The 69,983-nt window shown below is 41.6% G+C and overlaps 1 protein-coding gene and 1 long non-coding RNA gene across 5 annotated transcripts; both read left to right on the forward strand.

The window, feature by feature from the left end:
• The first annotated feature begins 5,149 nt into the window (after positions 1-5,149).
• On the forward strand, positions 5,150-29,061 carry LOC137636463 (WD repeat-containing protein 55 homolog). 3 transcript variants are annotated; one of them, XM_068368891.1, is made up of 5 exons: positions 5,150-5,208; positions 9,140-9,361; positions 22,568-22,760; positions 24,464-24,636; positions 28,679-29,061. In XM_068368891.1, the coding sequence occupies exons 3-5, from the start codon at positions 22,748-22,750 to the stop codon at positions 28,820-28,822; spliced, it is 330 nt and encodes a 109-aa protein (XP_068224992.1). In that variant the 5' UTR covers positions 5,150-5,208; positions 9,140-9,361; positions 22,568-22,747; the 3' UTR covers positions 28,823-29,061. The 3 variants fall into 3 exon arrangements, with proteins under 3 accessions (XP_068224992.1, XP_068224994.1, XP_068224993.1); XM_068368893.1 differs by having other exon boundaries at positions 22,572-22,760; XM_068368892.1 differs by lacking the exon at positions 5,150-5,208 and adding an exon at positions 7,697-8,180.
• A 16,428-nt stretch (positions 29,062-45,489) lies between these two features.
• LOC137636462 (uncharacterized) lies at positions 45,490-69,757 on the forward strand. 2 transcript variants are annotated; one of them, XR_011043107.1, is made up of 4 exons: positions 45,490-45,533; positions 53,470-54,033; positions 58,452-58,644; positions 68,035-69,757. It is a non-coding gene; the product is annotated as an uncharacterized lncRNA (long non-coding RNA). The 2 variants fall into 2 exon arrangements; XR_011043106.1 differs by lacking the exon at positions 58,452-58,644.
• The last annotated feature ends 226 nt before the right edge of the window (positions 69,758-69,983 follow it).

The following is a 69,983-nucleotide window of genomic DNA, read 5'->3' on the forward strand; positions in this document are numbered from 1 at the left end:
ATTAACAATAGAAAAAAAGTTGGAGGGACCAGTCTAGGAAATTGGCGGGAAGTGTCATGGCCTTGTGTGTGTGTGTGTGTGTGATGGCGTTTCAATTTCAGCGGTCAATCTGTACTTATTTGTTGAATGTGTAAATGCCCTGTTTTTTATTGAGAGAGAGAGAGAGAGAGAGAGAGAGAGAGGAGAGAGAGAGAGAGAGAGAGAGAGAGAGAGAGTTATTATTGTTACTTAAAAAAACACTCGGACTGGAAACCCTCTCTGTTCTTCCTCTGAATTGAGCGATATTCTCATATTATTTCGTCCGGTCGAGTGACTAATTCTCTTCTGAATTGAGCGATGGTTTCATATTACTTCGTCCTTTGGAATGAGTTAGAGGTTTTAGGAAAGATTTTGGCTCCAAGTTGCATATGGCAATTGGATGTTAGTGATTTATATATATATATATATATATATATATATATATATATATATATATATATATATATATATATATATATATATATATATATAATTTCAGTACATTATATTTTAAGATTTTATGTGGTGAAGTCAAAAGAACATCATCTTGGGAGTTTTGTGATCAAACGATTCGAATATAGAACGAAACATTCTGGGAAACAGTGGATTCAAATATAGCATTTCGTTGTGATTCGATTTTTTCTTTTCATTTCGTTTTTAAAAAAACTATTTTGAAAACAATTTTCCATCGTTGTTTTAAAGGTTTAAAAGTCACTCATGAATGGCAGAGGCAAGGGACAGTGACAATGCCCTATCGAGCAGCACAATGCCCTAGAGACTGACCTTATATAACATAAAATCAGCAGCCAAGAACCCTCTCCACCCAAGCTAGGACCAAGGAGGGCCAGGCCGTGGCTGCTGATGACTCAACAGATAGACCTATTGGCTCCCCCAAAACCCCATCCTTAGCTCACAAGGATGGTGAGGTTGCGGAGACTACAAGAAACTATATATATATATAGTATTATATATATATATATATATATATATATATATATATATATATATATATATATATATCTCTTTCTGAGTGGTGATACCTTGAAGTAGTGAAAGGCTTTGCCTATCAATATGATCAGCAAAGCTGTAAGACTACTATTTTAGGGCCACCCATACTAGGTTGGTTTGCTGTGAGCGATCAGACCAAAGTCTCCTACCATCACCAATTTGCAGTGGCCAGCATGGTGGTAAAAAGGACATGTCTGAGGCCGTTGTCCTGCTCTGGACTAGAAACGGCTGCATTTGTTGTTGTTTAATTAAATTCATAAATCCCAGTTCGATTTGCTTGTTCTTATTTTGTAATTGGAGAGAGAGAGAGAGAGAGAGAGAGAGAGAGAGAGAGAGAGAGAGAGAGAGAGAGGAGAGAGAGGAGAGAGAGAGAGAGAGAGAGCCTCTCTTATGTTTATCATCTGAGTTGAGCGATATTTTCATATTATTTCGCCCAAAAGATCGATCAATTTACTTCGGAATTGAGCGATAGTTTCATATAGCTTCGCCCTTTGGTATGTTCGAAGAATGTTGAGTGCTTAGCCGAGTTCTACGACTGAACATTTATGGTTTTGAGCGAAACATTATGAGAATTAACGTACTATTTAGTAACTATTTCCCACTGAGATAAGACTTTTTCATTTATTTTCGTCTCCTTCAGAGATTTATTCCCTATATTCCCTATAACGCTAAAGCGTAGTTTCTCGTTAGTCTCACTTGTTGCCAAATGTCAATGGAACGTCTACTGCAGTATTAGGGGGAATAAAGGTGTCAGGTGGAAATTTGGCAACGCTGGAATCATTCGTTTTGTTTAAAATACATATTTCTATATTGTTCATAATGTGTTATTTATTGTTATTTTTTATTATATCATATATATAATGTTCATCTTTATTATAACATGCAATTTTTCAAATATATTTAAAATTATAGACCTATATATAGAAAACAATGACGTAGGCCTAGTTTTACGTATCAAATCCATTCACGTGTTTGGTCTTCGAATGTCTTCAATTCTAACTTCGACTCTGCATAAGTAGTTATTATATTAAAAGATAAGAGGTTTCAAGAATAGAATAGCCATATTAGAATCAAATAACTAAAAAATATATTAAAATAAAGTACAGGTTACTAAAATAAAGTTTTGATTTATAGATTTAAATCTAAACTTTAAAAACGAAGCCAAAGTCAAATTAAATCGAACGATTGGACTCGGAGACAAGAACTTCTTTTGACTTTTTCGCTGTGTTTGTGTTAAATCTCTCTCTCTCTCTCTCTCTCTCTCTCTCTCTCTCTCTCTCTCTCTCTCTCTCTCTCTCTCTCTCTCTCTCTCAAATTTGCTGTTAATCGACGACTGTTTCTCTCGTTAGAACTCGGGACGTAGTGGTAAGCGCTCTCAACTCGTCAACTGAGTGACCCAAGGTTTAAAGGTTCCTCATAAATCTAGGACCAGGGAGGGCCAGGCAATGGCTGTTGATGACCCCTCAGCGGGTAAACCTATAGGCTCCCTTAAACCCCCGATCCTTAGCTCATAATGATGGTGAGGTTGCAGACACTACAAGAAACTATTGAGTTTGAGTGGATCTCGAATCCCCGTCCATGGTACAGAGGCTATGGCACTACCCAAGACTAGAGAACAATGGTTTGATTTTGGAGTGTCCTTCTCCTAGAAGAGCTGCTTACCATAGCTAAAGAGTCTCTTCTACCCTTAACAAGAGGAAAGTGGCCACTGAACAATTACAGTGCAATAGTTAACCCCTTGGGTGAAGAAGAATTGTTTGGTAATCTCAGTGTTGTCAAGTGTATGAGGATAGAGGAGAATATGTAAAGAATAGCCCAGACTATTCGGTGTCTGCGTAGGCAAAGGGAAAATGAACCGTAACCAGAGAGAAAGATCCAGTGTAGTACTGTCTGGCCAGTCAAAGACCCCATATATCACTAGAAGAGTTGCACGACCCAGGCCTACATGGCTGAGGACTATGAAGAGACGACTGATGAAATCTAACTGAGGCCCCTTTGCGTCAATATCAATACTTCTCCATTCATCATCTACTTCGCTCTTCATAGTCCTCAGTCATGTAGACCTGGGTCTTCCATCTCTTCTTGTGCCTTGTGGAGCCCAGTTGAACGTTTGGTGAACTAATCTCTCTTGGGGAGTGCGAAGAGCATGCCCAAACCATCTCCATCTACCCCTCGTCATGATCTTATCCACATATGGCACTCGGGTTGTAAGCTAACCAGAGAGGCACTCAGTAGAGCGCAGACCTCCACCGCGGCAGCTTATTTCTCAACCTTTTGCTCAACTTTGACCTTGACCAGTAATTGTAATAGTAGGTTGTAGATTAACCAGGGCACCAGCCACCCGTTGAGATACTACTGCTAGAGAGTTATTGGATGCTTTGACTGGTCAGACAGTACTACATTGGATCCCTCTCTCTGGTTACAAATCATTTTCCCTTTGCCTACACATACACCTAATATTCTGACCTATTCTTTACATATTCCCCTCTGTCCTCTTACACCTGACAACACTGATATTACCTAATAATTCTTCTTCTCCCAAGGGGTTAACTACTGCAATCAATTGTTCAGTGGCCGCTTTCCTCTTGGTAAGGGTAGAGGAAACTCTTTAGTTATGGTAAGCATCTTTTCTAGGAGATGGACACACCAAAATCAAACCACTGTTCTCTAGTCTTGGGTAGTGCCATGGCCTCTGTGATGCACTTTGGTCTTCCATTGCCTTGGATTAGAGTTCTCTTGCTTGAGGGTGCACTAATCTATCTCATTTCTCTTCCTCTTTTTTAAAGTTTTTATAGTTTATATGTGAATGATCTAATTTAATGCTGTTAATGTTCTTAGGCTATTTTATTTTGATTGTTCATAACTTCTCTTGTAGTTCATTCATTTCCTTGTTTTCTTTCCTCTCTGGGCTATTTTTCCTTGTTTGAGCCCTTTGCCTTTTTATCAACCTGCTTTTATAACTAAGGCTGTCCTTGTTTTCTTTCCTCTCTGGGCTATTTTTCCTTGTTTGAGCCCCTGGGCTTAAACCAACCTGGTTTTCTAAGATTGTTGCCTAGCTTGGAATAATAATAATAATAATAATAATAATAATAATAATAATAATAATAATAATAATAATAATAATAATAATAATAATAATAAGAAGGAACCAGGAACCAGGAACATGGAACCAGCTTGCACAGAATCACCAGCTATATGTATTATGTATACATTCTCAATTCAATTCCTAAATAAAGAGTTTTACAGGCTATAATTATATAAATTCCTAAATAAAGAGTTTTACAGGCTATAATTATATAAATTCCTAAATAAAGAGTTTTAAAGGCTATAATTATACAAATTCCTAAATAAAGAGTTTTACAGGCTATAATTATATACATTCCTAAATAAAGAGTTTTACAGGCTATAATTATATAAATTCCTAAATAAAGAGTTTTACAGGCTATAATTATATAAATTCCCAAATAAAGAGTTTTACAGGCTATAATCATATAAATTCCTAAATAAAGAGTTTTACAGGCTATAATTATATAAATTCCTAAATAAAGAGTTTTACAGGCTATAATTATATAAATTCCTAAATAAAGAGTTTTATAGACTATAATTATATTATAGAATATAAATTAGAAATTATGAAAGTATTTTAAAGGGTTATGAAAGTAGTTTTAAAGAGCAAAGCTATATGTAGTATCTATAAATTCTTAATTAAATTCCTAAATAAAGAGTTTTATAGACTATAATTATATTATAGAATATAAATTAGAAATTATAAAAGTATTTTAAAGCCCAGACCAAGATGGCAACCAGCTACTATGAAGTAGGTCTGCCATCTTTTAACTATATATCTATGATCTTCCACATGTCAACATACGATAATCATTATACATGTACGATTACTTTAGGTCCAGTACGATGTACGATAAATACCTTGGTTATATACATATTATACATATATGTGTATGTGTGTGTTTAATTAAACAATTATACTAAAATATATTGAAATGGGACAATTATGTGACTCCTTGATAAATATATTGAAACTCTGTACGATAATTTTGGTTGAAAAACGATAATTTTAAGGCTTATGTACGATAATCCAGTCCGCCCAACAACAACAAGAACAAGAAAAACAACAAGTTGTTTTGTTTACGTTTGAATTTCGACATCAAATCAACTCATATTGTAAGTATTTTGCTTTAATACACTTATTTCTGATTATAAATACGTGTTTTTAGGTTATATATATCCTTATTATTAAGTTAAACGTGTTTTTACGTTATATATAACCTTATTATTAAGTTAAATACGTAAATTAAGTATTTATAATGGTATTAAGCTAACTTACCGGGAGCAGTTAGCCAGGCTGACCTACTCGTATATTTAAAACAAAATTTCCGAATAAATTAATAATAATTTTTTAAAATATCTATCTCAAAATGGTTTTTTTAATAGTAGAAATTATCTCAATTAGGCCTAATTAAAAATATATTCTGATTTATGGTTATATTGTCTATGCCAACTCTTGCCATTTTTCAGTTTGTGTTTTATCTTATTTTTTGTCTAGAAATCGATTTTTAATAACAATTTGCTAATTATTTTAATAATAAAACATTAATTGCTTATTTATTATATCGTTTTGTGAATTTAAATCAAAATAAAAAGCAGATCAGAGTTATATAGGGTGGTATTGTAGAAAAGAAAGAGCCTTTGTATAATAGCGGCCAGTTCCTCCCGCTTGCATTAAAAAATGGACACCAACTAACCTAAACTTCCCCCTAACCTAACCTACGAGCCGTGTCCTTACCTACTTACCTAACGGAGGTGCTAATGCCCCCTTGCGACCCCCCTCTATACTGCCGTATTCTTAGTCGGCTGTCACCATGTATGCAGGTGGCCGTTATCATACATAAACCCTGAAAATGATACTGGTTTGTTTAATATTTTGTGGAGTTTTAAAGGTTTCTGATATTGATTCCTGGCAAAAATCTATATTTTTTTATTTACGGTGGCTCGACTACCATAACTGAAAAGCTATGGCTTTGCTCCAGGTATTGTCGTCAATTACGGTCGAAACATGGAGTCTTTTTTTTCAACAGCAGCCAGTTCCTCTAGCCTGTATAAAAAATGGACGCCATCTTACCTAAACTTTCCCCCCTAACCTACGAGCCATGTCCTTAGCTAATTGTGTTGATATTTATCTTGAAATTATTAAACTTTTTTATTTCCTTCTGTCTTTGTCGTGAAAGAAGTCATCATAAAACTGTAAAAGAAATAGTTACCGCAATCAAAACCCAGTATGGGTAATAAAAATTGTCAAAACTCTGGAGCTTTTGTTTGCCAGTACTTTTGGATGCATAGAAAATGAGGTTTTTCCAACCCATTTTCTATGGATTCCTTCAGAGCAGTGTTCATTGTACTACAAATACTTCTTTACTTAATTGAGTTTATGATTTATCAGTTTTTGTTCTGCTGTATGCTCGCTTCGCTCGCAATTAAACATTATCTCACCACTCCAATGTTCTGGCAAGCGGGACATGTTTTGCTATGCGCTTTAGCCCCGTGGGGTAGTATTATGGTGTTGATTATCAATTATACATAGTTAGAGGGGTGAAAAATAGATACACTCTTAACCCTTTTACCCCCAAAGGACGTACTGGTACGTTTCACAAAACTCATCCCTTTACCCCCAAGGACGTACCGGTACATTCTTGCAAAAAACTGCTATTTAAATTTCTTTTGGCATATTTTTGATATTTTTTTTAGAAACTTCAGGCATTTTCCAAGAGAATGAGACCAACCTGACCTCTCTATGACAAAAATTAAGGCTGTTAGAGCAATTTAAAAAATATATACTGCAAAATGTGCTTGAAAAAAATTAACCCCTGTGGGTTAAGGGTTGGAAATTTCCAAATAGCCTGGGGGTAAAAGGGTTGAGTTGTAGCTTTGCGCTCCAGCCTCTGTTCGAACGTGGAGGGGGCTTCCGTTTCCAATGATCATACTACATATATCAGATACGTTTCTATCCTAACAATTTAATATTACGATCAATAAAATAAGAGCTATGATTTTATTGCATATTCCAACATTGAAAATAAATAAACAAGAGGTTTAGATTATAAAACGCAGGTCCCTTTATTCTGTTCGACCAAGTCACTTACGACAGAAGCACCACCTATCAGTGTTTTCCTGAACTATCGGATAGAAGGAGGCTCCTGGGGTATTTGTGAAGATGACAAAAAGAGCAAAAGGGATATTTTCCGTTAAAATCTGTAACTGCGGTAATAGAGGTTTCCGCCAGTAGTATGTGGGATTCTAGATAGTGTATTTGCAATGATCTATTCACTTATGCAAGTTCCAATGTCCTAGCTAACATCGCAATGTTCTATAATTGAACATCTGTTCCAGCTATAGGGTTAGGTATACCTATTCCAGCTATAGGGTAGTCTTGTGAAATACATTATACTTTAATATCAATATTTACCTCCTTGGCTTTTTTCAGTCCCTTCTTTACTTCTGCTAACAAAGTTGGAAGGAAGTTATGTATTTGCCCCTTTTTGTGTGTGTGTGTTTGTTTGTTTGTGAACAGCTCCCTGGCCACAATTTTAATCGTAGAGTAATGAAACTTGCAGGGATTAACTGTTATGTTAAAACCTATTACTGGTCCCTTCCTTCTCTCATATTGCGTAGCTTTGAGATCCTCTGTCTGCTTCCTTGTTCCCAGAATACCTAACCTAACCTAACCTCTGCCCAGAAGCTTATTTCTTAACCTTTTGCTCAACATTTGACCTTAACATGTATTAATTGGCATTGATTTTCACACACTCAAATATATACCATGTTTGAAGTCTCTATGACAACGATGTCCAAACTTATGGCTGATTACGTGAATGGGACATTTTCCTTGACCTTTGACTTTGCTTTTATTTATCATTATCTTAAAGATTTCAGACACGGGTCTCTAGACACCTTTTCTATGGGCCCTATTGTGGCTGCTCAGCAAATAATCTAACTACAGTATAAGCTCTTATGGGACATGTAACTTTTATCTCAGGCATCTTTTATTCTCTTTGTTATAAGGGTATGTAATGAGTACTTAGGCAGATGGTGATCTAGTCTGGACTTGAAGCCTTCACTTGGAATCCATTCTAAACCAAGTAAGAATGCCTAGAAGTTAAGGACTTGTCAATATATTTGATAATGTATTGAAGTGTTCATACTATATAACACTTGATGTTCATGTCACTTCACCCCTGGAAAAGTATTTATAGAATTGAACGTAAAGCCTTGCCTCTTTACGAGCCGGCTGAACTGTTCACAAATAATTAACTTTGATCTCTTGCTTTCACTTACAGTAATTGTATTGAGAGAGAGGAAGGGCAGACCTCTTAACTTCACAGAGACTTCCTCCCATCTAAGGAACACTCTCATATAAATGACTCCGAAGTTTGTATTTACGTTGGAATAAACTACAAATTTGATACCATTTGTCTTTTTCTTGTTTGAGGGTAAACTCGGGCACGCTGTTCTGTCTTGTTTCTCTTCCTCATGTTTTGTTAAAGTTTTTTATAAATTATATAGATGTTTATTTTAATGTTACTCTTAAAAATTTCATTTTTCCTTGTTTCCTTTCCTCACAGGGCTATTTTCCCTGTTGGAGCCCCTGGTCTTATAGCATCCTGCTTTTCCAGCTATGGTTGTAGCTTTGCAAGTAATATTGTTAATAATAATAATTGTCTCATCCTAGAAAAGGTCTCAGGTTTGTTTACTTAGGAAAAATACAAATTGTTATTTTGTAGTGTTTTGATTAAGGTCTGTCTCGGAGAATCTCTACGTAGCTTCCCAGGACGTTTTGCTTGCTAAGTGTAACATATCCTATTATCTTAAAGCTTGTTATCTTTCATCATAAACATCATATCTATATGAAAGTTTAGTGTTGTTTCAGAAATGTAAAATACTTCAGTGAAATTATGCAAAGTCTTAATCACTTGTGGTGTATGTTTATTTATTTTTCATCTTATTTTCTTCATTATTTTACAGTATTTATTTCAAGTTCATAATAGCAGCCATAAGTCTTTGCTCGATGTAATAAATTCACTGCATAATTCAATTTTAGGTAGATGTTGAAACCTTCACCTCAGCTGTGATTTGCAGGCCACGTGTCTCTCGCTTGATGTACGATGGACGGCGTAATGTGCAGGGGAAAATGGCAGAGCAAGGAGTCCATATATAGGCTATGGCCTGTCTTGTAATTGCGTCAGAGTCTCGGAAGGAGCTCTCGTGGATTGGCCGTTGAATGGCCACACGTGGCCCGCTCTTCTGGCCGCTCGGTTTCGAGGTATGATTTAATTTTCTTTGATTTGCTTTAGTTTTCTTTACTCCTTCACTGTTTGTTCCGGCGTAGATACAAACCCTCCGATATTTATGGGGGTATACCCCTATTAAAAGCTCCATGTTTGTATACTAGGAAAAATACAAATTGCTTACAAATTGGTTATTTTTCTTCTCTGTTACCACCCACCTAACTGGCAGTGCTTTCTGAATTATACCCTAAAACTCTTCTAACTTTACAGTTCTTTGTGTTTTGCTTTTTCAAGTTCATGACCCCTCAGAAAAATATTGGGTGTTGAATGGCAGGACAGGATTAGAAATAAAACTGTAAGAGATTACTCGAGTGCCACACGGGGATGAGATCATGGTGAGTGGTAGATGGAAATGATTTGGGCATGCTCTTCACACTCCCCAAGAAAGATTAGTTAACATACACTCTCTTTGTACATGCAGGAAACAGGTGGTATTGTGATCCACATATAAATCATTTTCTTACATTGCCAAATCTATCAACATAGATTCTCTGTCAATTTTCCTCACTATTTGCCACATTTCATTTTCCTTTGCCTCCTCTGAATCCTCTACAATCTTTTGACTGCGTAGCAACATTTACCCCCTCTGTGCTAAACACTGGTTCAGACTACACTACTACAGCAGGAGTCACACTGGCATTATTTCCCGACGCTCCTCCCAAAGACGACACTTCCTGACTCCCAAAAACATTCTTGTTGCATCGGGTCAAACATCTTATCCGGCTCACTGAAAGACACTGCTGTCAACACTATCTGTCTCTGTCTTTCCCCTTTAGCCCAGCATTGTCCATTAACTTGAGGGCCAAAATGCACTTTGGTATTTTAAATATAAAACTTACCCGCTGGTTATATAAGAATGGCTAGCGTCCCTGACGCCCCGGTAGGAAATTCAAAACTCCCGCGTGGCTATCGCAGATATGCCAGGTGTACACTAGTGCCCTCCTGGTACAACAGGTAGAACTATACCCACTTCTTCAGATTTTCCCTGCCGGCTTGGCCGTCGGTTCTATTGGAAATTCGCTCTTGCATTTTACTCTGTTTGGACGTTATTTGGTGATGTATTAACGTTTTTTGAGTTTAGGCTTTCGCCTTTTTCTTTTATTTGAACTGTGTTCACGTATTTATAACTTAAAAGGTAAGATTAAAAGATTTATCGACCTTTTTTAAACCTCACTAAAGCATAGGACGAAAGGTAAACATTTCGTCCATTGATGACGTCACAGCCTTATGTCGTAGGCTATAAATCGACTTGCTTTTTCAAATAATTATAAGTGAGTGCTTTCTTTTGAAATATTAAGTTATACTGTAATTTTCAATATTAAACTTACCCGATAATCATGTAGCTGTCAACTCCGTTGCCCGACAGAATTCTAAGGAGGGATACGCCAGCTATCACAATACTAGAAGGGGGTGTACTTACCAGCGCCACCTGTGGCCAGGTACTCAAGTACTTCTTGTTGACACCTCCTCAATTATTCCTCTGTCGTGCCTCCGGCTAGACGTTCTGGGATACGCTTATGGTCTTCGAGTTTATTCACGGATATTTGGTGAAGTATTCTCTCAGATTAACGGCTGTCGCATTACTGGAAACCTTCTGATATTAGCTAGATAGCTTTTATTTAGTTCAAATTAACGGTTAACGAATTTTTGCTTGTTTTTTGGATCCCCCTTTGACTAACTCTTGAATACAAAATGTCTGACATTTCGCAAGCCCCCTCCCATAGACGATGTAGGTCTTGCAATAGGCGTATTCCGAAGGCCTCGGTAGATCCTCACACCGCTTGTTCTGACTGTAGGGACAGACCCTGTCAGTTAGAAAATCGATGTGAGGAATGCGCCGGACTTTCGGAATTGGATTTTGTCCGTCTTTTAAAGTATTCTACTAAGTTAGAGAGAGGTAGAGTTAGGAGGAGTTCTTCTCACTCTTCTTTATTTTCCTCACCTCATGATCCCCTTCCTGTTCCTACCCCTGTAGTGGCTACCCCCGAACCTACTGTGTGCCCTCCGCCTGATATGTCAGTGGTTTTACGTGCTATTCAGGCTTTAGGCGATAAGGTAGAGTCAGTGGTAAGTGACCATAAGTCTCTGATGGCCGAAGTTAAAGAACTGAAGGTCAAGAGTGCAGTGGGTGGAGTTAGTGCCAGTGCTGTGACGAGTGCTAGTGTCGGTGCAGTGCCTTGTGCTAGTGTTAGTGCCAGTGTGGTGCGTGAGGATTTTTCTGTGCGAGCCAGTCGTCCTCCCAGTCCGGGACCTCTTGCAAGCTCCCAAGCCCAGGGGAGAAGCAATGTCGAAGGGCATAAGGGTTCGGCAGGCCTTGTTAGGCGCACAGAATTATCCTCAGTGGTTGCGGGCGTGTCTTCCAAAGACCGTCACTCCCACTTGCAGACGATTGAGCCCGTCTTCCGCTCGTCCGCTGATCAACTTTCTGGGAAGAAACGTTGGTCTCAGGTCTCGAGACCGCTTAAACGCAGAGTCCAGTCCGCGAGTGCTCAGCCAGGTTGCAGTCATTGGCTCAGCTCCGACTCGCCTCAGTCATCTGTCGACTGTACTCCGCCCAAGAGGAGTAAGGTTCTGCCACAACAGAGCGCGACTGTTAAGGCTTTACCTCAGTCTGCTGCCGTCTCTGCTGATCCCAAGTGGACTTTGCTTCAGTCCATGCAAGCTCAGCTTTCGGACCTGATGCGTGAGTGTCGGGCTGAGAGTGTTGCGCCTCCGCCTCCGCCTGCACTCCTTCCGCCTGCTCCCGCTCAGCCTGTGCTCGCCCCGCCTGCGCTCGCTCCACCTAGTCGCAGCACCATCTGCCAGGCGTACGATGTTGAGCCACATTCTGAGTTCGCGGTTCCCAGTGTTGTTCAGCCTCAGCCTTCTTTAAGGCAACCTTCTGTTTGGGATCAGGAGGATTACTCCACTCTTCCTCCGCCTCCCCTGGCTGCTCCACCAGTGGTGCAACTCTCGGTTGAGGTACAACAACCTCTTCCGCCCATGAGTCAGTCTCCTCAGCTGCTGCAGCGAGCTCAACCCTTGCACCCTGATCTTGCGCCTCAGAAACCTCTGCTTGCGAGAACTTTACCTTGTTCTGCGCAGCCTCGGCCTCATCATGCTCCGCTCATTCCACAGGAACAGGAACTTACTGCTCCGCCTCCGTCCTCCGCTCAGCAAGCGCATTCCTTGGGTTCAACATCTCTTGCTAGGAGTCAACCTCCTCCACCCATGCGCCTTACTTCTGCTTCGTCTGTTGTTCAGCCCTTGCAGTCTGAGCCTCAGTTACTTGATGAGGAAACCACGGTTATTGTTCCTGCTCGTTCTGACTCTGCGGTTCAGCATTCTTATCCGATCTCTTCGCCTCATTCTGGGGATGAGGTTTCGGATGATGAGGAGGCACACCTTGATCCCTCATCAGACGTGGACGAATCCAAGCTTTCTCCACAGTCTCTTGATTTTCGCAAGGTCTTGGCTCTCCTCAGGGAGGTTTACCCAGACCATTTTGTCTCTGCTATTCCCCGCTCTCCACCATCTGAGTTTTCGCTGGGCGTACAACAAGCTAAGTCTTCCTATACCAAGCTTGTCCTAGCTAGATCCTCCAAGAGGGCTTTTAGGATCTTAGGGGAGTGGCTGCAGTCTAAACAACATCTTGGCAAGACTTCCTTCATGTTCCCTCCAACGAAGCTCACTTCGAAAGCGAGCGTTTGGTATGCCACAGGGGAAGCACCAGGCTTGGGAGTACCTGCCTCTGCCCAGGCTGACTTCTCAAGTCTGGTAGACTCGCCTCGAAGGACTGCTATGAGGCGCTCGAAGGTGTGTTGGACCTTCTCAGACCTGGATCACTTGCTGAAAGGGATGTTTAGAGCGTTTGAAATGTTCAATTTTCTCGACTGGTGCCTGGGGGCCCTCAGCAAGAAAACCTCTCCTGCGGACAAAGATTCTGCCATGCTGTTAATGTCCTGCATGGATAAGGCCATCAGAGATGGATCGGGTGAGCTAGCGTCCTTGTTTGTATCAGGGGTGTTGAAGAAAAGGGAACAACTGTGTTCCTTCCTTTCCGCCAGCATTACACCTTGCCAACGGTCACAACTTCTTTTTGCTCCGCTCTCGAAGTTTCTTTTTCCCGAAGAGCTCATTAAGGACTTGTCTGCTGCCCTGATACAAAAGGATACGCACGATCTTGTAGCTTCATCGGCTCGTAAGTCTAAGGTTGCCACCTCAGTCCCTAAGACTTACCGCTCCCCAGTGGCTGATACCCCTGCTACTAGGTTCATACCGCCCTTTCGTGGTAGAGCCCCCAGCCGAGGAAGCTCCCGTCCAGACTCTTACAGGGGCAAGTCCAGGAAAGGATCCAGGTCATCCAAAGGAAAGAACTGACTCTCCGCTTCTCCAGACAACAGTAGGAGCCAGACTCAAGACCTTCTGGCAAGCTTGGGAGAAGAGAGGTGCAGACGCACAGTCTGTCAGTTGGCTGAGGTTCGGTTACAGGATTCCATTCTGCCTTCAACCACCTCTGACCACATCGCCCATCAACCTCTCTCCCAACTACAAAGAGGAGGACAAGAGGCTAGCATTGCACCAGGAGGTGTCGCTTCTTGTGCAGAAGAAGGCAGTGGTTATAGTCCGGGACCATCAATCCCCGGGCTTCTACAACCGTCTCTTTCTTGTGGCCAAGAAGACAGGAGGTTGGAGACCGGTGCTGGACGTCAGCGCTCTCAACGAGTATGTCACCAAGCTGACGTTCACGATGGAGACGACCAAGTCGGTCTTAGCAGCGGTCAGACAGGAGGACTTGATGGTCTCTTTGGACTTGAAAGACGCATACTTTCACGTTCCGATTCATCCAGACTCCCAACCTTTCCTAAGATTCGTTTTCGGAAAGGTCGTCTATCAATTCCAAGCCCTGTGTTTTGGCCTAAGCACAGCTCCTATGGTCTTTACCCTTCTGATGAGGAATGTAGCCAAATTCCTTCACTTGTCAAACATCAGAGCCTCCCTCTACCTAGACGACTGGCTGTTGAGAGCCTCCTCGAGTCGTCGTTGTCTGGAGAATCTTCATTGGACTTTAGACTTAATCAGAGACCTAGGTCTATTAGTCAATTTGGAAAAATCTCAACTCATTCCCTCACAATCCATCGTGTATCTGGGAATGGAGATTCAGAGTCAGAGTTTTCGGGCTTTTCCATCGGCCCCCAGGATAAGCCAAGCCCTAGAGTGCATCATGAGCATGCTGAAGAGGAGCAGTTGCTCAGTGAGACAGTGGATGAGTCTCTCAGGGACTCTCTCGTCACTGGCCCTGTTTGTCGAGCTAGGGAGACTCCACCTCCGCCCTCTTCAATTCCACCTGGCAGCTCATTGGGACAAGAGTTCGACTCTAGAAGCAGTCTCTATCCCTATCAACCAAGAGATGAAGACCACTCTCCTGTGGTGGAAGCACAACCTCCTTCTCAAAGAGGGTCTTTCCTTGGCCATTCAGACCCCCAATCTTCATCTCTTCTCAGATGCATCGGACTCGGGCTGGGGTGCAACCTTGGACGGACGGGAATGCTCGGGAATGTGGAACGAGGAACAACGATCTCTCCACATCAACTGCAAGGAGCTGCTGGCAGTTCATCTAGCCCTGTTGAACTTCAAGTCCCTCCTGCTAGGCAAAGTGGTGGAGGTGAACTCGGACAACACCACAGCCTTGGCTTACATCTCCAAGCAAGGAGGGACCCATTCGAGGAGCCTTTACGAGATCGCAAGGGACCTCCTCATTTGGTCAAGAAGTCTAAACCTCACTCTAGTCACGAGGTTCATCCAGGGCGATATGAACGTGTCAGCAGATCGCCTAAGCAGAAGGAATCAGGTCATTCCCACGGAATGGACCCTCCACAAGAGTGTGTGCAACAGACTTTGGACCTTGTGGGGTCAACCTACCATAGATCTGTTTGCCACCTCCATAACCAAGAGACTTCCTCTGTATTGTTCTCCTGTTCCAGACCCTGCAGCAGTTCATGTGGATGCCTTTCTACTGAACTGGTCCCATCTCGACCTGTACGCATTCCCTCCGTTCAAGATAATAAACAAGGTTCTGCAGAAATTCGTCTCGCACGAAGGGACACGGCTGACGCTGGTTGCTCCCCTTTGGCCTGCAAGAGAATGGTTCACAGAGGTACTACAATGGCTAGTAGACTTCCCCAGGACTCTACCTCTAAGAGTGGACCTTCTACGTCAACCTCACGTAGACAGGTTGCACCCAAACCTCCACGCTCTTCGGCTGACTGCCTTCAGACTGTCGAAAGATTCGCTAGAGCTCGAGGCTTTTCGAAGGAGGCAGCCAGTGCGATTGCCAGAGCAAGGAGGGTTTCCACTCGTAGAGTCTACCAGTCTAAGTGGGAGGTCTTCCGAAGCTGGTGTAGAGCCAATTCGATTTCCTCTACCAATACCTCTGTGATCCAAATAGCTGACTTCCTTCTTCATCTTAGGAATGAGAGATCCCTTTCAGCTCCTACGATTAAAGGATATAGGAGTATGTTGGCCTCAGTTCTCCGCCACAGAGGTTTGGACCTGTCTTCCAACAAGGACCTTCAAGACATTCTTAAGTCTTTTGAGACGTCTAAAGATCGTCGTCTTTCCACTCCAGGCTGGAATCTAGACGTAGTCTTAAGGTTCCTTATGACATCTAGGTTCGAACCTCTCCAGTCAGCTTCATTCAAGGACCTTACCCTCAAGACTCTTTTTCTCGTTTGCCTTGCAACAGCTAAGAGAGTCAGTGAGGTTCATGCCTTCAGCAAGAACATTGGTTTCACAACCGAATCTGCAACATGTTCTTTTCAGCTTGGATTCCTAGCAAAGAACGAGCTTCCTTCACGTCCTTGGCCTAAATCGTTCGAGATACCTAGCCTCTCCAACATGGTAGGTAACGAACTAGAGAGAGTTCTTTGCCCTGTCAGAGCTCTCAAATATTATCTCAAGAGGTCTAAACCTCTCCGAGGACAGTCAGAAGCCTTATGGTGTGCTATCAAGAAACCCTCGAGACCCATGTCCAAGAATGGGCTTTCGTATTATATAAGGCTTCTGATCAGAGAAGCACATTCTCACTTAAAGGAGGAAGACCTTGCATTGCTGAAGGTAAGGACCCACGAAGTAAGAGCCGTAGCTACTTCGATGGCCTTTAATAAAAACCGTTCTCTGCAGAGCATAATGGATGCAACCTATTGGAGGAGCAAGTCAGTGTTTGCATCATTTTATCTGAAAGATGTCCAGTCTCTTTACGAGAACTGCTACACCCTGGGACCATTCGTAGCAGCGAGTGCAGTAGTAGGTGAGGGCTCAGCCACTACATTCCCTTAATCCCATAACCTTTTTTTAACCTTTCTCTTGAATGCTTTTATTGTTGTTTTTATGGTTGTTACGGTAGGCTAAGAAGCCTTCCGCATCCTTTTGATTTGGCGGGTGGTCAATTCATTCTTGAGAAGCGCCTGGGTTAGAGGTTGTGTAGAGGTCCTTTAGTAGGGGTTGCAACCCTATATACTTTAGCACCTTTGGGTTGATTCAGCCTCCAAGAGGAACGCTGCGCTCAGTAAGGAAGACGAACTTAAAAAAGAGGCAGAGTAACGGTTCAATTCGACTTCCTTACCAGGTACTTATTATTTCATTGTTATTTGAGATAACTGTTATATGAAATTTGGGATACTTAGCTATCCTTTAATCTTGTACACTGGTTTTCACCCACCCCCCTGGGTGTGAATCAGCTACATGATTATCGGGTAAGTTTAATATTGAAAAATGTTATTTTCATTAGTAAAATAAATTTTTGAATATACTTACCCGATAATCATGATTTAATTAACCCTCCCTTCCTCCCCATAGAGAACCAGTGGGACCGAGGAATAATTGAGGAGGTGTCAACAAGAAGTACTTGAGTACTTGGCCACAGGTGGCGCTGGTAAGTACACCCCCTTCTAGTATTGTGATAGCTGGCGTATCCCTCCTTAGAATTCTGTCGGGCAACGGAGTTGACAGCTACATGATTATCGGGTAAGTATATTCAAAAATTTATTTTACTAATGAAAATAACATATTTAAATAAAGGATTATTAACCCTTTTACCCCTAAAGGACGTACTGGTACGTTTCACAAAACCCATCCCTTTACCCCCATGGACGTACCGGTACGTCCTCGCAAAAAAATGCCATAAAAATTTTTTTTTCATATTTTTTATATTTTTTTTGAAAAAAATCAGGCATTTTCCAAGAGAATGAGACCAACCTGACCTCTCTATGACAAAAATTAAGGCTGATAGAGCAATTTAAAAAAATATACTGCAAAATGTGCTGGGAAAAAAATAACCCATTGGGGGTTAAGGGTTGGAAATTTCCAAAGAGCCTAGGGGTAAAAGGGTTAATCTAAGATAATTTTATCCTTTTACTAGTTTTTCTTGAGGTAATCTTCAATCTGTTTGCAAAGATTAACTAGCGCTCAGTTGTTACGCAGTTATCAGTATTGTTACAATACTACAATATTTCGTCGATATTTTTATGAATAGTACATTCTTCCTACTTCTCAAGTTTTTTAGTTGTACTATATAAGAGGAACATTTTATTTAGAAAGTAATTGATCCTGTCAGTACTTTTCCTTAGTCAGAAATTAAAGGAAGTTAAATGAATGGCGAGCGATTGTGACGCAGTTCCAGTAGGCCCTGCTGCTTCCTCCGGTGCCTTAGATGACCGCGGAGGTAGCAGCAGTAGGGGATTCAGCATTATGAAGCTTCATCTGTGGTGGATAATGTGGGAAGGTGGGCTGTGGCACCCTAGCAGTACCAGCTGAACTCGGTTGAGTCCCTGGTTAGGCTGAAGGAACGTAGAGAGTAGAGGTCCCCTTTTTGTTTTGTTTCATTGTTGGTGTTGGCTACCCCCCAAAATTGGGGGAAGTGCCTTGGTATATGGATGGATGGAAATTTCACTTAATGTTTATACGAATCGATGAACACGATTCTATGTATCGTTGTTTCCTTAGTGGAATACTAAAATTATTTTTATATTAAGTGTAAATGTTCCAATAAATACGAGTGATGATTCATCTCTTATTGGAATTCCTTAATTTAAGGGTTTATTTCATGTTATAAATATACCTATTAAGGTAATATTTATTACTTATTTAATTTTTCGCTGCATTTATATTGGATTCAGTATTTTTCATTCCCATTTGAACGATTGAGAGAATGGTAAGTCTCTCTTTAATTGAGTTCATTTCTTTAGAGAGAACGTAGACTATGATTTTAAATTGATTGTGAAGCTTTCTTTTTAACCCTTTTACCCCCTAAGGACGTACTGGTACGTTTCACAAGCGCCATCCCTTTACCCCCATGGACGTACCCGTATGTCCTTGCAAAAAAATGCTATAATTTTTTTTTTTTTTTTTCATATTTTTGATAATTTTTTGAGAAAATTCAGGCATTTCCCAAGAGAATGAGACCAACCTGACCTCTCTATGACAAAAATTAAGGCTGTTAGATTAATTTAAAAAAAATATACTGCAAAGTATGCTGGGAAATAAATAACCCCCTGTGGGTTAAGGGTTGGAAATTTCCAAATAGGCTGGGGTAAAAGGGTTAATAAAGAATGGAATGAAAATTTTTGGTGTTAAATTACACAGTGAATTTTATTCAGTGGAGAGTGCTTCGGTTCGGATCTGTCGTTATCCTAGTCTTAGACCTCTTTCAAGCTCCCGGGAGGGGAGAAGTTAAGTCGAACGACGAGAGGAATCGAAAGAGTAGCCAGGGGCTACAGTCTTTTTAGACCCGAACAGAAGTACTCTTGAGCGCAGAGCGCTCACCCTTGTTAGATATAAAGCGAGGTATTAGCTGTCAAATATTATAGACGCTTTTCAGGCGCTGAGCTGAAAACAATATTAGATTCCTTCTGTGTATTTACGTTTCAAACAACAGCTCTCGTTGATGATGAAGTCTTATCGTCCAGCTGTTGACGGTGATCCCGGGCGTTAGCCTTCAGTGATAGACCCGTTGTCGCACAGGCGGCCTGCTATCTCTGGGACCGACGTGATATCGCACAGGCAGTCTCCCAGTTTCACTGTTCAGCGGCAGGTCAATGTAGATTTGTCTCGGCACAGCTCTGTTTCACAACAACTATTAAAATAAGCAGACAGCCGAGGCGCAAGCGGAGCCTGAGCGGAAGCGAGACGAGGCTCAGAAGTTAACTAATGAAGGAGCTGAGTGTAGCGCCAGCGCCAGACAAGCGCCAAGCCCCAGCGTGACGATCCACGCCAGTCGAGTCATGAGTGGGCAGAGCGCCAGCGCGACCAGCAGCGGTAGCGCTAATATCACGTGTGCGCGGCGCACCAGGACGAGGCGAAGCGCCAGCGCCAGCCGGATTTATTCTGTTATAAATCAGTCGTGACAGCTAACCAAGGCAAGTGGCTGTCAATTGGATGTGGATATGGAACAGCGCAAGTGCGTCCATGTTACCACTGATGCGCCTACTTAGCTCCAATCTCTGATTTGTTAGAGGTAGACCCGGATGAGGTTCTCTCTCACAAGGATCAATTGGAGGATATCTCAGAGAGAATAGAAGAGAAACCACCTCAACATTCGGTGGACTTATATAAAACTTGTCTTCTCAGAATTTTTTCCAGACTGTTTTACACCAGTTACTCCGGGATCTTCCCCTTATGAGTTTACCTAAAGTAAGGCAGTGGAGACTTCCTTCTATACATTAAAGGTGATTTCCTGCTCTAAGAGAGTATTGAAGTTAATAAGAGCATGGATGGATTTAAGGAAAGCTCTGGGCAGGACATGCTTCGCTTTCCCACCAGACTAGTTAAATTCTAAGTCGAACGTTTGGTATGAGACGCGGGAGGTCTTGGGTTTGGGAGTGCCGGCGCCTGCGCAGGGAGACTTCTCAAACCTAGTAGATTCTTTCCTTCTCCTGGCCATGAGAAGGAAAAGACTGTAGTGGTCAATGTCGAAGTTTGACCAGCTTGAAAGGATAGTTCAGAGAGTGGGACTATTTAATTTACTTGAGTGGTCACTGGGAGTCTTAAGCAGAAGAGTAACTGAGATAAAGGACACAGACACAAGTAGTCTTATCCAACTTATGTTTTGTATGAAGAGGGCAGTCAGGGATGGTTCTAAAGAGCTGGCTGCTTTACTTACTGCAGGAGTTATAAAGAAAAGAGCTACTTTGTGTTTCTTCTTTTCTGAGGGTATCACTCCATGTTAGAGATCGGAGTTGCTTTTGCGCCCATATCTTCGGCTCCTTTTCCGCAGAATTTTGTTAAGGGAGTGCCTGCAAATTGGGCTCAGAAGGCTACTCAGGATTTGGTTACTAAAACAGCCAGTAAGGTTTTGCTTATGTTCTTTTCTTCTTGTAGAACTAAGGAAGGGGCGTCATATTCTCATTCTGCTCAGCCCTTTTGGGGTAAACCTACAGGGAGAAGTACTTTCAAGCCAGAGGCAAGAAAGCAAGGAAAAGAGGAGCCAAGCCCAGCCGGGGCAGGGTCTGACTGCTCTCCCCTTCAAGCAGTGGGAGCCAGGCTGAACAACTTCTGGCAGGCCTGGGAGAAGAAGGGAGCGAATACTTGGTCGGTACGTCTTCTAAAGGAAGGATACAAAATTCCGTTTGTATTAAAGCCTCCTTTAGTCGTAGATCCGGTGGATCTTTCGCCCAAGTACAAGAGAGGACCGAAGAGGCAAACCATGCACTTGTAAGTGTCGCTTCTACTCAAAAAGAGAGTTATAGAAAGGGTGCAGGATTTGGAGTCTCCAGGGTTTTACAACCGCTTGTTCCTAGTTCCCAAGAGTTCAGGGGAATGGAGACCGGTTCTGGATGTGAGCGCCCTCAACCGCTACGTCCAGAACTCGAAATTCACTATGGAGACTCAGAGGACTGTGCTGGCAGCAGTGAGGAAAGGCGACTGGATGGTATCATTGGACCTCCAGGACGCTCATTTTCATGGTCCGATACATCCAAGTTGCAGACGTTATCTGAGGTTCGTATACAGAGGAAACGTCTTCTAGTTTCAAGCTTTATGGCCTCGGCCAAGCGTGTCAGCGAACTTCATGGTCTCTCGTACGACGTCGCCCATTCAAGAGGATAGGTGGAGGTAACGTTCAGGTTTGTCCCTGAGTTGGTTACTACTGTAGACTCAAAATCTTGGAGTCCTGGACCTTCGGTTCGACTCCTTCAGGATTTCGAGTCCCAGTTCTGTAACTGATAACCCAGACCTTCTCCTACTATGGCCAGTAAGGAGTTGGATGGGTTATCTTAAAGGACAGCTGCAGTTCGTCCTCACTTGCAAGCCCTGTTTGGGAGAGAAGGGAGGACGGAGAGGAGGGTCATCAAGAATGCCTTTTCAGCCTGGATTCAAAGGGTCATCCATCACGCCCTAAATCCAGATCCTCCTCCGTCACGTCGCCTTAGAGCACACGATGTCAGAGGCATCGCAACGTCCCTGGCCTTCAAGAGGAACTAGTCTGTGACGCAGGTGCCACAAGCTGGAGTCTGGAAGCGTCTAACGACCTTCACAGCCCACTACCTGCAGGACGTGACCCACAGGAGCCTCGATACGTTTTTCTATAGGCCCTGTGGTGGCTAAACAACAGCTGGTCTAACCTCAGGCTCCTTAATGGACAAGTAGCAGAAGGTTGAGGGCATTGTTACCCGGTTTTAAACTGCATGAATGAAAGAAGTATGTCTGGCCCTTACTACTTTCTTCATCCTCCCCTCTCTTGGGGAAAGCAGCATCCTAACTAGCGAGGGGGTAGTAAACCCTCGTTAAAAATCTAATGGCTCGTCATTCAGCTACGCCGAAAGTAATACCCTATTTAAATAGCTAAGGTTTGTATGGTTAGGAAAAATACAATTTATCTACGAATTTGTCATTTTATTACAGTATTTCTTTTCTTCTCTTTGTTATTTTCAATTGTATTTGTGTTAGTATGACGAATTTTTGTAAGTTGAGGACCTTCTGTATAGATAATCACTTGAAATAATGATTTATCTTTGGTGTTGTCAATATAAATTATATTTATTCATAAATTCATTTTTATCCACCACTTATGAAGCTTGTCAGGCTGGGAGGAACGTAAGAGAGGAAAGGTCCCCTTTTTTCAATTGTTTGATGTGGGCTACCCTCCAAAATTGGGGGAAGTGTCTTGGTATATGTATGTATGTATTCATAAAAATTTTTGTTTTCAGTCAGAAATGTACGAAAGCGAGCTAACTGCCATGACCCTCGTTCGCGACGATTCCCGCCTTGTGGTGGGATCCAGCCAAGGGGTCATGTTCATCTTCACATCGATCGGTATGCCGGCCATCCCGGACAGATTAACTGCCTCGTTCCAATCGGTGACCGGATGTTGGTAATGCGATGCAAAGATGGAAACATCAGGTAATGATCTGCAGTTTGAGTTCTTTTTCGGTGTACTTACGATCGTCAGTAATTAACGTGTCGAATGCGTACTGTATTTATTTCAATGTGTTTCTCTGTACCCCTGCAGTGTAACTTATTCTACAAGTACAGTAAGTTGGTATTAAAGTGTATCGTTGCTGAATCCATAAGCCAGCAAAATGAGGCCGTCAGTGTAAAAAAACATTGGGTTATTAAATATTAATAATACATACATACATACATATACCAAAGGCACTTCCCCCAATTTTGGGGGGTAGCCGACATCAACAAGAAACAAACAAAAAAGGGGACCTCTACTCTCTACATTCCTCCAGCCTAACCAGGGACTCAGCCGAGTTCAGCTGGTACTGCTAGGGTGCCACAGCCCAACCTCCCACATTTCCACCACAGATGAAGCTTCATACTGCTGAGTCCCCTACTGCTGCTACCTCTATTAATAATAGAATTTAAAAATTTTCCAGTTTCCTGAAAACCCCAGGCTGTTAATCTTTTCTTCAGTTTTGAAATTCTCAGTAACCCTTTTCTTGATACTATGAGGATGGACATGTATTTGAACTTTAGTTGACTGTGGAAATAAAAAATGTCATTATTAAAATTCTGATCATTTCCATGAATCTCCACTGATGTTTATATTGTTGACTACCACACACTGTAGGTGGTGGGATTCAATTGAAGGAAAGGGAAGGATAATTTAAGCACAAGTAATGCTTAGGTTACTTGTCTAGAATATTTTGATAAACCATTCAAACTATGGTTTGGAATACAGAGTTCCAGGTTGTTTACTAAAGTAAATAAGAATAAATTACTGTAGTGTAGATTGGTTTTAAGTTAACCCTTTTACCCCCAAAGGACGTACTGGTACGTTTCACAAAACTCATCCCTTTACCCCCATGGACGTACCGATACGTCCTTGCAAAAAAAATGCTATAAAAATATTTTTTTTTCATATTTTTGATAATTTTTTGAGAAAATTCAGGCATTTTCCAAGAGAATGAGACCAACCTGACCTCTCTATGAAAAAAATTAAGGCTGTTAGAGCAATTTAAAAAAAATATACTGCAAAATGTGTTGGGAAAAAAATAACCCCATGGGGGTTAAGGATTGGAAATTTCCAAAAAGCCTGGGGGTAAAAGGGTTAATGTCTTGTATATACCTATTTAATACGTCTTTATGCTGCTAGGATCTTTCCAAAGAAAAATGTCCTTAAAAAAAATCAGTATGTGGTACACTCCTAATATTTACATTCACTCGCAAGCATTGATTTTTGGATCTAATTCCTTGTGCACTTCTGTGATTAAATTTTAACAAGGAGTGTCTAAGCCTTTTTGGATAGCAAGGGATTATGGACCCTCAGCTCCCAGAACACAGTAGGGACACTACATCAGTTTAAAGGTTTAAAGGTTTAAACCTTTCATGTAAATTGGCACCGATAATTTTTCAATCCAGTGTATTTAGACTTTAAGTAGATGGTTAAGAGCACATAACTCATCTTGCAACTTTAAGATGTAATAGCTTATCTTATAAGAAAAAATTTTGAATTATGAAACCTCTTTATGTCTATGAATATGGAAATACAGATTATTTTGTTAAGATTATGTTTATAAGTTTAATTTCATTGGAGTAAATTCTTGGGACATGAGATGACTTTTAATTGTAAACTTGTTTGATTTTTCTCCCCTCAGAGCTGTGCACCTCAATGCTCATAGATTTGTCGGCATTGTTGGGTAGCCCAAGAGATATGGTGTTGAGAATATATAGGTCTCCCATCTTTTTGGCTTCCTGTGCCATGGATGCCGTGATACCATTTTGGAACATGAGTTACCTGTATGATATCAAAGTGGATGGTACATTGAAGGTAACGATAATTTTCTAAGTAATCATCATAGTTTCAGATATCTGTCTGTTTTAAGTTTGGCAAACTGTCCTAAAATATGGCTATTTATCCAGACACCTGGTTGTTTGTCTTCTGAAATTAGTTTTGTTCTGGCGTAGATACAAACCCTCCGACAAATTTATTATATTACTCTAAAATTTGGCTACATAACATCTTGAGATTTGGCTATCATTCCAAAATAGATTCATATATATGCATATATATGTATGTACTGTATGCATATATGTGAAGTGTATATATATATATATATATACATACGTGTCCATTCTAGAAGTATGAAACTACTGTACTTCTTACATAGTTTCTGTTGGAGGTACATGCTGACCAGTTATAAGAAGAGAAACGCTTTCCGTAATGATATGTCTTCATTTCTATGAGAGAGAGAGAGATAGAGAGAGAGAGAGAGAGAGAGAGAGAGAGAGAGAGAGAGAGAGAGAGAGAGAGAGAGAGAGAGAGAGTTGGTATTTCCTACTGAAATCTGGCTATCTATCTGAAAATATGGATGTATATCTTCCTCCCTATTAACGCAAAGGGCCTCGGTTGGATTTTGCCGGTCGTCTCTATCTTGAGCTTTTAATCAATACTTCTCCTTTCATCATCTCCTACTTCACGTTTCATAACCCTCAGCCAAGTAGGCCTGGGTCTTCCAACTCTTCAAACTTGTATCTCATAGTAATTCTAATTGTTCATCAAAAGGGTTAACATTACACAGTATTCAAGAAATTTCATTCCAGGTTTTACTAGATTGTGGAATGAACTTTGTAATTTGGCAGGTGATTCTGTGAACTTCAGAAGTTCAAACTTACAGCGAAGATTTTTATGATGAAGAGATTAACAAGTTTTTCTTCAGAGTTTATAAATGACAGATATATTTTAACGTTGCTACTGATTTTAAGAAAATATTTTTCATTCATTACTTCTCATATATAGTTTATTTCCTTATTTCCTTTCTTTCTTGTTATTTTCCCTGTTGAAGCCCTTGGGCTTGCAAGCATTCTGCTTTTCCAACTGTGGTTGTAGCTTTGCTAGAAATGATAATAATAACTGAAGGGTTTTTCCCCAGTTGCATTTGGGTACTGAAGGGTCTCACAAGCCTCAGCACTGGACTATATAAACTAAATTCATAAATCCAATCTAATCCTGAGAAGAGATGTTTCAGAAAATCTCTATTATCGTGGTGTGTGCGCCACTTGTAAGTGGTATCCCTCTGGGTGACGTGATTTAATAAAAAAATCAATTCATCCTTTCTCAAACCTCATTGCCAACTCTATAAGTAGGTTCTCTAGCTCTCCATTTATTATTAGGAAGTGTTCTTCATTAATTCTTTTACCAGCTGTCTATTATAAAGTCTGAATGCCAGTCTTACGTTGTAGTAATCTGGAAGCCCACTTACATTATTACTGTAGTAAATCTTCTCGCCATACTTTTCTCCAGTTATTTTTAGGAAGTGTTCTTCATTAATTCTCTTACCAGCTGTGTATTATAAAGTTTGAATGCCAGTCTTACGTTTTAGTTATCTGAATGCCCACTTACATTATTACTGTAGTAAATCTTCTCACCATACTTTTCTCCAGTTATTTTTAGGATGTGATCTTCATTAATTCTCTTACCAGTGTGTATTATAAATTTTGAATGCCAGTCTTACGTTTTAGTAATCTGAATGCCCACTTACATTATTTCTGTAGTGTCTTCTCGCCACACTTTTACTATAAACATAGCAAGGGAACTAGTAAAATCAAGCTGAAATTCTGTCGTAGAACAGTCTTCTCTTGCTTTTTCATATTTTTCATTTTCATAGGAAGGTTACTAGGGCTCTTGCATACATTTTTGGGAGAACAAAAGTTCAAACTTGAAGCAAATCTTTTTATTTTGAACAGGCTGACATAAGGTTTTTTTTATAGTCTATATATGAAATATCTTTTTAAATGTTGTTACTGTTTTTAAGATATTTTATTTCAATTGTTCATTATTTCTCAGGTCGTTTGTTTATTTCATATTTCCTTTCCTCACTGGGATATTTTGCCCTGTTGGAGTCCTTTGGCTTATAGCATCTTGCTTTTCCAACTAGGGTTGTAGCTTAGCTAGTAATAATAATAATAAAATTAATAATAATAATAACAATAATAATAATAACTGGCATCTTGTTGAGTTGCTGCGGCCTGATAGGTAACGTCTCTGTCTGGTGTTTGCCAGTCGGGGGTTTGAGTTCCGCTTGGACTCGTTAGTGTCATTAGTGTCTGCGATCTTACCATCCTTGTGAGCTAAGGTTGGGGGGTTTGGGGACCCTATAGGTCTATCTGCTGAGTCATCAGCAGCCACTGCCTGGCCCTCCCTGGTCTTAGCTTGGGTGGAGAGGAGGCTTGGGCGCTGATCATATTACATATGGTCAGTCTCTAGGGCATTGTCACTGTCCCTTGCCTCTGCTATCCATGAGTGACCTTTAAACCTTGTGGTTCAAAGTAACCTTTACTTTGAATGTAGATGCTTCCATATCCTAAGTGCTGGTGTACCTTTGTTGTCATGTCTTTTGGTACTTACATACATATACCAAGGCACTTCCCCCAATTTTGGGGGGTAGCCGACATCAACAATGAAACAAAACAAAAAGGGGACCTCTACTCTCTACGTTCCTCCAGCCTAACCAGGGACTCAGCCGAGTTCAGCTGGTACTGCTAGGGTGCCACAGCCCAACCTCCCACATTATCCACCACAGATGAAGCTTCATAATGCCGAATCCCCTACTGCTGCTACCTCCGCGGTCATCTAAGGCACCGGAGGAAGCAGCAGGGCCTACCGGAACTGCGTCACAATCGCTCGCCATTCATTCCTATTTCTAGCACGCTCTCTTGCCTCTCTCACATCTATCCTCCTATCACCCAGAGCTTTCTTCACACCATCCATCCACCCAAACCTTGGCCTTCCTCTTGTACTTCTCCCATCAACTCTTGCATTCATCACCTTCTTTAGCAGACAGCCATTTTCCATTCTCTCAACATGGCCAAACCACCTCAACGCATTCATATCCTCCAGAATTTTTCCATGGTCAAATATATATATATATCTATTTCTCTAGTACTGTACAATATACAATATGTCATATAAAAATTATTGGAGGATTATGGTTTTAGGGTTGGAATATGCTTTCAATGCTGGATGCTTTTTTACATGATTATTATTATTACTAGCCAAGCTACAACCCTAGTTGGAAAAGCAAGAGGCTATAAGCCCAAGGGCTCCAATAGGGAAAAATAGCCCAGTGAGGAAAGGAAATAAGGAAATAAATAGATGATGAGAACAAATTAACAGTAAATCATTTTAAAAACTGTAACAACGTCATAATAGATATGTCATATATAAACTTTATAAAGACTCATGTCAGCTTGGTCAACATAAAAACATTTGCTCCAGCTTTGAACTTTTGAAGTTTTAATAGTTTAACATTTGGTAATATAAAGAGCTTGATTTATAGAATTATGGTGGGTTTGTAATACAGTGTTTTTTGGATTGGCAGCCATGAGTTAATATTTTATTAAGACTTGTTTCAAAATTTTGATAATTCCTTCCATGCTATAAATAGTATTGTTGTTTTGGTAATTTTATATTTCACAGCACTACGTTCGAAACTTGATGATAGGGAATCATTAACCCTTTTACCCCCAGGCTCTTTGGAAATTTCCAACCCTTAACCTCCAAGGGGTTATTTTTTCCCCAGCACATTTTGCTGTATATTTTCTTTAAATTGCTCTAACAGCCTTAATTTTTGTCATAGAGAGGTCAGGTTGGTCTCATTCTCTTGGAAAATGCCTGATTTTTTTCAAAAAATTATCCAAAATATGATAAAAAAAATTTTATAGCATTTTTTTGCAAGGACGTACCGGTACGTCCATGGGGGTAAAGGAATGGATTTTGTGAAACGTACCAGTACGTCCTTTGGGGGTAAAAGGGTTAACAGTTACGTGTCGAGTTGAATTTGTAAGCATTTCATGCCATTGTTTTTTTTCAGGGCCACAAGAAACACGACAAGGGATTCAACCTTGAATCCTCAAAACGACGGAACCGCTGCGATTTCTTTTCGGATATCCCCGAAAAGATGGAATCTGATGATGAAGGGGGCCCAGTTGCGGGGCCAAGCCACACTACAGATTAATATTTCCGGGCCTTTATATTTCACTAATGACATACAGGTACAGTCTAAAGGTAATTTACAAAATATATCTTCTGTTAAAAGAATAAAGAATTTAGAGTTTGTATAGTGTACTTTCAAAGTCCTCTAAAACCAAATACTGTAGTTTTGAAAGCCGTTAATTTTATTATTTGTGTTCAATTTCTTAATCTCTAGAGGACTAGGAAACTCCAAAGTCAATGTACACTCAGTAGTTAACCCTTTTAAACCCTTTTACCCCCAAAGAACGTACTGGTACGTTTCACAAAAGCCATCCCTTTACCCCCATGGACGTACCGGTACGTCCTTGCAAAAAACTACTATTTAAATTTTTGTTTTCATATTTTTGATAATTTTTTGAGAAAATTCAGGCATTTTCCAAGAGAATGAGACCAACATGACCTCTCTATGACAAAAATTAAGGCTGTTAGAACAATTTAAAGAAAATATACTGCAAAATGTGCTGGGAAAAAAATAACCCCTTGGGGGTTAAGGGTTGGAAATTTCCAAAGAGCCTCAGTAAAAGGGTTAAGAAAAATGATAAAATATACAATAAGTATCTGAGTTCTAAAGGTCTTTCATGAGATTGCATTAAAATTTTTCTTTATTCTTGAGTTTATCTTTGGGAAAGTTAACTCTTGAAATGTGTTCTTTTCAGAGGATGTGATTCCTTTTTTTTTCTTCTTTTCAAATTATTGTGGATCCATCATAATCAAGATCCCTCCGTACGGTCTCCAAGCAATATTAGGTTTGTTATGGACTCTCCTGTTGATTTCAGCCAAAGCAAATCACTTGGTTGTAAGGTTTATAAAATTGCGGGTGGAGTAAATGGAAATATTTTGTCTGCATTTTACATGTATATACAGTATTTCAGTCTTTGTGTTCGGTATAATGAAATCTTATGTATCGGCATAGAGTTAAGCTTAAAATTTCTTCCAAATTGAGTACTTTGAAGTTTACATCACTTGTGCTTGTCTGTTTAACAGACCATGATCCGATTGGTCAATGTCCTATTGGTAAGTTTTATTGTCATTGTAAAAATGAGCATTGCTCAACTTCAATAATTTGTAAGTAGGGGGTTTGAACTGGATAAATTTTAAAGATACCAAACACAGACTGTAAGTTGTGGAAGGATCTTCCTAATCAGGTAGTTGAACTGATGGAACTTTTAAAAGTTCAAACTTGCAGTGAATGTCATGTTGAACAGGTTGACATGTCTCTTTTTAGTTTATATAAGAAAGATCTGTTTTAATGTGGTAACTTTTCTTGAAGTATTTTATTTTAACCCTTTTACCCCCAATGGACATACTGGTACGTTTCACAAAACTCATCTCTTTACCCCCATGGACGTACTGGTACGTCTTTGCGAAAAACTGCTATTCACATTTTTATTTTGCATCTTTTTGATAACTTTGAGAAACTTCAGGCATTTTCCAAAAGAATGAGACCAACCTGACCTCTTTATGATGAAAATTAAGGCTGTTAGAGCAATTTAAAAATATATATATTGCAAAATGTGCTTAAAAAATAAAAGGCCTGGGGGGTTAAGGGTTGGAAAGTTCCAAATTGTTCATTACTACTTTTGTAGTTTATGTATTTCCTCTCCTCACTGGGCTATTTTTTCTTCTAAGCCCTTGTGCTTATAGCATCCTGCTTTTCCAACCAAGGTTGTAGCTTAGTACATACATACATATACCAAAGGCACTTCCCCCAATTTTGGGGGGTAGCCGACATCAACAAAGAAACAAAAACAAAAAGGGGACCTCTACTCTCTACGTTCCTCCAGCCTAACCAGGAACTCAACCGAGTTCAGCTGGTACTGCTAGGGTGCCACAGCCCACCCTCCCACATTATCCACCACAGATGAAGCTTCATAATGCTTAGTAATATTGATAATAATAATCGATAGTGCTCAACTAGAGGTGTCAAACTCTATCCTTTTCGAGGACCAATTATGCTCTTAGTTCTGGTCTCGAGAGACATAAAATATTGGTTATGTACTTTTTGGCTAGACTGAAGCTTTTAACCCTTTTACCCCCAGGCTATTTGGAAATTTCCAACCCTTAACCCCCAGGGGGTTATTTTTTTTCCCAGCACATTTTGCAGTATAATTTTTTTTTAAATTGCTCTAACAGCCTTAATTTTTGTCATAGAGAGGCCGGGTTGGTCTCATTCTCTTGGAAAATGTCTGAATTTTCTAAAAAAATTATCAAAAAATATGAAAAACAAATTTTTATAGCATTTTTTTGCGAGGACGTACCGGTACGTCCATGGGGGTAAAGGGATGGCTTTTGTGAAACGTACCAGTACGTCCTTTGGGGGTAAAAGGGTTAACTTATATTACTAGTCATACTGGTTTACCAAAAATACATTATTTGGGTTCATCTTAACAGCTTAGTTAAATTTTCTTCAATTATAACAAATTATAGTAACTCAAGTCGAAAAATCTCTTCGTCTTGTGGGCCACTTAAGGCCATGACGAAAACTTGAAAAATCTCTTCGTCTTGTGGGCCACTTAAGGCCATGACGAAAACTTGAAAAATCTCTTCGTCTTGTGGGCCACTTAAGGCCATGACGAAAACTTGAAAAATCTCTTCGTCTTGTGGGCCACTTAAGGCCATGACGAAAACTTGAAAAATCTCTTCGTCTTGTGGGCCACTTAAGGCCATGACGAAAACTTGAAAAATCTCTTCGTCTTGTGGGCCACTTAAGGCCATGACGAAAACTTGAAAAATCTCTTCGTCTTGTGGGCCACTTAAGGCCATGACGAAAACTTGAAAAATCTCTTCGTCTTGTGGGCCACTTAAGGCCATGACGAAAACTTGAAAAATCTCTTCGTCTTGTGGGCCACTTAAGGCCATGACGAAAACTTGAAAAATCTCTTCGTCTTGTGGGCCACTTAAGGCCATGACGAAAACTTGAAAAATCTCTTCGTCTTGTGGGCCACTTAAGGCCATGACGAAAACTTGAAAAATCTCTTCGTCTTGTGGGCCACTTAAGGCCATGACGAAAACTTGAAAAATCTCTTCGTCTTGTGGGCCACTTAAGGCCATGACGAAAACTTGAAAAATCTCTTCGTCTTGTGGGCCACTTAAGGCCATGACGAAAACTTGAAAAATCTCTTCGTCTTGTGGGCCACTTAAGGCCATGACGAAAACTTGAAAAATCTCTTCGTCTTGTGGGCCACTTAAGGCCATGACGAAAACTTGAAAAATCTCTTCGTCTTGTGGGCCACTTAAGGCCATGACGAAAACTTGAAAAATCTCTTCGTCTTGTGGGCCACTTAAGGCCATGACGAAAACTTGAAAAATCTCTTCGTCTTGTGGGCCACTTAAGGCCATGACGAAAACTTGAAAAATCTCTTCGTCTTGTGGGCCACTTAAGGCCATGACGAAAACTTGAAAAATATCTTCGTCTTGTGGGCCACTTAAGGCCATGACGGAAACTTCAGGTGTAAAAACCTGAACAATTTGTTTTAATCAAATTTGACTCAAAAAGACTGCTCAGAATGCAAGGGTAGAAGATCCCTTATCATAGTTTTCCACATCACAAGGAGATTCCTTCCCATTCAAAGAAATCATATTATTATTACTTGCTAAGTTACAACCCTAGTTGGAAAAGTAGAATGCGAGAAGCCCAAGGGCTCCAACAGGGAAAATAGCCCAGTGAGGAAAGAAAATAAAGAAGCTATAATTAAAGTAATCAACAATTAAATAAAATATTTTAAGATCAGTAACAGCATTAGAATAAATAGTTCGTATATAAACTAAAAGCTTTAAAAAACAAGAGCTGAGTGTACCCTCAAGCAAGAGAACACTACCCCAAGACAGTGAAAGACCATGGTACAGATGCCATGGCACTGTCCAAGACCAGAGAACTATGGTTTGATTTTGGAGTGTCCTTCTAGAAGAGCTGCTTACCATAGCTAAAGAGTCTCTTCTACCCTTACCAAGAGTAAAGTAATCACTGAATGATTACAATACAGAAGTTAACTCCTGGAGCGAAGAGGAATTGTTTGGTAATCTTAGTGTTGTCAGGTGTATGATGTCGGAGTAGAATGTAGAAAGAATAGGCTATTCGGTGTATGTGTAGGCAAAGACCAAATGAGCTGTAACGAGAGAGAGAGAGAGAGGTATCCAATGTAGTACTGTTTGGCCAGTCAAAGGACCCAATAACTCCTATAAGATTTTCCATAATAGTGATCATCCTTTGCACTCAAAATCTTCCCAGACTGTACCTTCCTGTATGTAGTAGTGGGTGGGTACGCAGTTAATTCTAACAGTCGTGCCTCCATCATAAGATTCAACAATACACAATAATCTAGAAGTTTTATTCCAGCTGTGACCAGATTGCGGAATGATCTTCCTATTCCGGCATTTGAATCGGTGGAACTTCAAAAATTCACACTTGCAGTGAATGATTTTATCTCTCTTCATAGTTAATATATGACAAATCTTACTGATCTTAAGATGATTTAAATTCTCTGTTAATTATTTCTCGTATAGTTTATTTATTTCCTCATTTTCTTTCCTCACTTGGCTATTTTACATTGTTGGTACCCTTGGGCTTATATCATCCTGCTGTTCCAACTAGGGTTGTAGCTTGGCTAATGATGATACATACATACATACATACATATACCAAGGCACTTCCCCCAATTTTGGGGGGTAGCCGACATCAACAAAGAAACAAAAACAAAAAGGGGACCTCTACTCTCTACGTTCCTCCCAGCCTAACAAGGGACTCAACCGAGTTCAGCTGGTACTGCTAGGGTGTCACAGCCCACCCTCCCCCGTTATCCACCACAGGTGAAGCTTCATAATGCTGAATCCCCTACTGCTGCTACCTCCGCGGTCATCTAAGGCATCGGAGGCAGCAGCAGGGCCTACCAGAACTGCGTCACAATCGCTCGCCATTCATTCCTATTTCTAGCACGCACGCTAATGTTGATAGTAATGATAAATTATTTCCTCTTTTGGGAAAAGTATATCTGGTAAGAAATCTATTTAATGTTTTGCATTCAAGTCTGATATTTCTCAGCTAAAGCTGAACAGCTCAAGGTAATCTTTGTGATCAAAATCCTCTAATTATGTGCCTACTTATTAAGTTGTCCCGTTTTAATCGATGACAAAATTTAATGATCCTCCTGCGCTTACAGCAGACCATGGTATGCAATAATTCATCTAATACGGGGCTGGATTATTGTATTTTCACTCCGGCCAGTGACCCGGTACATAGAGGTACATTACAGCTATCATTGTAGGTAAGTCTTTGCAGCTTTATCTCTTGGACCTGAATTTTTCTTAGCAGACTTTGACTGTTGATGTAAATATAGAAAAGTACTGCTATCTTTATAGATAAAACTTAGCAGCTTTGTCTTGAACCTGAATTCCTCTTACGGAACTGTTATTATTGCTGTAAAGTTAGACTATTCACCATTTGCTCCCCTTTCCTTCCACTTATTGTGTTGGTGAAAGCAGTATTCAGAATTTAATTACTGTAGTGCTTTTCTTACTCATTTTCTACTGCTATACTAAGCAATATCAATGCTTGCAATCCTCTGTTGGATGGTGTTGTATTGATATTGAATTCAAAAAGTAAAATATTATATGTCATTAATGGAAGTACAATGGCAACTGCTGACCAGAAAAGAATGCAAAATAAAGGTTTTACTGTCAAGAATTACAAGACTTGAAATACGACTTATAACGCTACACTAAATTACATTCCATTTGCATGGAATGAATATTTCCGACAGCTCCATTCTGTCATCGGTACCCATTCATGACCTGCAGTAATTTTGTTCTTCAACCATCCAGTTCAATTCAACTTGGAAAGTCTTGTCATCTGTACCAAAAACTAAAGAAACGCCACTCCTGTCACTCCGGGATGCAGAAAAACATGTGTTCTCAGAAATGATACTAAGGATTCTACCAAGATATAGAAATTATGGTTTTTGGAGTAGAAAGATATATAAGCTTGGTTCGTCTTTTATGTAACCAAAATTTAAGTTTCCAAATGAGAGGTATTTGTAGATAAATGTGAAACCTTGCTGCCAAGTTTGTCCCTTCCCTTTGAATCGGATTTATGGGCTGCTAATGCAAGGGAACGAGAAGGAGAGGGAGACCAAAGCGAAGGTGGATAGACTGTATCAAGGATGACCTTTGATCAAAGGGATTAACCGGTGATGAGGTGTGGGACAGAGGTAGATGGAGAAAGCTGACCAGAAACATCGACCCCACATAGAAGTGGGTAGCTGGGGTCATGCAGTGATATCCAAAATCATAGTCCAAGGGAAAAGCATGGATTGTCCATAGTCTTGGTTTATTGTAAGGTTTAAAGAATTTTTTACTTATGTTATTTTGGTTCTTGGTCATAATAGGAAGGAAACATTTAAGGTAAGTTTCTTGTTATAAGAATTTAGTGATGCAATATCTTCATCAGAGTCTACTGCCATCAAGGGAAAACGCATCATTGTTGAAGGTGCTGTAAGGGACTATTGCGGTTAGTATACCTCCTACATTGCATAGGGGTTGCTGCTTAGGGTATGTAATATATAAACAGGCAATTTAAGAAAAGACGAATAGCACCTGGGGTCAAGTACGCTTTTTTTTTTTTTTAACTGGCATTAGCTTGCCAAGGACTTCCTAAATAGACGGCCAAATAATAATGTAGTCTTGGGCTGAGTACCTCCTGCAAAGCTATGACCACACATCAGACAAGAACCAAACTACTCTTGTGGGCTATAACTTATAGTCTAACAGCCGCAGCCATAGAGACAAGTTCCAGGCAATCTCAAACGAGTGAATGCAGCATCCCTTTGTCTTCTAAATGGATCCACGTTTTGACCTCTGGGATCCACTTTCTTATATCTGCTCTGCTATTCAACTTCTTAACTTTTCCTTCATAGTTTAACTGCTGAGTTTTATTTCAATTTAACTTGGGCACTGAAGGGCCTCCCAGACCCCTGGGGCAAGCTATGAATATAGCCCAAATTTCATAGTTAAATTTATGGTACCTCCTAGATAATGCTTTAAATCTTTTTATAAAATTTGTTACATAATGATTTTATACTTTTAATATGATATCTAAAGACTAATTGGTCTAAAGAGTTATGTATATACAGTAAGTTACTGTCACGGCTGCCCTTGTGAGGGTGCTTGTGTCGACTTTTTCCATCTAACTACTTTTGTTCCTTTCATCTTCTCCCCAGTCCCTCCTCACCACGTTCATCCATCTGATCTGCTGACGCCCCCACACTCCTCCTCCCCAACACTGGCATGTTCTTAGTACTTTTGATCATTTCCATAACTCAGACAGGCTTCCATTCCATTCTACATTACATTATCATCATCATTTTTATTCTTGAGTCTCTTTGCATCAATAACCGTAGGAGGAAATAATGATTATTATTACTAGCTAAGCTACAACCCTAGTTGGTAAAGCAGTGCTTGCCCAAGGGTTCCAACGGGGAAAAATAGCCCAGTGAGGAAAGGAAATAAGTAAACTGTATGAGAAGTAATGAACAATTAACATATGTTTTAAGAACAGTAACAACATTAAAAGATATTTCATGTAAAAACTATAAAAAGACTTATGACAACCTGTTCAACATAACATTTTCTGCAAGTTTGAACTTCTGAAGTTCTACTTTACATTCTGCTTAGATCTTGAATATCCCTCATTTCTAGTAGTGATATTTCAGCAATCCTTCTCACCATCCCCATCTTTTTATTTCAAATAGTTCTTCCTCTTTCCTCTTTAGCGCCAAACTTTTTAGTGATTTTTTTTAATCTTTTGGTCTATAAAATGCGACAGTGAGAACTTGGGAATGAAAAAAGCATAAAAAAACTGGTGGTAGTAGAATGAAAAAACCTGGAACCTCCAAATTGTATCATCATCATGGACCCAGGAACAATAAACCAAATATATATTTGTATATTTAGGTACAGTAAATAATAACACTATGCAAGATGTAATAATAATAATAAAGAAAAGAATACTTAATAGCAAAAGTTGCTTTTAACAGTATGAAGACCTTATTGACAAACAACAGGAGAGGCATTCAGACGATTTAGAGCAATTATAATCTATGTATGGTCCACACTTATTGGTAGGAGATGTGGACTTTAAACAAGAACTTTAAAAATTAAATAAATACACCTGAGTTGTGATTTACACAAGATTGTCGAAGGTCAGATGAACTGAGAAAGTGGCAGATGAGTAGGTATTGAGGAGAGTGACTCAAGAAAAGGTCAATTATAAAAGTTATACGGAGGCAAATTGAATTATTGGGACATATATAAAGAGAAAAAAAATCAAACTTTTGTGCCTTAATGGAAAGATAGAAAGGAAAAGAGCAAGAATCCTGCAAAGAAAAAAGTTCCTGCACAGCTTAATGGAGGTTGTAAAGAGTAATGTAATAGCTGGAAATTTACACATAGAACTAGAGACAGGACCAGGTGGAGGCCAGAAGATATTCTTTAGCTATGGTAAGCAGTTCTTCTAAGAGAAGGACACAACAAATTTCCAAAATCAAACCAGTGTTCTCTTGTCTTTGGATATTGCCATAGCCTATGTACCATGACCTTCCACCGTCTGGGATTAGAGTTCTCTTACTCTAGGGTATACTGGGGCACGCCTTTCTATCATATTTATCTTTTTGTTTTTAAGTTTTTATATATGAAAGATCTAATTTAATGCTGTTACTGTTCTCAAGATAGTTTATTTTGATTGTATTCTTCTCTTGTAATGTATTAATTTCCTTGTTTCCTCTCCTCACTGGGCTATTTTTCCCTGTTGGAGCCCTTTGGCTTATAGCATCGTGTTTTTCCAAGGTTACATTGCCATGTAATACACTACAATAATACCGACCTGTCACCTATGTTAGGTAAGGTAGGAAGTCTACTGTGACTGCTTTGGTTTGAGTATTTGCAGTGTTCAAATTACTTTTTAACGATAAAAAATCTAAAAATCATAATATTTTCGCAGTCATTGACGTCTAAAAGTAGTTAGGAGACCCATATAATGTAATGGAGAAACTCCAATATGTAGTAAATATAATTTAGTCCCCCCAATAAAAAGTTTTCTCTCCCTCCATATTCTCCGTTTTCTTTATCATTTAATCATAAACTATTGTAAATTACTTTGGATTTTGATTTCATATCAATGTGTCGTATCCTTTAAAGTTTAACACATTTGTATTTATATGTGTAAGATCAGTGTAAGATGAGGCTGCTTGCAGCGCCTAAGCTCCGCCCACATAAGTGACGTCATTGTCTACGTCACGGGCTATCTGTATTTCCTTCCGCTGTGCATGATGCAGCAGCGTCAGTTGCAATGAAGATAAGAAACAACGCTGACTGTCATTTCTTGATCCTGCCTAATTTAAGATCTAACATGGCGCAGTGAGTAGGATATTAAGAGGACCTACTGTAATAACCGTGGCACAGCATGGCACCACCATCGAGACGACCCTCTTTTGCATCCCCTAGGGGCAGGATTGCAAGAACAGGAACCTTTGGAACCGGCGTCAGGATGTCGCCGGCTTCCGTGTTGCAGGCTCACCAAGTGCTGCAAACCCAGCAACAAGCCATCCAGAATCTTCAGGCCGAGATAACAGCGTTGTCACTCCGGGGTACTAACGTCCCCCAACCAAGGATCCCTTCGTCTGCAGCTCCGGAAAAGTGCGAGGCTGAGGTGTCCCCTGCAGCCTTCAGGTCTTGGAAACGGTCAATGGAGTGTTGGTTGCAACTGTGTAAGTTGAAGCCTATCGAGGCAGTTCACCATATAAGGCTTCATTGTGTTCCGATATTGCAACGTGCCCTCGATTCTAGGTATACTGACGCCCAGTGGAGTGCCCTGTCTACTGAAGGGGCATTTAATGCGGTTAAGCAAATGGTAGTGAAAGCTTCTAACCAAGCGGTGCAGTGGCTCGAGTTTTTTGATTTGGCCCAAGAGCCTAGTGAGTCATTCAATGATTATTTTATCAAGTGTACGCAAAAGGCTACTGATTGTGCATTCACATGCCCTAATTGTAATCATGATTTATCCGAATATATGCTTTTGCGCAAGCTCATGGTAGGCCTAAGTGATAAAGTGCTCAAAAGGCAAGTGTTTCAATCATGCAATAATATCCGTGATATCGATTCCCTTAGAGTCATGTGCAGTGCATTCGAGGGCGCCCGTGACGACGCCCTTCGTAATAGGGCATGGCTTAGCAGCTCCCCTAGAGCGGCTGCTCTCGGTGGGTTCGAGGAGGAACACGAGGTGGAGGTGGCAGCTGCCCTTGCTAAGTGTGACAGGAGTACCACTGTAAAAGTACAATTGCGTCTTTGTGGTAATTGTGGTACTCGTCATAGCCCTGGGTATTCTTCATGTCCCGCAAGAAGAACGACATGTTACGGGTGCGGTAAAACCGGTCACCTGAAGAAGTGTTGCAGAGGGAGGAGTGTCAGGAATAACGTTAGTGGTCTGGCCGAGGAGTCGGACATAGCGGGTGCAGTGATTGCAGTAGTCGTGGCGGCAGAGGCAAGGTTGCGGAATGGGCCCTCCCCACAACCCACTATTCGTGTTGATGTATGCTTGGCCAACTTGGGAGAGTGGTCCTGCGTCCGAGCGGTGCCGGACACTGGTGCCCAGGTTTGTGTTGCAGGACCGGCTATTCTTGCGATGTTGAACATAAAACCGGCTAAGCTGAGGTTAAAGGGAGGATTGCGAGACTTCGCCAACCTGCATCTGAAGTGTTTAGGTTCAACCTCTTGCACCATAGAATACAAGGGGAGGCATACAACTCAGGAAGTATACTTCGTAAAGTCCTCCATTGATTTTTATTTATCCCTGGATGCTTGCAAGAAACTTGGTCTTGTGCCAGAAACGTTTCCTAACCACGCTCCCTTCACGGACTCTGCCCCCACAGCAGCTAGTACAACTCTTACATTAGCGGAAGCAACTGATCAACCTATGAGACCGTCGGCCATTCCGTTTCCCCCTAGTGAGGAGAATATTGCCAGATTAGAAAACTGGTTATTAGCCCATTTTTCAAGTACGACTTTCAACACCGAGAGAGAACCCCTCCCGGTAATGGATGGGGAACCCCACCGTATTCACTTATTACCTGACGCAGTTCCTTACGCATGCCACACACCTGCGTCGGTACCTAAGCACTGGGAAAAGGAGGTGAAAGCCCAGTTGGAGGAGGACGTCAAGAGAGGGGTCCTACAAAGAGCTCCCCCTGGAGAGCCCACGGAATGGTGTTCACGTATGGTGGTCGTGGCAAAGAAAACGGGGCAACCCAGACGTACGGTCGACTACCAAAAACTTAATGCAAGTTGTAGAAGGGAGACGCACCATACCCCTACGCCCTTCGATATGGTATCCAGCATTCCCCTTTGCTCATACAAGACTGTGGCCGACGCCTATTGGGGATTTCACCAGGTAGAACTGGACAAGGAGAGCATACCCCTAACCACGTTCATTACACCTTGGGGTAGGTACCAATACCGAAGGACACCAATGGGACATTGTTCTGCCTCCGACGCATATACACGCCGTTTCGATGATGCCATTGAAGAAGTACCCAGGAAGTTTAAGTGTGTGGACGATACACTTCTGTACGATTCGAGCGTAGAAAGCGCCTTTTGGCATGTGTACGACTTCCTTACTGTCTGTGCATACAAGGGCATCACTTTGAAACCAGAAAAATTCAAGTTTTGCAAGAAAGAAGTGGAATTTGTCGGATTCGACGTCGGTTGGGACTCCTACAAGCCTTCAGAAGATTATTTATCTGCCATAAAACGTTTTTCTATGCCCCAAAAGCCCACAATATCCGACATCAGGTCATGGTATGGTTTTGTTAATCAGCTGGCCCCCTTCCTGACAACGGCGCCCATCATGACCCACTTTAGAGACCTGCTGAAGAAGCCCTCGGGCAAACAGGTTTATTGGGATGAGTACCTTCAGGAAAAGTTTCGTCAAGTGCAAGACATCGTCTGCAAGTTGGCCAAGGACGGCCTCACCTACTACGATAAGCTGCGGCCGACTGTTGCAGTCACTGACTGGAGTAAGGAGGGGGTGGGCTTCGTCATCCTCCAACAATATTGCAGTTGCATCTCCGTCGAAACCCCCTTCTGTTGTAGAGATGGTTGGAGAATAGCACTTTGCGGCAGTCGGTTCCTCACGTCCGCCGAGTCTGGGTATGCAGCTGTGGAGGGGGAAGCCCTTGCAGTGGCTTGGTGCTTAAAAAAAGGCAAGGTTGTTCTTATTGGGCTGCCCGAACTTAACCATTGTCACGGACCACCGCCCCTTAGTCAAGTTATTAGGCAATAGGAGTCTCGGCGACATTACCAACCCCAGACTGTTTAGATTAAAGGAGAAAACATTATTGTATAATTTCAACGTTAAATATCTACCAGGCAAGAGAAATCATGCTGCTGACTTTCTCTCTCGTTTTCCTACCCTGAGGACGACGCCAGATGGACAGGATGCGAGCTTTAACGAAGAATTAACGATTGCCATGGTGTCAGCAATCGCAGAAAACCTACAGGAGCAGTGCACTATAGACGAGAAAACTGTTGAAGAGGCAGCCCTAGACGACCCAGCATATCAGCTGCTAGTCGCTCGAGTGAATGCAGGGGATTGGAACCCGAAGAAATCTCAAGAAATTGCATGTTTGAGGCCCTTCTACGGCATCAGAGAACGTCTCTCTATATCTGGCAACCTGGTCACATACTGTTTCAATGACAACTGCATCCGCCTTGTCATTCCCGAAGGGCTCCGTCACCAGATAACCGCCAACCTCCATGCTGGACATCAAGGCCTAGATACAATGTTGAGGAGAGCGAGACATTCGGTCTATTGGCCAGGCATCGAGGGTGACCTCCAGCATCATCGTTCACGATGTACATCGTGCGACACCCACGCACCATCACTTCCTGCCGAAGTCATGAAAATGACCCCTGCCCCAGAGTATCCGTTCCAACAGACTGTCATGGACCTGTTTCAGCTCGAAGGACGCATGTATATGGCATATTGTGACAGGCTTACAGGCTGGCTAGAAATAGCCCACTTCCCCAATGGCACCTCGTCTGCAAAGGTCATGACAAAACTTAGGCATTACTTCACTCGATGGGGAGCACCCGAACAATTGTCTACCGACGGCGGCACCAACCTGGTGAGTGAAGAGATGATGACCTTCTACAGGAGATGGAGAGTTGACATACGCTTATCATCGGCCCACTATCCGCAGTCAAATGGGAGAGCCGAGGCCGCGGTTAAGTCCGCGAAAAGGATAATTAGAACAAGTATCAGTGGGACTGGAAGCCTCGATAACGACAAGGTATCATTAGCCATGCTACAATACCTGAACACGCCTTTAAGAGGTATAAATAAATCTCCGGCGCAACTGGCAACTGGGAGACAGTTACGGGATGGTGTACCGACTGCAAAACTCAACTATATGATAGACCAACATTGGAGAAAATCCATTAGAAAAAGAGAACTTCAAGTAGCAGAGAAAAATGAGAAGATAATCGAAAGCGGCAGCGACAGGAGGCTAACGCCCTTACAGCCAGGCACTCACGTTAGGATTCAGAACCAGATGACCAAGGCCTGGGACAGGCTGGGAATCATAGTCGAGCAACGACCTCATAGACAGTACGTCGTGAGACTAGATGGTAGTGGGCGTCCGTCCATAAGGAACAGAAGACACCTCAAGGTCACTGAACTGCCCGTCAATGAGACAAGAGGAGCCACTCCTACCGACGACGAAGAGGGTTATGAGCCTGAGTTTCCCCCATCAGCGCCAGAGGTACGGCCTCCAAGGAAGAGAGAGGCCCCTGCCTGGATGAACGATTATGTTTAATTATCTCTGCTTTGATCTTGCATTTATAAAATGAAAAATTCTGTTTTATTTTACTGCACTTAGACGTGCATTGATTTCATTTACAAAATTATATTTTGTAGGAAATTTTAAGTTAGGTTGGTGTTGCATTCACGACTCAATTTTAGTGCACATCTTACAATGCTGATGTAATTATTGTTTCATTGAGGTTACGTTAATGCTGTCGATGTTGTTATCTCTCTCTCTCTCTCTCTCTCTCTCTCTCTCTCTCTCTCTCTCTCTCTCTCTCTCTCTCTCTCTCTATCTATCCCATCTGAACGTTACCATTAATTATTACGATTATGATTTACCTTATATGTCTGATGTTTTACATTAAGAGAGTATAGAATTTTGTTTATCATATCTGTTTTTGATATTGTCATTTTGTAAGTTTTGAAAATATTACCCTCGTAATATTTTGGGAGGGAGATGTAAGATCAGTGTAAGATGAGGCTGCTTGCAGCGCCTAAGCTCCGCCCACATAAGTGACGTCATTGTCTACGTCACGGGCTATCTGTATTTCCTTCCGCTGTGCATGATGCAGCAGCGTCAGTTGCAATGAAGATAAGAAACAACGCTGACTGTCATTTCTTGATCCTGCCTAATTTAAGATCTAACAATATGTGATACTTTATTAAGTAACACAATTTCTGTTTTGATATTTTACACAAAAAAAAGTTATAAAATTGAGATAAACTTTTACGTGATACGTATAGCTTAGGTTCCAAGTTCCTCGTTGCTCTCTCCACAACACACTGATAGTATGATTGTGGGCACACTACTAGAAGTGTAGTAAGTAAAATTCATTATCATTAGTTAACTCCTACACAGGCTGCACAGCTTACATACTTTTACTTCTAATTTCAAGGGCATGTCTAATATACAGGGCAACATCTATACACAAGCTGCACAGCTTACATACTTTTACTTCTAATTTCAAGGGCCTGTCTAATATACAGGGCAACATCTATACACAAGCTGCACAGCTTACATACTTTTACTTCTAATTTCAAGGGCCTGTCTAATATACAGGGCAACATCTATACACAAGCTGCATAGCTTACATACTTTTACTTGTAATTTCAAGGGCCTGTCTAATATACAGGGCAACATCTATAGCAGGTGTTTCGAAATTCCTTGTTCTTAGAGTAGACGGGAATTAAAATGCTTTGGGACGTGGCCTTGATTTTGGAAAATGCATAATTTAAAAAACTGTTATTCATACCATGGAATGGCCCTCATCCATATATTAGAGAAATCGATATGGATAAGGCAATCCTGATAATAAAGAATTGGGAAAACAAAGTTAAAATGCTCAAAATAAAATAAATCATGGGAAAAATACATAGATGATGTTTGTGGCCTATGCAAAGACAAAATAAATATTGCAGAACATTTATTTGCATCCCAAAATGAGTAAAGTTAAAGGAACAGGATACAATAGCATCCCAAAATGAGTAAAGTTAAAGGAACAGGATACAATATAAGCGTAGATATGTTTCAAAATCCTAACAGATGTTAGGTAAAATGCATAAGCTGGGCCATGAATCTGGAAGAAGAACTTAAAGTACCATAATTATGGCTAAAACTGACAAAATATTATATCCCAGCTGATTTCAAGGTACATTAGAATAAGCTTAAAACTAAAGATCTTTACTAAGATTTGCTTATTTGACAGGAAAATATCTCAATTGGATTACTGAATATAAGTTTAGAGGCTTTGCTCCTGTCAAACTTATTTTGCAAAGTGAGCAATTATTAATCAGGAACCATGACGGTGGCCATAGTACTTGATGTATAGGTGCAAAGAGCTTTACTCTGCAGAAAGTTCACTGTCGTTAGTTACCCCTTACAAAGAGAGTACAACTTGTGTACTCTCATAGCAGCTCTTCTAGGAGAAGGACATTCCATAAAATCAAACCATTGTTCTTTGTCTTGGACAGTACCTTAGCCTCTGTACCATGGTCTTTCACTGTCTTGGGGTAGAGTTCTCTTGCTTGAGGGTACACTCAGTCACTCTATTTTATCTTATTTCTCTTCCTCTAGTTTTTTTAAAAGTTTTAGTTTTTTCTGGTTTATATATGAAATATTCATTCTCATGCTGTTACTGTTCTTAAACTATTTCATTTTAATTTTCAATTACTTTTCGTGTAGTTTCCTTATTTCCTCTCCTCACTGGGATATTTTCCCTATTGGAGCCCTTGGGCTTATAGCATTCTGCCTTTTCAAATAGGGTTGTAGCTTTCGCAAGTGATAATGATAATAAGATATTGGGCGATATATCTGTTTTTTTTTTTTAATGCTAAATTCTTCAATTCTATGCTACTGCTTCAAAATTTTCTGAATTCTGTGCTATTGCATCTAAATTTTCTTAGTTCTTTACAGATAAATAAATGCTCTGTCGTATCATATGCTTCACTGCACAACCCACAAAGCATATAATTTTCTTTCCTATTTCTATAAATTTTCTTTTAGTTTTATTATAAGCAATTTTGTCTTTATTACTATGACTTCTTCCTAAAAGTGTTAAGCTCACTTATCTCTTCTAACATTACCATTCATAAACCTTACATTGGTCATTTATAAAGAAAGATAAAAAGAATTTTAACAGCCATATGAAGAGGAAAATAAGAAAATAATGTGAAATATCTTATCTAAGGAAGAAATATATTAAAAGTAAAGAATAACTGCTCACTCCGCAAAATAAGTTTGCGGCCACTCAAGAAGAAGAGGAACCGCACAAGTGCAAAGCTTCTTTAATAATGTAAACAAAGTCACGTTTTGAATATGAAAAGTGAAAAAAGTTACGGTAACTCGGTAAGCGTTATTTAACTTATTTTATGGTTAACCTATCGTTTTTATTGATAAAATTACATGCATAATAACCTAGGATATATTGTAGATAGGAATTGTAAGGGATTTTATAACCAATGAAGCCATTAGACCAAATAATTGCTTCATTTCTACTAGACTGGGCGTGTGGAAGCCTTTGGGAGATAACCTTTACCTCATTACGTAAGATTTTTAGACATTTAGACATTTATTATAGACATTTTACGTCATTTCTTAACTGAGATAGCCCATAGATCCTATGCAATAAGTGATATTGAATGTGCATCATCAATAGCCTAAAGGAATTTTTTACGAAGGAGAGTTGCCTACCTAACCTAACACCCCTGTTAACCTAAACTCCTCCAGTTTAATGTATTCCAACTCCTGATACCTTGAAGTACCTTAAACAGTCCATGGGTAAAGATTTAGGAGCCTTTGTATATCAGCGGCCATTTCCTCCCTCGTGCATAGAAAATGGGAGAATTTCCTTCACGTTTTCCAGTCGTTCATCGACATTTGTTTGGAGTGATGTTCGAACGTGTGAATGGCGTATTTGGGTGTTCAAAGAAAGCCTGTTCTCCCCTGATTTTTGTGGGCAGGGTTTTATTGTCCACAAACCTTATGCATTTATGGCTTTGACCACCTCTTTGAACCGTTTTTATCAGGCAGGTGCAACAATGGGGTTCGACTAACCGTTCGACTGTAAACCCCTCTTAACCCTTTTACCCCCAAAGGACGTACTGGTACGTTTCACAAAAGCCATCCCTTTACCCCCATGGACGTACCGGTACGTCCTCGCAAAAAAATGCTATATAATTTTTTTTATTTCATATTTTTGATAATTTTTTGAGAAAATTCAGGCATTTTCCAAGAGAATGAGACCAACCTGACCTCTCTATGACAAAAATTAAGGCTGTTAGAGCAATTTCAAAAAAAATATACTGCAAAATAAGCTGGGAAAAAAATAACCCCCTGGGGGTTAAGGGTTGGAAATTTCCAAATAGCTTGATGGTAAAAGGGTTAAGGCATGACCGCTATGCTATAAAAACTGCTCCTTGTTGTGTAAAAACTCTACACAAGAACACCACCTGATTTAAACTTCCCAACCTAACCTAACCTACAAGCCTTGTCTTATGCAAATTCCTTTTGCTGGGTAAAGTCCGTAACATTCGATAGTTTTAGGTTGATTGGTTTAGAAAATCATTCACAAGTATCAGGCCGAACTTCGTCGCTCTTGGAGTGATGCGTTGCCATCCTTGCGTCTTAAGGGCTAAGAATGGACATCTCCGACTCATGCTTGATGCTCTCAGTACCCTGTTCAAATTTTTGAAATACTGAATTCTAATTATTATCATTATTATTATTATTATTATTTGCTAAGCTGCAACCTTAGTTGGAAAAGCAGGATTCTATAAGCCCAGGGGCTCCAACAGGGAAAACAGCCCAGTGAGGAAAGGGAACAAGGAAAAAATTAATTGTTTTAAGAACAGCAACAATCTTGAAATAAATATTTCCTATATAAACTATAAAAACTTTAACAAAACAAGGAGGAGGAGAAACAAGAGAGAATATTGTGCCCGAGTGTACCCTCAAGCAAGAGAACTCTAAGCCAAGTCAGTGGAAGACCATGGTACAGAGGTTATGTCACTACCCAAGACTAGAGAACAATGGTTTGATTTCGGAGTGTCCTTCTCCTAGAAGAGCTGCTTACCGTAGCTAAAGAGTCCCTTCTACCCTTACCAAGAGGAAAGTAGCCACTGACCAATTACAGTGCAGTAGTTAACCCCTTGAGAGAAGAAAAATTGTTTGGTAATCTCAGTGTTGTCAGGTGTATGAGGACAGAGGAGAGAATGTCTAAAGAATAGGCCAGACTACTGTATTCGGTGTGTGTGTGCGTAGACAAAAGGGAAAATGAACCGTAACCAGAGAGAAGGACCCAATGTAGTACTGTCTGGCCAGTCAAAGGACCCCATAACTCTCTAGCGGTAGTATCTTAACGGGTGGCCAACCTACTACCTGTAGGAAAAAACCCTTTGGCAATTTCCCGTCAAGTGGGGTCTGATTGGGTCGTTTTAAGTTACCCCACCCTGCTGAATTGATCAAAACGTTCTAGGAACTACTGGAGCGAAAAAGTGCGTGTGTGTACAGAGCTCATTCTATCCATCTGGTAAGTACTTACTTGCGGTATTTAAAACATTCTGAACAGTTTTTATTCGATACGAGTTTGTGATAGGGTTGAAAATAAGGGAGTTATGCGGCTTGTGGCATACATACACCACAAACTCTCTAAAAAAGGTGCTTGGGTAAACTTATGTGAGATATTACCACCAAATAACTTCCCTTGGCCCCAATGCCAGGTCCTATATCCCGAATTCTACATCGCACATAAGCGTATTAGTCACGGTTACTGATATACTTGATGGGCTATGTTTGAATATTTTGTTACCTATTTTAAATTTTGTCTTAATATAACTGACCGTTTATGCTTATTATGTGTAGCGTAGGTAAGAATGAGTTACTTAGGGAGTTGTTACCACCTGTTATCTGTTTACATAGCAATAAACTATGCTGTAATTGTCACCAGCCAATCTATATATGAAAGGAGACGCTATCAAAGATTATCATAGAACTAAGAACATTGGTCTAACTTCACTGTGCAGAGTTTAATGTACAATGTGTAAGAATGGGGCACCCATCCTAGTCAGGTTAGGCAAGTGGTGTTGCTCCCCTAGGTTGGGTTAGAAGTTTACCATGAGATTTCAGTTGTGCACATGTAAAGATTGTTTTAGTAACTTATAAAAGTATAGAATTGAAGATGTGTTAGATCGAGGATGAAGGTTATATCTAAAGGTAGATGTGGGGAATAATAATATTGCATGGTTTTATGATACCCAGTGTAAAGTTTTATTTGATGGCTGCAGTACATTCATACATACATATACCAAAGGCCCTTCCCCCAATTTTGGGGGGTAGCCGACATCAACAATGAAACAAAACAAAAAGGGGACCTCTACTCTCTACGTTCCTGCAGTACATATTTCAAATTAATGAATTGAAAGATATTCTTAACAATCCTAGCCTTTTTTTTCATAGCAAAATGTGCTCTATTGCTACTGTTTTCTCATACAGTAATGCTTTTTATAAAGCAACAACAGCAGGCATAAATCCTTTCATTACTATCAAAGTTAAGAATAGGTTTTAGTAAATACTGTACAGTATTGCTTCTTATAAACTTACTTCGTTTGTACGGACAGTATACTGTTTTTGAGCACTACTTGTGTCAGCTTGGTCATAATAGTATATTTGATCTGAGGTATCAATGAGAAAAACAAACATTTTGAACATTTACGATGGGTTACCTGACGGGCGGACTGTCAATAAACTACTGTAAGTTTGTTTTGACTCGTATATTGTTACACAGTAGCCGTGGTAATGAAAATTACTTTTACACATCATGGTAAGTAAATTATTTACAAAATGAAAGAACTTCTTAAGTCTGTTTCTTTTGGGTGTAAAGTGCATGAAGGAGATATATAGGCAAAGTGGCATCAATAATAAACAATAGAGTATTTCTTGGTGCAAAATAGACCCTGTAAGGACAGTGAGACGAGCTATCACCAACAACAACTGACGGTTTATTCAAACAGGTGCGAGAATATAATACAAGGTGCGGACGGCAATGTAGCATGCGCGCTGGCGCCAATCTGGCTTGAACCAACTGCCACAAAATGTGTTTTTTCACACGTAAAAATACTTGAAATACAAGTTGATAGAAATATGTAGTGAAATGATAAATACATGAAATTGTAGCTCTGAGGGAGCGGAACAAATATATACAGTTAGCCACAGTGGGGCGAAAGGAGAATTTAAATGAAATGGAGAATTCGATGAGAATGCTGGACGACAGAGGGAGCGATGTCCTTACAAGTACTCCCCCCCCCCAAGACCTCAGGCGGCGTAGGAGGCTGATGAGGTTAGTCTTCGTATCGTTTCGGGCGCCGGAGGGTTCCTCTTGTTCTTGAACGAAGGGCGCGTCGGCGGTCGGCGTATGGATCGCTACCTCTCGTCGTCATTTGTTGCTTTTCTTCTCATTGGGCGCCTTGTTTTGAGGTGGCACTCTGGATCTGCCAGGTCCCGCGGAGGCAGTGTTGCTTCCTTCGAGAAACGCCGGGTTCACTCGGTCTATTGAGACCCAGTCCTCTTGGCCATGCACGTCGAGAAGGAAGGCTTTCGTCATTTTCTTGATTACTCGGTAGGGGCCTCGATAGGGTCTCGTTAGCGGCTGTCGATGGGTGTCGACACGGACGAAAACATAGTCACAGTCGTCCAGGTTCCTCGGCTTGAAATGCTTAGTTCTGTCCTGGTAAGTTTTAAGACATGGCCTGAACTTCCTGGCGATGTCGTTAAGATGATCCAGCTGCGTGTCGTCGGTTGATGTGGGAAAGAATTCGCCGGGAACTGCGAGTGCCTCTCCATAAACCTTTTCAGCGGGCGATGGCTCGCCATTTTCGCGAGGGGCGGTCCGAAGGCCAAGAAGTACCCTAGGAAGTCATGATTTCCATTCTCCGTCGGTGCAGCTCGCCATCAGGGACGCCTTGAGGGCGCGATGAGTTTGTTCGACTATGCCGTTTGCTGCGGGGTTGTATGCTGTGGTGCTGTGGAGTGTCGTTCTCATCAGGTTTGCCAGAGCGAGCCATATCTCTGACAGGAAAGCGGGGCCTCTGTCCGTCGTGATGTCGTCAAGAATGCCAAATCTGCTCACCCAGCTCGACAAAAGGGCTTCGCCGCATGCTTGGGTTGTAGCTTCGATCATCGGTAATGCTTCCAACCACCTCGTGGAGCGATCGATGATTGTCAGCAGGTAGCGAGCAGATCCCGAAGGCGGCAAAGGTCCCACGACGTCGATGTGAATGTGACCGAAACGTCTTTTCGGTTGGGGAAAATCCCCTATCCCCGATTCGGTGTGATGGCCGATCTTGCTCATCTGCCAATTGATGCATGTCTTCGCCCATTCCCGGGCGTCGTTTTTGATCCCTGGCCAGATGAACTTTTCAGATAGGAGGCGAGCAGTGGTGCGTCCCGAGGGGTGTGAAAGTCCATGGATGAAGTCGAATATTTTTCTTCTGCAGGAAGCCAGAATCCAGGGACGTGGGTGGCCGGTGCTGGTGTCGCAGAGGATAGTTACTCCTGCCGGCCCGAGGGGAATTGCAGTTATCTTGAGCACAGGTGATTCTGTGCCTCTAGGTTGATGCGCTGCTCGGATGAGAGGTTGGCGTAGTCAATTCTCGGGTGGATTGCGTCGATTTCAATCCTTGAAAGGGCGTCTGCGTCTGGGTTTTTCTTTCTGGGAACGTAGCTTATGGTGCACCCGAATTCGGCGATTGCTGCTAGACGACGTTGTTGTCGGGAGGACCATGCGTCTGTCGATTTTGTGAAGGCGTTTACGAGGGGTTGATGGTCCGTCGCGATGGTGAAGGGTGTGCCCTCCAGAATGTGCCTGAAGTGGCGGACGGCGAGGTAGACGGCGAGGAGCTCCCTGTCGAAGGTGCTGTATCTTGTTTCAGCGGGTTTCAGTTTTCTGCTGAAGAATGCCAGTGGTCGAGGAGAACCATCGACGAGCTGTTCCAGCACAGCCCCGCAGGCGACGTTGCTGGCGTCGGTCGTCAGTCGCAGAGGGGCGTTGTCGTCGAAGCAAGCCAGGGGGTTGGCGTTTGCGAGGGCGTCCTCTGTCCGGGTGAATGCGTGTTGTTGTGGGGAACCCCACTCAAGTTTCTTCGCCTTTCCCTTCAGGACTTCGTCGAGGGGTGTCAGGGTCTGTGCGATGTTGGGGATGAAGCGCCTGTAGTAATTGACCATCCCCAGGAACTCCTGAAGTTGGCGGGTAGTCGTAGGTGTCGGGAACTTTCTGATGACGTCCACCTTGGTTGTCATGGGTTTTACCCCACTCGAGGATGCGCGATGACCGAGAAAGTCCACTCCTTTGGCGCCGAACGTGCATTTGTCGAAACGTACAACCAGGCCATTCTCCTGCAAGCGTTTGAGGACGGCACGGACTTGCCTCTGGTGTTCCTCCTTGGTCCTTGAGAATATCAGGATGTCGTCAACATAGCAGACGCAGAATGGTAGGTCACCCAGGATGCTATCCATTAGGCGTTGGAAGGTCGCCCCCGCATTGCGTAGACCGAAGGTTGAGTATGCGAAGGTGTAGGATCAACGGTGTCACAATGGCAGTTTTCGGAATGTCCTCTGGAAATACGGGGACCTGGAAGTAAGACTTGAGAAGGTCCATCTTGGTGAAGTATTTCGCGCCATGCAACGCATTCGTCAGGTCTTGCATGTTGGGCAGAGGGTAGTGGTCGGGTGTTGTGATGAGGTTGAGGCGCCTGTAGTCGCTAGTCGCCGCAAGATCTCCAGGTCCCGTCAGGCTTCTTTACCATATGTAGGGGAGATGCCCAGGGGCTCGATGCTTTCTTACAGATACCCATGCGTTCCATGTCCTCAAAGGCGCGTTTGGCGTCCCTCAGCTTCTGGGGCGGGAGGCGGCGGAATTTGGCGTGTGTAGGAGGTCCCGTCGTCGTGATGTGGTGGTAGATCCCGTGCTTGGAGGGGGATCCCGGCGATTGGCAGAGCTCGGGCTTGAAAACGTCAGGAAATTCTTGCAGAAGGTCGGCATAGGGCTGCGTCTTAACAGCAGATACGGACATTGTGGCAGGGGTGGCTCTTAGGGCGCGGGACCGGTAGGTTCTTGTGTCGATTAGGCGTTTCCCAGCAACGTCGACGAGTAGTCCGTGGGGAGCGAGGAAATCTGACTGACGTCAGCGATGGCGAAGGGCCAGGAATACGAACGGCCCATGATAGATATCCTGAGGACCCTAGTCCCATAACACCGCATGGGAGACCCGTTGGCGGTGACGAGCGAGGGGGCGTCTTTGCTGGGACCACGGTCTAGGTCGGCTTGTGACGGCAGGAACGTTGACTGCATAGCACCGGTGTCGACCATGAGTCTATGGTTGGAGACGGTGTCGAGGATATAGAAACCATTCTTGCTTTGGTTTCCTGCAGCTGCGATGGTGGTAGGTGGTTTCTTCTGGCGTCATCTTCTAGGGAAATTGCATGGTGCCCCACATTTCTTGCCGTCGATGCCGAACTGCCGATGGTAGAAACACCACGCTGGATTAGGCCTAGGGCTCGGACGTGTCGGTTGTGGTGGTTTCCTCCTTGCCAGAGCGTTGATCTCGTCCTCGTCGTCAGGAGGCTTTGCTGAAGCGTCTATGGAAGAGCAGCTGAAGGAGGAGAACGAAGATGATACTGATGATGCCCCGAGGTGGGATGTTTTGGAGGCCTTGTGGAGCTTCTAAGCCTTCGACAGGAGTTCGTTCATCGGAAGTGTGTCGGCATCCGTCAATTGGGCCCTTACGTCCTGCGGAAGGAGATCTTAACACGCTTGTTTGAGCAACGAGGGTTAGAACAGGCGACATCTCAGGTCCTATATTAGCACTCGTGCAATCATCTAGGAGACACGTTGTGTTAGCTGATGCTACGTTTCCATTAAAGGTCTCAGGTCTCAGGTTAGGAAAAATACATAATACTTTTTAAAAAAAATTTTATATTTCTTTTTTTGTATCAGTTGGAATACAGTATTGCGTAGTTATTAATTTTCTTTCATATTTGGGTTACTAATACTGAGTTTGTAAATTATATCCCCTGAATTTTTGGTCTTGTTTTCAATTCTTTAGTTTTTTTATTCATCTGTTCAAAACTAGTTTGCATAGCTTAGATAAGACGAACTGAGGGCTAGGTAAAAGTCTAAACTTGCAAATGTAATCAATAGCTAATATTAATTAGTTTTGAAAGGAAAATTCAAAGCTTGCTTTACTTGAGCATTCAGAGCATATGTTAATTATTCTTTTTTTAATTCCAGATTTCTACAAGCAAAGAATAACAGTTTCCGTGAACAGGAAGCCGAGGTTGATGAGCAGCGGTCTTTGATCCTAAGCCCCAAGATGAGGATGGTTTTCTCTCATGCCAAGATAAGTACAACTCTGCCAACTCTTGAGTTCAATCTACTCATGGCCACTGTTATCTCAGCTGATGGAAGAATAGCAAAGGGTATGACCAGCCCATGGCTGTTCCACACTCATTTTCCCTTCCAAAATAACTTTGTGCCAGTGGCAGCGTGGGTGCCCAGGTTTATTGAGGCCCTTAAAGTACAACGTGACTGGCTGATAAGAGATGAAACAGTTGGAAGAGCTTAAACAACATTCTAGCCTAGTGTCCCTTTTTGTCAAGCAGCCCTGAATCACAGTACCTGTGATGAGAGCCAAGTACCTGGGAATGGTCATCGATACAGAAGAGGAATTGGTTCAACTGACATAATGGCGGGATCAAATTGTCATCCTTAATCGAGCAGCTGTCCACTCTATAAGAGATTACCAATGGAAATCCCAATGGACAACAAAAATCATATTCAGATGAATATGCCGTTGTAAGTAGTGTGGATATGACTTAAACAAGCCGTAAGCAAACACTGTTCCCTTTTCTGTTTTCTAATCTTTTGTTAGTTTTCAAAGAGCTTTGAATATTTTGTGCTTCATAAACCCTTTTTTGTTCCTACACACAATACAAATGTTCGACTTCGGCAAGGCTGGAAATGGCCGGTTAAACTTTTAACGAGATAGTACCGTAGTAGTTGGCGGGTGGCAAGTAGGCCACCCCCAAGGTAGCATAACATCTGCTTTGACTTAAGCCACTGAAGAGTAAAGACGTACTTTTCGGTGTCATTGTGCTGTTGTGGCCTCTCCCCTGTGAGTGTGTTATTATCAGCTTGCACGATTCAGAGAAGGTCTTCAAGTTCTCCCTTCACCCGTGTCATCTTTGCTGAGTATTCGCCTTAACTTCTGAAGGAAAATGAGTAAAGGTAGTCCGGGAAGTCCGATCAACAGGTGTTACGTCCTACCGTTTCTCTCCCGTTGGAGAGACGTTGCTGGTTGCAGTAGTTTCAGAAACCTCCCTTCTTGAGTGAGTTCTAAGTGTTGTCTAATACATACATACATACATATACCAAGGCACTTCCTCCAATTTTGGGGGGTAGCCGACATCAACAAAAAAACAAAAACAAAAAGGGGACCTCTACTCTCTACGTTCCTCCCAGCCTAACAAGGGACTCAACCGAGTTCAGCTGGTACTGCTAGGGTGTCACAACCTACCCTCCCACATTATCCACCACAGATGAAGCTTCATAATGCTGAATCCCCTACTGCTGCTACCTCCGCGGTCATCTAAGGCATCGGGAAAAAACATTGGTTTACTGTACACAACATTAGGGAGTGTCTGGATACTCGGTGGAGGTGTTTTCACACAAATTTCTTGTGCTTGGTTTAGTGCCAGTTGTGAAGGTTGAGAGTTGACCCATAATGGGAAAAAACATCTGTTCTCACAACTTACAGACTGAGCATACCACCACTGAATGGGAGTGCAGGGTATTACTATCCAGCAACTAGCCTTCCCTTTATTCTGGCTCCATGGAAACAGGAATACTGGATGTAGAGTATTCATAGCTTCAGTTAAAATTACAAAAATTATGAAAATTTTAAAGAGGAAAATAAATTTTTCTATTTTTATTTTATTTGTAATTGTTTATTTTTTTACGATTAATTTCATGGAAGTGATTCTGAATGTGATTTTTTTTAAAATCAAACACTTGTAAAATTTAAACAAAAATATGTTGAGGTTCGAGCTGCAAGTTAGGAAGTCAGTTGGAGTCACGAGCTCACAGAAGCAACCACAAGAGTGTGACTTGTAAATTGTTCAACCTTATTTGGAGTTGTCGACTGTTTTTAACTAATTAGAGTGTATTTGCAACATGCTAATGCCCCCATCAGTATTTTGTAAGTGCCCTGTACTTGTCTGAATAAAGTCGTCTTAAGTTCAGCATCTCGTGTGTCCGTTGGAAACCTAAATGGACTAGCGTGGGTAAGTGCTTGAATGCCATAACTGTTTTAACAGTACAGTATCTGGATAATTGTTAGCCTATGTACATACATACATATACCCAGGCACTTCCCCCAATTTTGGGGGGTAGCCGACACCAACAATGAAACAAAACAAAAAAGGGGACCTCTACTCTCTACGTTCCTTCAGCCTAACCAGGGACTCAACCGAGTTCAGCTGGTACTGCTAGGGTGCCACAGCCCAACCTCCCACATTTCCACCACAGATGAAGCTTCATAATGCTGAATCCCCTACTGCTGCTACCTCCGCGGTCATCTAAGGCATCGGAGGAAGCAGCAGGGCCTACTGGAACTGCGTCACAATCGCTCTCCATTCATTTCTATTTCTAGCACGCTCTCTTGCCTCTCTCACATCTATCCTCCTATCACCCAGAGCTTTCTTCACACCATCCATCCACCCAAACCTTGGCCTTCCTCTTGTACTTCTCCCATCAACTCTTGCATTCATCACCTTCTTTAGCAGACAACCATTTTCCATTCTCTCAACATGGCCAAACCACCTACGTACTAACTACAAACCTGAAACTATGGGGAATTGAAAACTGTACAGTGATTCTGCCATGAAAATAAATAATATTCACTCGTGATCTGCAAGAATTCACCACACTGGATGATCTACCCTGGTAGCTGCATAACGATCCTCAACGTGGGATCTCCTCTGCATAATGATCCTCAACGTGGGATCTCCTCTGCATAACGATCCTCAACGTGGGATCTCCTCTGCATAACGATCCTTAACGTGGGATCTCCTCTGCATAACGATCTTCAACGTGGGATTTCCTCTGCATAACGATCCTCAACGTGGGATCTCCTCTGCATAACGATCTTCAACGTGGGATTTCCTCTGCATAACGATCCTCAACGTGGGATCTCCTCACCTTTGGGAAATCTGTCGTCCATAGACGCCTCGGGGAGGCATGGGAGGCCCACCTGAGTATCCAATCCATCTCTGGGATATGATACACAGAAGTAGCAGGATGGAGGGAGTTTCCCCTCTATTAACCCTTTTACCCCCAAAGGACGTACTGGTACGTTTCACAAAACTCATCCCTTTACCCCCATGGACGTACCGGTACGTCCTTGCAAAAAAATGCTATAAATTTTTTTTTTTTCATATTTTTTATAATATTTTGAGAAAATTCAGGCATTTTCCAAGAGAATGAGACCAACCTGACCTCTCTATGACAAAAATTAAGGCTGTTAGAGCAATTTAAAAAAAATATACTGCAAAATGTGTTGGGGAAAAATTAACCCCTTGCGGGTTAAGGGTTGGAAATTTCCAAAGAGCCTGGGGGTAAAAGGGTTAAAAGTATGCCATAGTTGCTTCATTTCACCCTAAAAATGTCTGTTTCCATTAGGGAACTCCCACAGTTATTCAAGCTTCTCAGTCAGACCCACTTCAGATTGGCATCTGAAGTGCTTGCTCAGGCCTTATTCGTATTCATCCCAATTTTGTTGGGTATATATTGGTTGATGATTCTTGTCCTGTGTTTTCGTCCTAACTAACATTGACTAAACACATACATATATACATACATACATATACCAAGGCACTTCCCCCAATTTTGGGGGGTAGCCGACATCAAACAAGTGAAACAAAAAAGGGGACCTCTCCTCTCTACGTTCCTCCCAGCCTGACAAGGGACTCAACAGAGTTTGGCTGGTACTGCTAGGGTGCCACAGCCCACCCTCCCCCGTTATCCACAACAGATGAAGCTTCATAACACTGAATCCCCTACTGCAATCTCCGTGGTCATCTAAGGCACCGGAGGAAGCAGTAGGGCCTACAGTATTGGAACTGCGTCACAATTGTTCGCCATTCATTCCTATTTCTAAACACATTTGAAGAAAATGTTTTTTATGATATGAAACACTATTTTTTTATTATTGCCATATATTATTGAAATAATTATGACTTTAATATAAAAATATCATATCCAAGATACAGAGAAGTGTAATGGACTTTGTAGTACAGTATTACCTTTGATTGGGGAATGTATTACTTAGTTCCAGAAAATTATTATTATTTTAAGTGTTGTTATTATTTCCGGACTTTAAAATGCCTCACACGATAGATTCCATGTTAATTAAAGATGGAATAGCTAGCGAGATAAACTTTAGAAAATTAGATAATCTTTTTTATGAAGATGAATTATACAGATAGGCTTAGTAAATGATCAAGATATTATTGAAGATAGACAAGTTCAGTAATGCTATTGCTTATACATTTATGAAATAAAAGTTTTGAATGGAACTTGAGAGATTTATAAAAACAGAATTTTAACCCTTTTACCCCCAAAGGACGTACTGGTACGTTTCACAAAACTCATCCCTTTACCCCCATGGACGTACCGGTACGTCCTTGCAAAAATATGCTATAAAAATTTTTTTTTCATATTTTTAATAATTTTTTTGAGAAAATTCAGGCATTTTCCAAGAGAATGAGACCAACCTGACCTCTCTATGACAAAAATTAAGGCTGTTAGAGCAATTTAAAAAATATATACAGCAAAATGTGCTGGGGAAAAAATAACCCCTTGGCGGTTAATGGTTGGAAATTTCCAAAAAGCCTAGGGGTAAAAGGGTTAATTGTTGGTTATGTATTGGTGATTGCATCATGTTACGGATGACAGTACATTTCTGCTCGCTTGCAAGCTCAGTTTGTAGCTCATTACGGATTTACTTTGGGTAAAGACTAACACTTACTTTTATTACCCGGAATGTGATTCAATTGGCCATCTTTATCTGATACAGCAACAATAACAAAAATATTTATAAAGCAATATAAATATCCAGGGAGGTTCATAGAGACGCTGATTACAAAAATTTCCCATATCTATTATTTTAAGATGTTTTTAAAAACATGGCTAGAATATTTAATTTTCTTTTTCAGATTACAGTATTGACATCGGCATGAAGTTAAAGTATTGACGACACCGCTGAAGAATTGTTTGATGGAAATTACTGCTCGTTTACAAGGAACGCCATTGTTTTTTGCCACATTATAATTACTAATTCTGTAATTTATTTGTGTGCGTATGATCGATGCATGATCGTCTGAATGTTAGATAGTTCACTGATGATAGGTAATTATGTTGAGGAATTTATACATTCTTAAATGAAAATTGTCTTTTGCTGCTCAATGACCAATGACTGAGTGGGTATATTAACTGAACTGGGTCTTCATATTAATTGATAGGTGCATTTATATGTTCGATATTAATTTATTCTTCCTTTCCAAAGATCTACTGTAAGTCTGTTTGACCTAAACTCTTCTGTCAATATCATTATTACTACTAGGCAAGCTACAACCCTGGCAAAATGCCTCAAGTCCAAGAGGGAAAAATGAGTTGGATATAATTAATGAATAAAGTGTTTTAAGATCAGTAACAACGTTTAAAGTAGATCAGTCATATATACAATATAGAACTATACATATCAACGTGGTCAACAGAAAAGCGTATGTACAAACAGCTTGTTTTTGGTAGTTTTTTTAAGTTCAAGTGTTAGTTGAAGGGCCATTATTGGGTTTTAAAAATGGTTTCCCCGAGTTCATATAATTTCTTTTTATTTTAAAATTTCCAGAGACATACAGTACATACTTGATTTTGTAATGTCAATCCCAGTTAGTTAGTTAGTTGTGATTCCTACATCACTGCGTGGCAGAGAGGCTTCTTACGTTAGGTCTTCACCATCGATCGTTCGGCTTGCCATTCAGCTGAAAAAGAAATTTCCCACATTCCCCATTTAAGGATGCCATCCAACACCCATTGGAATTCTAGACATTTACTCCTTTGTGCCCATTTTCCTGTTTTGCTAATTACTCAGGAGTTAGTAAACGACATTGAGGCTTAGCATGACTCTGATCTTTTCCGACCGGCCACATGCCTATGTCATCCAGATTAGCTTTTTTCTCTCTTCCTCCATCAGGGAAGCTCCTCAATCTTCATGGTAAAAGATTCTGCTCGCCCCTCAATACCAGTTTTTCAACTGGGAATTGGGTTAAGACTCCTCCCAGAATGGTCTACACTCATTAGGAGCTTATAGGGAGCTCAAGCTGCAGGAGTATTTCAGGAGTTTCCAGGTCCCTCAATCTACCTTGCTCGAGCCCAGGTGACGAGCGGTAGATAAGACTTCCTGCCTCATGACTATCCTAGCCTTGACTAAGTAGGTAGGAGATTGCATATTTTGGCCTGTGTCATAAGTCATTCTTGAGGATGTGTCTCCATCGCCTTGGTTCATGAGTCCGGGGTCAGTACCTAGAACCCAGCTGTCCGTGAGTTCAAGTGCGTCTTCATCTCTTCCCTACAGAAAGCATACTGTTTCTTCATGACTTTCGCTCTTGTACATGATTGAACTACTTTGATATTTCCAAGGAAAGTAAACCAGTTAATTTGGTTATAGGGAGTTTTTCCCTCCTAAGATTAAGTCTCCTATTAAAGGAAGGTTTGCATTTGTGTAGGAACAAATCACAAAGTTTTAGGTAATTTGGGATTTTACCTATGTTTGTTTGTTGCCAGCTTAACCCAAGAAGTTTCAAATGAATTTTGATGAAAATTTCAGGAAATGTCAGGAATGGCTTAACCCTTTTACCCCCAAAGGATGTACTGGTACATTTCACAAAAGCCATCCCTTTACCCCCATGGACGTACCGGTACTTCCTTGCAAAAAAATGCTATAATTTTTTTTTTCATATTTTTTATACTTTTTTGAGAAAATTCAGGCATTTTCCAAGAGAATGAGACCAACCTGACCTCTCTATGACAAAAATTAAGGCTGTTAGAGCAATTTAAAAAAAATATACTGCAAAATGTGCTGGGAAAAAAATAACCCCTTGGGGGTTAAGGGTTGGAAATTTCTAAATAGCCTGGGGGTAAAAGGGTTAATAGCCGCATTTATCTTTGCTGATAGCATACTCCTATTGAAGGGCTCAGGTTTGTATAGTAAGGTAAAATATAAATTGCTTTACAAATTTGTAATTTTTTTATAGAAACATACAGTACAGTAGTGCACAAATCGCAGTTTCAAGTATTCTAAAATTTCTAATGCTGATTAGAATTTTATTTGGAACAGAATTACATCTTTAAAAATTTGTGATTTTTCACCATTTAAATGTTCTACCGGAAATCGCAGTTTTAAATATTCTAAAATTTCCAATGCTGATTAAAATTTTATCTGGAACAGAATTACATCTTTTAAAATTTGTGATTTTCAATATTAAACTTACCCGATAATCATGTAGCTGTCAACTCCGTTGCCTGACAGAATTCTATGGAGGGATACGCCAGCTATCACAATACTAGAAGGGGGTGTACTTACCAGCGCCACCTGTGGCCAGGTACTCAATCATTTGTTGTTGACACCTCCTCAATTATTCCTCTGTCGTGCTTCCGGCTAGACGTTCTGGGATACGCTTATGGTCTTCGAGTTTATTCACGGATATTTGGTGAAGTATTCTCTCAGATTAACGGCTGTCGCTTTACTGGAATCCTTCTTATATTAGCTAGATAGCTTTTATATAATACTGATATAACGGTTAACGAATTTTGCTTGTTTTTGGATCACCCTTTGGCTAACTCTTTGAAACAAGATGTCTGACGTTTCGCAAGCCCCCTCCCATAGACGATGTAGGTCTTGCAATAGGCGTATTCCGAAGGCCTCGGTAGATCCTCACACCGCTTGTTCTGACTGTAGGGACAGGCCCTGTCTATTAGAAAATCGATGTGAGGAATGCGCCGGACTTTCGGAATTGGAATTTGTCCGTCTTTTAAAATATTCATCTAAGTTAGAGAGAGGTAGAGTTAGGAGAAGTTCTTCTCACTCTTCTATGTTTTCCTCACCTCATGATCCCCTACCTTTTCCTACCCCTGTAGTGGCTACCCCCGAACCTACTGTGTGCCCTCCGCCTGATATGTCAGTTGTTTTGCGTGCTATTCAGGCTTTAGGCGATAAAGTAGAATCAGTGGTAAGTGACCATAAGTCTCTGATGGCCGAAGTTAAAGAACTGAAGGTCAAGAGTGCAGTGGGTGGAATTAGTGCCAGTGCTGTGACGAGTGCTAGTGTCGGTGCAGTGCCAAGTGCTAGTGGTGCCAGTGTGGTGCGTGAGGATTTTTCTGTGCGAGCCAGTCGTCCTCCCAGTCCGGGACCTCTTGCAAGCTCCCATGCCCAGGGGAGAAGCAATGTCGAAGGGCTTAAGGGTTCGACAGGCCTTGTTAGGCGCACAGAACTATCCTCGGTGGTTGCGGGCGTGTCTTCCTTAGACCGTCACTCCCACCTGCAGACGATTGAGCCCGTCTTATTCTCGTCCGCTGATCAACTAGCAGGGAAGAAACGTTGGTCTCAGGTCTCGAGACCGCTTAAACGTAGAGTCCAGTCCGCGAGTGCTCAGCCAGGTTGCAGTCATTGGCTCAGCTCTGACTCGCCTCAGTCATCTGTCGACTGTACTCCGCCCAAGAGGAGTAAGGTTCTGCCAAAACAGAGCCCGACTGTGACTTTACCTCAGTCTGTTATCGTTTCTGCCGATCCCAAGTGGACCCTGCTTCAGTCCATGCAAGCTCAGCTTTCGGACTTGATGCGTGAGTGTCGGGCTGAGAGTGTTGCACCTCCTCCTCCGCCTACACTCCCTCCGCCTGTTCTCGCTCCGCCTGTGCTCGCCCCGCCTGCACTTGCTCCGCCTGGTCGCAGCACCATCTGCCAGGCGTACGATGTTGAGCCACTTTCGGAGTTCGCTGTTCCCAGTGGTGTTCAGCCTCAGCCTTCTTTAAGGCAACCCTTGCTTTGGGATCAGGAGAGTTATTCCACTCTTCCTCCGCCTCCCCTTGCTGCTCCACCAGTGGTGCAACTCTCGGTTGGGGTACAACAACCTCTCCCCTCCGTGAGTCTGTCTGCTCAGCCATCGCTGCAGCGAGCTCAACCCTCCTCAAGGCAAGCTCCTCTACACCCTGGACTTGCGCCTCAGGAGCCTCAGCTTGCGAGAACTTTACCTTGTTCTGCGCAGCCTCAACCTCATCATGCTCCGCTCATCTCACAGGAACAGGAACGGACTACTCCGCCTCCGTCCTCCGCTCAGCTTGTGCAATCCTTGGGTTCAACCTCTCTTGCTAGGAGTCAACCTCCTTCACCCATGCGCCTGCCTTCTGCTTCGTCTGTTGTTCAGCCTTTGCAGTCTGAGCCTCAGGTTTTCCCTCAACAGTTACTGGAAGAGGAAACCACTGTTATTGTTCCTACCCGTTCTGACTCTGCGGTTCAGCATTCTGGTCCGATCGCTTCGCTTCCCTCTGCTGATGAGGTGTCGGATGATGAGGAGGCACACCTTGATCCCTCATCAGACGTGGACGAATCTAAGCTTTCTCCATTGTCGATTGATTTTCGTAAGGTCTTGGCTCTACTCAGGGAGATTTACCCAGACCACTTCGTCTCTGCTATTCCCCGCTCTCCACCATCTGAGTTTTCGCTGGGCGTACAACAAGCTAAGTCCAACTATACTAAGCTTGTCCTAGCTAGATCCTCCAAGAGGGCTTTAAGGATCTTAGGGGAGTGGCTGCAGTCTAAACAACACCTTGGCAAGACTTCCTTCATGTTCCCTCCAACGAAGCTCGCTTCGAAAGGTTGCGTTTGGTATGCCACAGGGGAAGCACCAGGCTTAGGAGTACCTGCCTCTGCCCAGGCTGACTTCTCAAGTCTGGTGGACTCGCCTCGGAGGACTGCTATGAGACGCTCGAAGGTTTGTTGGACCTTCTCATACCTGGATCATTTTCTGAAAGGGTTGTTCAGAGCATTTGAAATGTTCAACTTTCTCGACTGGTGCCTGGGAGCCCTCAGCAAGAAAACCTCTCCTGCGGATAAAGATTCTGCCATGCTAATAATGTCCTGCATGGATAAGGCCATCAGAGATGGATCGGGTGAGCTAGCGTCGTTATTTGTATCAGGGGTGTTGAAGAAAAGGGAACAACTGTGTACCTTCCTTTCCGCCAGCATTACACCTTGCCAACGGTCACAACTCCTTTTTGCTCCTCTCTCAAAGTTCCTCTTTCCCGAGGAGCTAGTTAAGGACTTGTCGGCTGCCCTGATACAAAAGGACACGCACGATCTTGTAGCCTCATCGGCTCGTAAGTCTAAGGTTGCCACCTCAGTCCCCAAGACTTATCGCTCCCCAGTGGCTGATACCCCGGCTACGAGGTTCATACCGCCCTTTCGTGGTAGAGCCCCCAGCCGAGGAAGCTCCCGTCCAGACTCTCACAGGAGCAAGTCTAGGAAAGGATCCAGGACATCTAAGGGAAAGAACTGACTCTCAGATTCTCCAGACAACAGTAGGAGCCAGACTCAAGATCTTCTGGCGAGCCTGGGAGAAGAGAGGTGCAGACGCACAGTCTGTCAGTTGGCTGAGGTACGGTTACAGGATTCCATTCTGCCTCAAACCACCTCTGACCACATCGCCCATCAACCTCTCTCCCAACTACAAAGAAGAGGACAAGAGGCTAGCATTGCAACAGGAGGTGTCGCTACTTGTGCAGAAGAAGGCAGTGGTTATAGTCCGGGACCATCAATCCCCGGGCTTCTACAACCGTCTCTTTCTTGTGGCCAAGAAGACAGGAGGTTGGAGACCGGTGCTGGACGTCAGCTCTCTCAACGAGTATGTCACCAAGCAGACGTTCACGATGGAGACGACCAAGTCGGTCTTAGCAGCGGTCAGACAGGAGGACTGGATGGTCTCGTTGGACTTGAAAGATGCATACTTTCACGTTCCCATTCATCCAGACTCCCAACCTTTCCTGAGATTCGTTTTCGGAAAGGTTGTCTATCAGTTCCAAGCCCTGTGTTTTGGCCTAAGCACAGCTCCTATGGTCTTTACTCATCTGATGAGGAATGTAGCGAAATTCCTACACTTATCGAACATCAGAGCCTCCCTCTACCTAGACGACTGGCTGTTGAGAGCCTCCACGAGTCGTCGTTGTCTGGAGAACCTCAATTGGACTTTAGACTTAATCAGAGACCTAGGTCTATTAGTCAATATAGAGAAATCTCAACTCATTCCCTCCCAATCCATTGTGTACCTGGGAATGGAGATTCAGAGTCAGGATTTTCGGGCTTTTCCATCGGCCCCCAGGATAAACCAAGCCCTAGAGTGCATCATGAGCATGCTGAAGAGGAGCAATTGCTCAGTGAGACAGTGGATGAGTCTCACAGGGACCCTCTCATCACTGGCCCTGTTTGTCGAGCTAGGAAGACTCCACCTCCGCCCTCTTCAATTCCATCTTGCTGCTCATTGGGACAAGGGCTCGACTCTAGAAGCAGTCTCTATCCCTATCAACCAAGAGATGAAGACCACTCTCCTGTGGTGGAAGCACAATCTCCTTCTCAAGGAGGGTCTATCATTGGCCATCCAGACCCCCAATCTTCATCTCTTCTCAGATGCATCGGACTCGGGCTGGGGTGCGACCTTGGACGGACGGGAATGCTCAGGAGTATGGAACAAGGAACAAGGATTACTCCACATCAACTGCAAGGAACTGTTAGCAGTTCATCTAGCCCTGTTGAACTTCAAGTCCCTCCTGCTAGGCAAAGTGGTGGAGGTGAATTCAGACAACACCACAGCCTTGGCTTACATCTCCAAGCAAGGAGGGACCCATTCGAGGAGCCTTTACGAGATCGCAAGGGACCTCCTCATTTGGTCAAGAGGTCTAAACCTCACTCTGGTCACGAGGTTCATCCAGGGCGATATGAATGTTTCAGCGGATCGCCTCAGCAGAAGGAATCAGGTCATTCCCACGGAATGGACCCTCCACAAGAGTGTGTGCAACAGACTTTGGACCTTGTGGGGTCAACCTACCATAGATCTGTTTGCCACCTCCATAACCAAGAGACTTCCGCTTTATTGTTCCCCTGTTCCAGACCCTGCAGCGGTTCATGTGGATGCTTTTCTTCTGAACTGGTCCCATCTCGACCTGTACGCATTCCCTCCGTTCAAGATAATAAACAAAGTTCTGCAGAAATTCGTCTCGCACGAAGGGACACGGCTGACGCTGGTTGCTCCCCTTTGGCCTGCAAGAGAATGGTACACAGAGGTACTTCAATGGCTAGTCGACTTCCCCAGGACTCTACCTCTAAGAGTGGACCTTCTACGTCAACCACACGTAGACAGGTTGCATCCAAACCTCCACGCTCTTCGGCTGACTGCCTTCAGACTGTCGAAAGATTCGCTAGAGCTAGAGGCTTTTCGAAGGAGGCAGCCAGTGCGATTGCCAGAGCTAGAAGAGTTTCCACTCGTAGAGTCTACCAGTCTAAGTGGGAGGTCTTCCGAAGCTGGTGTAGAGCCAATTCAATATCCTCTACCAATACCTCTGTGATCCAAATAGCTGACTTCCTTCTACATCTTAGGAATGAGAGATCCCTTTCAACACCTACGATTAAAGGATATAGGAGCATGTTGGCCTCAGTTCTCCGCCACAGGGGTTTGGACCTGTCTTCCAACAAGGACCTTCAAGACATTCTCAAGTCTTTTGAGACGTCTAAAGAACGTCGTCTTTCCACTCCAGGCTGGAATCTAGACGTAGTCTTAAGGTTCCTTATGACATCTAGGTTCGAACCTCTCCAGTCAGCTTCCTTCAAGGATCTTACCCTCAAGACTGCTTTTCTCGTTTGCCTTGCAACAGCTAAGAGAGTCAGTGAGGTTCATGCCTTCAGCAAGAACATTGGTTTCACAACCGAATCTGCAACATGTTCTTTTCAGCTTGGATTCCTAGCAAAGAACGAGCTTCCTTCACGTCCTTGGCCTAGATCGTTCGAAATACCTAGCCTCTCCAACATGGTAGGTAACGAACTAGAGAGAGTTCTTTGCCCTGTCAGAGCTCTCAAATATTATCTGAAGAGGTCTAAACCTATTCGAGGACAGTCAGAAGCCTTATGGTGTGCCATCAAGAAACCCTCGAGACCCATGTCCAAGAATGGGCTTTCGTACTATATAAGGCTTCTGATCAGAGAAGCACATTCTCACTTAAAGGAGGAAGACCTTGCATTGCTGAAGGTAAGGACCCACGAAGTAAGAGCTGTAGCTACTTCGTTGGCCTTTAATAAAAACCGTTCTCTGCAGAGCATAATGGATGCAACCTATTGGAGGAGCAAGTCAGTGTTTGCATCATTTTATCTGAAAGATGTCCAGTCTCTTTACGAGAACTGCTACACCCTGGGACCATTCGTAGCAGCGAGTGCAGTAGTAGGTGAGGGCTCAGCCACTACATTCCCTTAATCCCATAACCTTTTTTAACCTTTCTCTTGAATACTTTTAGTGTTGTTTTTTATGGTTGTTACGGTAGGCTAAGAAGCCTTCCGCATCCTTGGATTTGGCGGGTGGTCTATTCATTCTTGAGAAGCGCCTGGGTTAAAGGTTTGGTAGAGGTCCTTTAGTAGGGGTTGCAACCCCGTGTACTTTGGCACCTTTGGGTTGATTCAGCCTCCAAGAGGAACGCTGCGCTCAGTAAGGAAGACGAACTTTAAATAAAGAGGCAGAGTAACGGTTCTATTCGACTTCCTTACCAGGTACTTATTATTTCATTGTTATTTGAGATAACTGTTATATGAAATATGGGATACTTAGCTATCCTTTAATCTTGTACACTGGTTTTCACCCACCTCCCTGGGTGTGAATCAGCTACATGATTATCGGGTAAGTTTAATATTGAAAAATGTTATTTTTATTAATAAAATAAATTTTTGAATATACTTACCCGATAATCATGATTTAATCGACCCTCCCTTTCCTCCCCAGAGAGAACCAGTGGACCGAGGAATAATTGAGGAGGTGTCAACAACAAATGATTGAGTACCTGGCCACAGGTGGCGCTGGTAAGTACACCCCCTTCTAGTATTGTGATAGCTGGCGTATCCCTCCATAGAATTCTGTCGGGCAACGGAGTTGACAGCTACATGATTATCGGGTAAGTATATTCAAAAATTTATTTTATTAATAAAAATAACATTTTTTCAAAATTTAAACGTACAGTACTAGAAATCGCAGTTTTAAATGTATTAATTTCCAATGCTAATTGATATTTAAAGGTACAGTGTACTACTGGTACTGTATTCACAAATTTTAAATATTTTTTAATTTTAAGTTATAATTAAATTTAAATCTGGAACAGGGAATTATATCTTTAAGAATTTGTGATTTTCAAAATTTAAATGTACATTACATGTATTGGAAACTGCAGTTTTAAATTTTTTAATGAAAGTGCTATTTGAGATTGAGTCTGGAATAGAGAATTAATCTTCAAGATACTCGCCTAATTAAGCTAGGTTGAACTGCAATACTTATGTGATGCATGTAGGCGCATGTGTGTGTGTGTGTGTATGTGTGGGAGAGAGAAGTAGTATTTTCTGGAAGATAGCATCATTGACATGCTTCTTTTCATTTACCTTCTTTTGTTTGTTTAATCATTATTATTATATTCTTTTTACTTGCCTCTTTTTTCTTTTTACAGTGTGCCTTGAGCCGCCTAGAGATTTATTGTTGAGGAAGAACAAACTGCATTTACAAAGAATCAACGACAAATTTCTGACTGCCAAATTGCTTTGTTAATACATTTAAGCCTTCCACTTGAATCTAGTAGTTAGGCTTTTCTTTTCTTTCTCATGCTTGAGGGTACACTTGGGCACCCTATTCTATTTTATTTCTTCCTCTTGTTTTGTTGAAGTTTTTATAGTTTATATAGGAGATATTTATTTTAATGGTACCTTTCTTAAAAGGTTTTATTTTTCCATGTTATCTTTCCTCTCTGGGCTATTTTTTCTGTTGGGGTCCCTGCTTTTCCAACTAAGGTTGTAGCTTGGCAATTGATAGATAATACCAATAATATTGATCAATGACTGCCTGTAAATCTAAGTACTTGGATTGGTTTTCCTTTATCATCTTTCTGCTTTGGCTTAGCATTAACCAATTCTGTCAAAAATGTCTTGTTTAAAATTGTGGCTTGTTTAGATGAGAAATGTACAGTATAACTTTTGAGAAAAACTTCATATTAGGCATACCTTCACTAAAGGTAAACTGATTTAGGAATAGTAGAGTATAAAAAAATTAATAATTATGGTATGCTTTGTTAATATATTTAAGTTAGATAATTCATCTTTGTGTAAGCTGTGTAGTATTCAGTTTGTGATTGAAAAACTAGAATTTTTAGAGAATTCAATATTATTTCTTTGAATCTCCCCTGATATTCATATTGCTTCTTCTCCAAAAGCCTGGGGTAATCGACACTTATCCGTAGAATTTTTAAAATGTTAGAATGTCTTTTACTTCAGACAATCCACTCCCTTAGCAAAGGAACAGAGCCCTCTGCTGTAAGTGGTAGGAAGCCCAGGTTGCCACCTCGGGCAATACAGATTTCATTTTTGAAGTCGACGTTATCCATCCTCTTCATACTCTTGAGTCAGTGGAGAGGAGGATGGGCATGGATGTGAACAACAGGCGAGTATAGAATTAAGAAATTGTTATTAAAGTTCCAATGCAACGCTTCCAGATGGCTCAAATCACTGGCAGTTCTTACCTCAAACAGCCTCTACAACATGTACAATGCTCCCAAAAGCCAAGAGTTATAGTGATGGGGAGAGAACACTGCCTTGACAAACTCCTGACAGTAACCTGAACTCTGGTCCTATATATTCTTTTATTTAGATCATGGTCACTTGCTCTACTAAATTGAATGAATCCACTCTAGTCAAAAAGAATGCTTACTCTGTACCACTAGCATATAGATCTAAATTCAAAGCTCTCCTGTGAATTTCCCTTGGAGCTGAGCACAATGGAAGGAAAGAAAGGGATAGATTTTAGTATAAGCAATGCAACGAGATTAAGGTTACATACCTGGCCTAGATTGCTTGTCTAGCTTATTTTGATAAACCATTTAAATTGTGGTTTGAAATACTGGATTCCAGATTTTTTATCTTGCCCTAATCCTCTGGCACCCACGGTATGCATAGGACCTCATTGATTTCAAGGCGTATGTCTCTTTTCCTGTGCCATCTCTCTGAGCTCAACCCAATTCTTAGATCCAACCTCCCTTTGCATTGTCATCAGCCATGTTTCTCTTGGTCGACCATGTCCTCTCCTGCCCAGCAGCTTCCATTCAGGAACATCCTTCCTTTTCAAAATATGTCCCATCCATCTCCATCTTGATAATGTATCTTTCACGTTTGGCACCCCTGTCATCTTGCTAATTCTGGCATATGTTATATGTTATGTTATGAAAACAATCCTTTTCAATGCGTATTTGCTTGTTCTGCCCTCCCTGTTCTCTCCTTGAATTCTTTAACTTGTAATCCATTGCTGGTAATGGTGGTTCCTAAATATTTGAAAGAGGTTAAATTGGGTAATATTACTCCTCTAATAAGGTAATTCATTTGATCACCACTTTGAATCTGTATGACCTTTCTA

The sequence above is a fragment of the Palaemon carinicauda genome, unplaced genomic scaffold, assembly GCF_036898095.1.
Source record: "Palaemon carinicauda isolate YSFRI2023 unplaced genomic scaffold, ASM3689809v2 scaffold305, whole genome shotgun sequence".
Classification (NCBI taxonomy): Eukaryota; Metazoa; Arthropoda; class Malacostraca; order Decapoda; family Palaemonidae; genus Palaemon; species Palaemon carinicauda.

What these genes read in the sequence shown, in the direction of transcription:
- LOC137636463 (XM_068368891.1), top strand. An exon ending in AAGTGGATGGTACATTGAAG is followed by an intron (nt 24,637 to 28,678) that starts GTAACGATAATT and finishes GTTTTTTTTCAG; the next exon opens with GGCCACAAGAAACACGACAA.